The following is a 58,120-nucleotide window of genomic DNA, read 5'->3' as shown; positions in this document are numbered from 1 at the left end:
CCATTTCTGTCAGAACCCTGCGTTCACCCTGTCTGCGTCCGAGCTTTTTCTTTCGTTCTTTTTCAAATCTCAGACAAGTGACTGAGTTTCAAAATTTCAATTTTGAGGGACTCCCACGGGGGAGACCTGTGCTCCTCCTGCCCGGGAGGGTCTCCTCCCACTTCTGGCCTTTGCTGGCCTGGCCCAGGGACGCGGCCCCATGACTGGACCGGGGTTGGCAGCTTGTGGCCACACAGGGCAGATAGCTGGCCCTAGACCCGCGGCTCTCAGCCAGGTTCCCCGCTCCTGAGCCTGGGAACAGTTGGCGCCACCGTCCTTGGGACCCCTGGGATCCTGAGTCCACCCTGTCGCTCCCGGGACTGCCCCCCACTTCTCCACCTGAGCACCCTCAAGGGTGGTGTGTCCCCCACTCTAGCAGATTTCTGAAAGTTCAGATTTTGTGCTCTGCTGCCTATAATATTGTGCATAGACCCGTCAGCTGGCTCCCTGTCCCTGTGGGATCCGGGGCTGTGTCTCCCCCAGATCAACTGATTGATTTTTTTTAAGATTTTATTTTTCTGTAATCTCTACACCCAACATGGGGCTTGAACTCGCTACCCCAAGAATAAGAGTCGCATGTTCTTACGAGCCACACTGAGCGGTCAGGCTCCCTTTGATTGATTCATATGTATTAATTGAACCAGACACGCTGCATGTATCAGGGCAGAAAGTGAGCCCATGCTTTGAGGTGTGGTGGAGTCATTGGGACCTTGATCAATGTTAAAGAAAGCATAGCTTCCCTGGGAGCCCAGGGAGTGGGGCCCACACACGTGAAAAGTTGACAATTTCCTTTACCAGGAGTCATTTCACTGACGATTTACTTAAAATGCTATTCAATGGCAAGTGTGAATCTAGGATTGGGATATAGTGAGAATGCTCTAGGATTTGGAGGTAACTAAAGCTCCCCGTCAAGGACTCAATGTTCCAGTTGGATGCAGGGATGGGCAAGCAAGCAAAGAGATATGAAACATGGTACTGGGGTGGGTGTCTGGCTGCCCTGGTCAGGGGATCTTGATCTCAGGACTGTGACTTTGAACTCCATGTTGCGTATAGAGATGACATAAAACTAAAATATTTAACAAATAATAAATGGATGAACAAATAAAGAATGACATTGAAGGTAAGTGCTTGCCTCAGGAAAAACCTCCACCAGACTATGTCTAACCTGCAACCTATTCTTGATCGTCCCCGTTTGCACTACTTGGCCCAGATGACGTCCTCCACAAGTGACGGACCCGCCTGAGTGGGAGTGGGCTTCCTTAATTTTAAGACCTGTGTTTCCGGGATCCCTGGGTGGCGCAGTGGTTTAGCGCCTGCCTTTGGCCCAGGGCGCGGTCCTGGAGACCCGGGATCGAATCCCACGTCGGGCTCCCGGTGCATGGAGCCTGCTTCTCCCTCTGCCTGTGTCTCTGCCTCTCTCTCTCTCTCTCTCTCTCTCTCTGTGACTATCATAAATAAATAAAAATTAAAAAAAAAAAAAAAAGACCTGTGTTTCCCCTCATTGTGCAGGGAGAGAAGAGCTGTGAAGGCACGAGTTCGGTGGATCAGCATAAACCTAGGCAATGATCATTCCCGAACCCGGTAGCCAGAGCTCGGCCTCCTTTTAGGATCCGATGTCATAACGAAGCCTGTATGGTCATTGGCTTGGATGCAGGATGGAGGCTGAACTAGAATTATGAAGAACAAAATAGGGGGAAAACCAGAGGCTGAAAGAGAGGACAGATTTCACCATCCGTAGCCTTCGCAGGGATCTGGTGTCCTTTCCTAGGAGGGGCCCCCGCTCCGTAGGGTGCTTCCTGCCCCTCTGCGCTCCTTGTTGGAACCCGGCAGGCACATCTCCGTGCCTCCAGCACCTCTGCAGTCGTGGTTTGTAGCATCTTCCATGTACTCTATCGTGTGACCACAGCGACATGTATGTAACCATCCTGCTGCTGTTTGACAACATTCGGGGGATTCCGACTTTTGTTGGTTTTGGGGTGTGTGTGTCTGTCACTGTGCAGCTATCTGATCCTCTGGCTGCATCACTCTAACACCGAAATGGTTGACACAATATTATTTCTGGTGCTGGCGCTGGGCGGCTAGCTGGGTTCTCCTGGCCGACTCGGGGCTCGCTCGGGCAGTGACTTTCCGCCGGAGGGTCAGCTGAGCTGGAAGGTCCGGCTCGGCCACATTCCCGTGTCCAGCAGTGGGTCCGGCTGCTTCTCTTCTCCCCAATGCCTCTCCAGTGGGGAGCCAGACCTCGGGGCCGCCCTGGGGGGAGCTCCTGAGGAGCCGGCTGCCCATGGGGGGAGCCCTGGGGCTGCCCATGTTGGGAGTTGGGGTGGGGAGGGGGCTGGGGTTCCTTGGTCCCCTGCGCTGCCCGGCCTTCAGGCGGAGCCCCACGCTCACCCAGCCCCCACTCACGAGATCGTGGAGGGTGCCCTCCACATGCTGGTGCAAGAGATCCAGCAGCACAAGGTATGTAGGCTGAGCCCGCCTGGTAAGGGTGGCCCAGGTGCATGAGCTGCAAGTGTCTACTCTCCTGACGTCCCCTCCAGGGCCACACCGACCGCCCTGCTGGCCCTCTGTGCCCCAGGCACACAGGCACGGGGCGTGGAAGGGAGGAAGCGCCCCTGGAACCCGGCCAGTCCAGGATCCCAGGACAGAGGGAGCACAGACCTCCCAGGGTTCTTTGCACAGACCCTGGTGACATGAGGCTCCCCGACTGTCACTCTGTCCCAGCCCCTCCTGGCCCGCAGGGCACAGGCTGAGTTGCAGTAGAGATTGTGGGGTCCTGACCCTGGCGTATGGCCGCCCCTGGAAGGCACATGGGAACTTCAGCTGTGTGTGCCTGGTGGCCCCCCTGCAGGAGCTGATCAGGGGCCTGGGCGGTGCCCCCTCTTCCTCTCTGGGGGTCTCTCCGCACCTCGTGCACAGAGCTCTAGCGGGAGACGCAGAATGGGCCGTCCGTGCTTTTCACACAACAACACTTTATTGAACTTTCAACAGCAAACGGGCTCAGAGCTGAGGGTGCGCGCCTTCCCCTGGGGAGGGAGACCTTCCTGTCCTTTAGGGGAAAATGGGAATCACACGGGGGTGCATGCTCTGGAGTCCCCCACCTGGGAGCCTGTGCAGACTCCGTGTGGGGGTGCAGGTCTTGAGGTTGGGGCCTGAGAGGCGGTTCTGAGGACAGCAGAGCTGACCTGGACCTGCAGCTTATGGGCTCCTGTGCTGCGTCCCAGCACGGCAGCTGGGCCCCGGCCTCTGGCCCCCTGGTGCCAGGTGACTGACTGCTGGAGCCCCAGCATGTGGAGGAGCCTGCCTCCTGGTGTGGGTGCGGGTGGGGCCCACGGGCCTGCCCCTGCTGCCCTCCCCCCAGGGTGTCCCGTTATTCCCCCGCCTGCCCTAGGTCAGCGACCTGGATCTGTGGGGCACGCCTAGGGCCCAGGAGGCCACATCTGGCTGTGAGAGGGCTCGCGAGATGAGGCAGGGCACGGTGACGGCGGGCCAGAGCCTCCGGGACCCCGCACTCACTGTCACGCTCTGCCCCCGAGGCCTGCGAGCATCGAGCTGCCCCGTGGGCAGAGGGCAGAGGGTCCCCAGCCTGTGCAGGGCCTCGGGGCAGCGGGCTCAGCGCCGCCCTGGCTCTGCCCTGGCTGTGCCCATCAATGCCCTGTGAGGGGCTTGAGCTGCAGTGGCCGCGGGGCAGGAAGGGTGTCCTGGGCCCAACAGCGTCATCCTTAGTGGGCTGGGAGGACACTGTGATGGGAGTCCCGGGGGGGCTCCAGGGCCTGGTCTGTTGTGTGGCCCTGGCAGGCACTGAAGGGAAGGGGACCCCGTGTTCTGGCTTCAAGCCCATGTCTGGGGGCCGCCTGCCTGTACTGTCTTGTTGCACTGGGAGGATGAGGAGGGAGTTCCATCGCTGGGGGGGCAGCCGGGCCAACGAGGGGTCCTGGGCTGGGGGCAGCTGGGCCAGAAGCGGAGCCCCCAGTGTTCCCGGACACAGGTGTGCAGCCGTGGGCTCTGAGGATCTTTCCTCCTGCAGCGGCTCCTCGGCCTTGAGGATGGCCTGGCCCGGAGGGGGTCCCGGCGGCTCAGGCTGGGTGGCTGGGCCCGGGGAGGCCGGCTCCTCCACCCTGGGGGGTGGCTCAGCAGCCGGAGAAGGGAGGAGAGGCCCAGGCACTGGGAACACTTGCTCTAGGCCCAGGGCCCTCCTGGGGAACTCGTCAGGTCCCGCTGGAAAGAGGCAGACTGGGTTAGTGTCTCCAGCAGGCTGTGTCCCCAGTGGGGGCCCAGGGGTCCTCACAGCTCCCAGGTGGCCCCCGGGCTGACACTGTCCACAGCCCCCCACACTGCTGGTGCCTAAGTCCTGCAGTGGGTGCCCACAGGCCCAAGCCTGGCCTGGGTTCCCTGAGGCTGGAACAGAAGAGGAGAGCCCCAAGATGAGGATGACAGCCCCGGGGCTCTGTCCCCTGTGGGTGGCCCCAGCAGGCTGAATAGGGAGGGGATGGGGCCCTGAGCCCACTTGGGGGGGGGAGTCACACTTCATCCTTCAGAGCTGGGTCATGGAGGCCCGAAGGTGTCTTAGCACCTCCTAATCCTCCAACCCCCAGGGCTGGGCCAGAGAGTCCTGCAGGAACTCCCGGAGCCCTTCCAGGGGCAGCTTCAGGAGGCGCTCTGGGCGGTGGGTGTAAGTCAGACCCAGAGGGCCCGCTGTGCCCAGGAGCACCATGGGCAGTGCGCCGGCTGGGGTGGCCCCTGCCTGCTGCTCCTCTCAGGGAGTCCCACTACACCCACCTGCCCTGCCGTCCCCCCACCCAGGTCTGGGTGCTGCTCAGAGCACAGGGTCACCACCCCTGTCCCCCTCCCTTGGGCACACCTGGGCTCCCAGGGGCTCACATCTGTGCACCTTGAGGATGGTGTAAGCCATAAGTGTGAGCACCTGCTCCCCGTCCAGGATGTAGGCGTCCCAGAGCTTCAGGGTGAGCGAGAAAGGGGTCTAGGGGACAACGGGGTGGGAGGAGCTGCCTGAGCAAGGACCCCTGGGGGTCTCAGCTGGGGCTAGGCTAGGACTCCCATGTGCCCACAGCCCTTGCCGCCCCCTGGCTTCCTCCGACGAGGCCCCACTGCACCCCCTGTGTGTGCCATTCTCCCAGGGAGATCAGGGCTCCCAGCCACTCTGGGTTCCGATCCTGCCCAGCACCCCATGCACACCTGGGGGCACAGACTCTGCCTCCTCTTGATGACAACATGTCTCAAGAGAACCCCAGGCTGGCCGCAGCATGGGCCGAGGGCTTGTCCACGCTCCAGCTGAACCAGCCTTCCCTGGGGGAGCTGAGGCAGAGAAGGCCCGCCCCCCGGAACCTCCTCCAGGGACCCTCTGGGCTTCTTCAGGATGGGTCTGGGCTGCGAGCCTCAGCCTCAGGACCCAGGGTCGGGCCTGGCTTGTCTGGAGGGTAGGGCTGAGCTGGCCTCTCCCCGGGGTCAGGGAGCAGGTCAGGGAGCGGGGGCCCTGGGGTGGTCTTACCCAGTCAATGAAGCACTGAAGGAACCACTTGGGGGTGTAAATGCCAGTGCACATCTGTTCCTCATCCTGGCGGAAGGGCAGGAGGTGGTGCTCAGGCCCCACACTGTGGCCCCTGGCGCCAGGTGGACATGCTCCCCATTGCCTGCCCAGCCCCGAGGATGCACCCAGGCCCCAGATGAGGAACGTTACCCCAATCTCTGGGCAGCTCAGAAGGGCTGCGCCCCCCAACCCTCGCCTCGGGCCACAGGGACAGAGCCTCTAGGAGCTTCCACTCGCCATGTGCTTCTTCAGCTTGGGGAGAGCTCTGTCTAGAACGTGCTCGTGATGGGCCTGGAACCTCGGCAGTTTGTGGAACCCTGGAATGAAGAAGCCTGAGAAGGCCTCAGGCCCCCACGATCAGGGCCTCCTCCTGCACCAGGTGGGGTGGGGGTGGTGTCCTGGCAGGTGCCTCCTCCCCCATGCCCTGACCCCCGTGTGCCCACAGCCCTCCGAACCCTGACTAGGCCGGCTCTTCCCAGAGGGCAGGACTGCCTTCCAGGTTGGGGTGCAGGGCCCGGGGACCCTCATCCTCACAAAGACCCCCTGGGGTGTGGGCTGGGGGCTGAGGACCAGGCCCAGCTGACCCAGCACCCTCTTTCCTGCAGTGGCCGCCGCAGGGACAGGAGGGTCCCCAGCCCTGAGGGTCAGCGGGTGCAGGCCATGGGGAGGGTGATGGGTGTGCACACCCCTCTGTGGGGCTTGGAAGTCAGGCTGGGGGCACCTGGGAAGGTGGAGACGCTGCCTCCTGGGCCTTGCAGTGGGACCTGGTGGGCAAGCAGGCAGCGGATAGGGGCTGAGGGAGCAGCAGGAGTGCAAGACTAGTCTGCAGATGGTGGGGCGGGTGGCCATGGCTCCAGGACCCCGAGCCACCGGGGGAGACGGTACTCTTGTCCGTGGAAAGGCGGACTGGGGGGATCGCCACCTGCCCCCAGTGCAGCAGCCTGCAGGGAGGCTCTCCTGAGCTCCCCTACCGTGCATGGCGTGCCTGTCGTCGGTCATCAGCTGGGCCAGCGCCCAGAAGGCGTCCTCCTCGGGCAGGAACATGAGGACGATGGCCGCGATCTCGCTCGTGCCCTGGCAGTAGCCCTCCTCCTGCAAGAGCCAGAGCCCCACGGAGGGTGTCCACCTTGAGGCCCCCTCTGAGCCCTCCCTGCGCAGGCATCAGGCTCCCCTGGCTCCCTCACAGCCCGAGCTCCCGGAGGGGGCTCCCAGAGGGCAGGAGGGCAGGTGCAGGACCACCCGGACCAGCTCGGACACCAGCACCATGGGCCCAGCTACCGAACCCTGTGTCCACCATGCCAGGGCCCCCGTCCTCAGACCAGGAGGAGGGGCCTCCGTGAGCTGTGCCAGGCTGCAGGGGACCCGCCAGGTCTGGAGACCCCCCCTTGAGGGCAGGTCAGGGGCCTGACTGTGGCCCCTGGGAGGTTCCACGAGGGAGGCTGGGCCAGGACACCCCACGGGGCCATGGAGTGTGTTGGCTGGTGTTCCTCGGGGACCCTTCTGGAATGCGCCATGGAAGGGGGCGGCCTCCTGGGCGCCTCGGCCTCATGCCCTTCAGGGGAGTGGGAGCCTTCCCCGCCCGGGGTTCTCATCAGTAGTTCCGTCTATCAGGGTCCAGACCCGAGCTCTAGGACGGCCGCGGTGCACGCGGGGGCCCGGGGCAGCCCCAGCCCTCGGGCACCCAGGCCCTGCCTCCCCTGGGAGGTCTGCACCCCGCCCCCTGCCCGTCCCGGAGGAGAGAGACCCTCCCCGGCACCTGGGGGCCGTGGAGCTGGGGCCCTAACTGGGAGTCCCGCTGGTCACCAGCTCTCAGGACAAGGCCGCCCGTGGGGCAGGGGGCGGGGGCAGGGACACTCACGGTGTCGTACACCGAGTAGGCCGCCAGCACGTGGAACAGGGCTCGCTGCCTAGGAGGGGGGACAGCGGGGGGCTCTGCTCAGTCAGCCCCTGGCCAGCAAGACCGCCGAGGTGTGGACACCCGCCCCGCAGGCCCTGCGGTTCTCAGGTCCTGTCCGTGGGGACCGATCTCTGGGGTCAGGTCTGCGCACGGGGACAGGCGGTGACCTCACACGTGCAGCGTGCTGGGGTTATGTGCATCCTGGGTTTTCCGTGTGCCTCCATGTGGCTCCTGCCATGGGGTGTGCAGCTCCCAGCTCCCCGAGCGCTGCCAGAGCCCTCTCCAGCCCTGGAGCGGCCACTACCCTGCACGCCCCCCTGGGAGCCAGCGCTCCCCGCACCCTGCTCCTGGCAGGCCCTGGCACCTCTCCTCCCCTGTCCTGGCCTGTCCCCCTGTCCCCGGAACACCACCAGCCCCATGTGGCTGCCTGCCCTGAGGACATGCAGCCGGGGCGTCTGTGGCCCTGAGCGCATCCCCAGGTCTTTGCAGGTGTCCCTGGGCTGGACTCTGTGGGGGGACCGCGTGCCTGCCCATCCCAGAGCATCTCGGGGCTCCAGCATCTTGGCAGTCAGCATGTCGGAGTTACAGGCCATAAGCTAAACTCTCAGGAGTCTGTATGCTTGGGAGACAGCTGTCCGCTAGGCACTCATTTATGGCAGTTAGAACATAGCTCCTCTCGATTTGAAGATGGTGTTTGGATGTCGCTGTATTGAACTCGGATAAAATGTCTACATGCCTGCCACTTCCACATGCTTTTCACCCAACCTGTGTGAGAACCGAAGCTAAGGATTTAGGAGCTAAGTCCCCACGCAGTCAGGATACGGGCGGGTCCTGCCCTGAGCTCAGCTCTCACAAGCAAGCATGCCTAGAAGCCAGCTTTCAACTCAGTGCGTTCCCATGGAGTGAGAACGCAGCAGCATCCTGAGGAACTTCCATAAATTCTGCTCTCCTGGACTCAGAGTCACAATCCTTCCAAGACCGCAGCTTGCCACTTGCCTCCCCCCAGCTTCTAACCAACACCTCTATTGAGGGTGTTTTCGAAACTCCATCTGCAGGCAGTGTGGAACTGGGAGACTGCCTGTCAGCTCAACTCGCAGAAGGAAGCTCCCCATGGAGACAGCTTTCAACTGGCTTCTCAGGTATGGAAGTTAGTATGTAGCTCCAACCTAAGGGAGGAATTCCTCGGAAGTCGCTGGATTGAACTTGGATACACTTGCTGCTCACACAACTTCTGTCCCGCATTGACCGAAATCCTGTGGAAAGAAGCGTAAAGGCAGTCAGCATGTGGGAGGTACAGGCCATAAGCTCTACTCTCAGGAGTGTGTATGCCTTGGATGTAGCTGTCCGCTAGGTGCTCATTTATGGCAGTTAGAACCTAGCTCCAGTCTAATGGAAGACGGTGTTTGGAAATCGCTGTATAGAACTTGGATACACATGACTACAAAACTGATGAGAAATTAAATAATGAACTGTAATATGCAAGGTATTGGGGCAACACGGTAACGGAGGAACAGTAGATAACTAACAGTCTACCAGGCCTCAGCATCCCTGCACTCTTCCCTCTCCTCACATCTCATCCTCCTTTCCTCGTAGCCACGCTGGCTGTCCTTTTAACCTCTTCTTGCCAAACCAGCGTCTGTTTTGAGTATCTGCATTGGGGTCCTTTCTTCCCAACACAGTGTCTCCAGATCTAACTCCCTTTTGTTATTCTGTTCTCAGGAATGTCACCCTCACTGAGACCTTTCATACTTTTCTCTCCAATAATTCCCCAACTTTCCTTCTCGGCATACAGTTTTGTGTATCATATAGCATTTGCTCTTTTCTTTCATGTGTCTTTGGTTTTGTGCTTTTGTCCACCTCCAGTTCCTTTAGGCAGGAGCTCATGGTGTTTTTAGCTTCATCCATGGGCCCACCAAGGTACCTGGCATAGGGCGAGTACTTAGTGCCTAGTTATGGAATGAATCAATGAGAAGTTCTTTGAACCCACTTCCCCTTTTAACCAGCTAGACTGTAGGGAGAAATGCCACAAAGAGTTTCAAGTTGTCTCTGGGTAGGGGGATGACCACAATGAGTTTTCCTCTGCAATTCCTCCAGCAGAAGTCCCTAGGTACCATTGCAGAGGAGGTTTCCTGCCTCATGTTCTCCAACTCTAGCTACAGCCCCAGGCAGGTCACCACCAAAGAAAAGGACAGCTTTATTTGGGTGTCCTCAAGGCATTGGCTTTCCAGATCACAGGGGCAAAGGAGCAGGACCTATGGGCTCCAAGGGCAAAGAAAAGGACCTCAGAAGCCTCCCTTTTGTTCCTTTCCTGTCCTCTCCATTGGTGTCTACTTTACAAATAAGGAACCTCACCTCAGTCAGAAGAGTGACCCTGCTCCCACCCATGCCTATCTAAATGAGGATCCTGAAGGCCCTGTGGAGACTGGTCTTGTCCCTTAGAACCCAGATGCAGTGTACAGTGCTCTGGCATTTTCCTAGAGAAAATAAACAAATGATAAACAGGTAGACAACCTGATTAACCATCAGAAAAATGCAAGCCAAGAATCCAATGTGATATCACATCACATCCATTGGAAGAGCTAGCATAAAAAAGACAAGAGACAAGAAATGCTGCTGAGAATGTGGAGAAAAGGGAACCCTTGGGCTCTATTGTTGGGATCGCACATTGGTACATTCACTATGCAAAACTTATGGTGGTTCCTTAAAATTCAAAGATAGAACTACCATTATGATTCAGCAGTTCCACTCCTGGGACTGTATCCATAGAAAATAGAAGAATATGTCCAGGAAATATTTGCACCTCCATTATCAGGAAGCACTATTTTCTTTTTTTTTTAATAATAAATTTATTTTTTATTGGTATTCAATTTACCAACATACAGAATAACACCCAGTGCTCATCCCGTCAAGTGCCCCCCTCAGTGCCCGTCACCCATTCACCCTCACCCCCCGCCCTCCTCCCCTTCCTTCACCCCTAGTTTGTTTCCCAGAATTAGGAGTCTTTCATGTTCTGTCTCCCTTTCTGATATTTCCCCAAACATTTCTTCTCCCTTCCCTTATCTTCCCTTTCACTATTATTTTTATTCCCCAAATGAATGAGACCATGTAATGTTTGTCCTTCTCCAATTGACTTACTTCACTCAGCATAATACCCTCCAGTTCCATCCACGTTGAAGCAAATGGTGGGTATTTGTCGTTTCTAATGGCTGAGTAATATTCCACTGTATATATAGACCACAGCTTCTCTATCCATTCATCTTTCGATGGACACCGAGGCTCCTTCCACAGTTTGGCTATTGTGGCCATTGCTGCTATAAACATCGGGGTGCAGGTGTCCCAGCGTTTCATTGCATCTGAATCTTTGGGGTAAATCCCCAACAGAGGAAGCACTATTTTCAACAACCAAGACAAGAAAACATCTGTGCCCATCAGTTGTGAATGTATAAAAATGTTAGCTATAGAATGAAATAGGAATTGGCCATAGGAAAGGAAATCCTGTTACGTGTAATAACCATATTAGACTTTGAAGGCATTATGCCAAGTAAAATAAGTGAGACAGAGAGAGGCAAATTATGATTTCATACACATGCATGTAATTATATATATATATATTCCCTTATTTGTGGAATCTAAAAAACAACAACAACAACAAAAAACGAAAAGCCTAATTCAGAAAAAAAGATCAGATTGAGGTAACCAGAATGGTGGTTGAGGGAATGGTGAAAAGATACAAACTTTCAGTTTTAAGATAAAGAAGTAATAGCAGTTTACAGTACATTATAATGACTAGAGTTATTACTGCTTTATGGTGTATCTGAGAGGTGTCAAGAGAGTAAATCTTGAGAGTACTAATCACAAGGAAAGTCGTTTGCTTTTTTATTTACTTTAATTTTGTATCTATAAGAGATGGTGGTGTTTAACCAAACTTATTCTGGTAATCGTGTCACAATACAGGAATGTAAAATCATTATGCTGTTTACCTTGAACATACATAGGGCTGTATGTCAATGATATCAATAAAACTGGGGCAAACATTATTTTAATATTCATAAGATCAGAAAAGTTGACTTGGCAAAAATAATGACACCTAAACAAAACTTATAATAGCAGACACTGTCTGTAGTCAGTAGATAATGATATGGATAAAAAATCCAACCATTTGCCTAAATAGAATCGATTCTGGTTTTAAAAATCATTGAATTAAAATTGAAGTCAATGCAAAAGAATTTTTAATTTGCCTGAGATTTAAAAAATTGATGGAGGAATAAATTAACCCTGAAAACAACCTTTTCTAAAGCTCTTCCATATTTTGGAAAATTTGATTTTAATCCTTAAGGTATCTGGGCATGTGATGAGAATATTTTGTTTGAGCAAAGTTGTCTCAAGGAAAGTGGCTGAGATAAAATAGCAGCAGCAAAATGAGAGGGTATAATTGAAGACTACATTGCCCTGTGCTCATTTCTCTGTATTTGCAGTTTTTAAATAAAATATACTTTATTGATGTACAATACACATGTCAAAAACCTACCTTCTACAAATCAACCATTTCTATATTTCATTAACTACATTAAGTTCATGGAGTACATTTTAAGTGTATTAATAGCATTAATAGCTTTGTACAACCTTCCTGTAACCCATCTTCAGAACACATTTCATCTTGTAAAACTAAAACTCTCTACTGTGAGTCAGAACCTTCCCATTGGGTGACCCAGGTGGCTCAGCAGTTTAGCGCCACCTTCAGCCCAGGGCAAGATCCTGGGGACCCGGGGTCAAGTCCCATGTTGGGCTCCCTGCATGGAGCCTGCTTCTCCCTCTGCCTGTGTCTCTGCCTCTCTCTCTCTCATGAATAAATAAAATCTTAAAAAAAAGAAACTTCCCATTACTGCCACCTTTCAGCCCTTGGCAAACAGCATCCTAAGCATCCTACTTTCTGTCTTTATGACTCTACTTAACATTTTGAATAGGAATGGGATGAATCTGGAAAAGACATGTCTAAATTTGTTTCTCTTGCCCAGAAATGAGGTCAGCACCCTACTAAAACCTATTGCCAGCCTACACACTGCCATGCCCTGCTGGGCACCTTCAAATGCCCTAGGTCTCCTGACATCTACAGGCTTCTGGGACCAAACTTTGAGGGGCCCAGTGTCCACACCTTTCCCACAATCCCAAGGATTCCACTAGGCCCCCTAGTTTAGAGCTGATGAATTTGCTCTGAGACACTGGCTCATCCTTTCTCCAAAGGTGAATCTAGTTTTTAAAATGAGAGACAAACAATTGAAATGGATACACAAGAAGTCAAAGGTCTTCAGGAGAGGTGAAAGTAGTGTAATGAGGAGAATGGAGTAACTAGCACAATCTCATAACAACTTGGCTTCTGGGTGGATCAGTAGGGAAGCATCTGCCTTCAGCTCAGGTCATGATCCCAGGGTCCTGGATTGAGCCCTGCATCAGGCTCCCTACTTGGCAGGGAGACTGCTTCTCCCTCTCCCTCTGCCCCTGGCCCTGCTCATGCTCTCTCTCTCATTCAGTCTCTTTTGCAAATAAAATATTAAAAAAGGAAATTTCTCTAATCTTATGGAGTTACTTTATTTTTAAAGCTTTTTAAAACTTTTAATCCATCACCAGCCTTATCTACCTTCCCTTTCAAGAAATTGCCCAGGTGTATGTTATACTTCTAGGCTGCAGAAGCATGATTTATTGTATCCCCTTGGGAGGACTACTTTTACACTCAGGCTAAGGCATTTTGTATCAGTGAGTCCAGGGCAGGGGAAAGGAAATAGGTACATCACGCAGATGTGGCCTCTTCTGTCCAGGTGGGTCGTGAATGTGCCACAGCCTGTTGGCTCTCAGGATGTGCTCCAGTTGCACCATGGAGATAATCTGGGAATGCCTCCCCAGTTCCTTGGGACAGAGTGTCAGTGCCCACAGAGAGTGGTACTAGCCAGTCCTGGCCATCAGGTGGCCTTCCCTGTGCTCCAGCTCTCCCTTGTACATACACACACATACACGCACACACACACAACGATGGCTCACACAAAACTTATGAATACCTACCCCATTTCATATGATAGTCAGGCAATGGAGGCCCAAGAGCATCCCCTGGTCAGCTAATGACTTACCCTCAACTGGGCAAAGAATTCAATTTCGAAAGCGAGAAACTAGAGACAGGCACCCACTATCTACTTCCTTGTCTTGTTTCTTAACAGAAACCTAACTTTACTTAAGTGGCAAAATGCCCAGCAAATTCTACATTTCTCAAGCTTCCTAGCAGCCAGGGTATCTAACAAAACATAAGTGCAAGTGGCGGGGTGGGACTTACAGACTGCTACTGTACAAAGGGACAGTGGTAGGTGCTCCTCTTTCCTTTCCTTACCCCCTCTTGTTTGTTGCGTAGAACAAAGATGTGATGGGTGGAGCTACAGCAGCCATTCTGGGACCAAGAAGATTGTAAAGACTTGAGCCATGGAACCAGTGCCAACCACCAGGTATTTCTGGACTTTAATTACATATAAAAAGGGAATGCACTTCCGTCAATGTACACACACACTTATATCTGTGTGTTTCACATTCTGTTAGTAAGAGATGGATGTAGCTCATAACTGAGAAGTAAAAAATTCCCCTTGATGAAGGTCTCAGAAGGGAAGGAGATTGTGGGATTATCAAACAAGAAGAAAGTTGATGAAAGAGACAAATTTCCATCTCAGTAATAGAAACAAAGACAGAGGAGAATGAATGGGTTTGTGAGCCCACCCTGTGGGGCAAATGGACAGGCAGCGTCTCTCCTCTGGGAATATTAGAGACCATAATGAGTGAAGCATCATATCCTCGGTGAGAATGGAGGTGTTGGAAACACCTCCCAGAGGAAGGTCAACAGGAGAGCAATGCCATCGAAGACACAGGGACACCGGTGATGATGCGGCTCACCTCTACAGCATCCCACACACATGTGACCCATATAACCCCTGGCTCAGGAGTTTCACTGGCTGTATAGGGATCACATTTCCAGCACATCCCCTTTTCTCTGGTTACTTTGTGGGGGCTGTCCTGAGAACATACTTCACATGTCAAAGCAGAACCAGAGGGCCCAAGGTCAGATCCCAGCTCCTCCATATACCTGTAAGGAAAGGCTCCACCTTTCTATACTTGCACAAAGGGTAGTAATACTCACAGGCAGCTCATAGTGTTGTCAGGAGGAGCACCTAGGGAACGTGCATGAAGCTCTTAGTACCGGCACAGGGTCAGCACCACACCAGTGATAACACTTGAGGAGCTCTCTCAAAAGGAGGTGAGAAAGCTTAGGGCACGTGATATATACTTTGAGAAACAAGCGTTACTAGAATGCAGCTTTCAGCTGGAACCTTTATAACCCGTACCAAATATATTTGCGTATTTGTATGTCAACTGACATATTTTTAACTCTGAGAAAGAAGTTATCACACACAGGAAGCAGGTTTTACTTATACTCTTGTGTGTTGACAGTAGAAACTATCTCAATGGTATGTGTGAAAACATAAGGCGAGTGCTGTATACTTATCCTGAGAAAGAAGTGTTACTAGAATGCAGTTTTAAACTAGCATCTTGTTTGACGAATTTAGGGTTAAGGTCTGGGTCAGGTTCAGGGTTGGGGTTAAGGTTAGTGCGAGGATCAGGGACAGGATCAGGGAAAGGGTGAGGGTCAGGGTAAGTGTCAGGGTTAGAGTGAGGTTCAAGATTAGGTTTAGGGTCAGGGTCAGGGAAGTGTCAGGGTTAGGGTGAGGATCAAGATTAGGATTAGGGTTAAGGTTAGGGTCAGGCTCAAGTTTCATGTTAGGGTTTAGGGGTTCGTGTTTGGGGTTGTGGTTTAGGGAAAGTACTAAAGCATTGCTTAGGAAATGTACATTTGTGGTGTTTGTTTCTTTTTGCAAGGAAGTTAAGGATTTTTGAGTCTGCTGGTAAACATGGTTTATGCTTTGTTGTTTCATAAATTTATGTCTAAAGAATTCTGATAGAAGGGTTCACACTTGCTCACTACATTGTTTTCAAGGGAGACTAAAGTTTCTAAAAATTAAAATTCTGCCACATGTCTATAAGCTGATAAGAATGAGGGAGGAATTCTGCATGTAGAAAACCAGGAGATATGTTACAAAGATCTAAGGAATGGAAATGCATTCAAGCTGAAGGTAAAAGAAGGAAATTTTGAAATAAATAAGACTGGTTGTTTGGAAAGATATGACATGGTACAAAATGTAGATGCAAAGCTAGAATTGGGATTAGAGCCCAGGAATTTGGAGGGATATATCTGCCAGTAGTGAGTGTGTGTTGGGTTTAAGATTATGGTTTGGATTAGGGGTTAGGTTTAGGGCCCACGAGCTTGGATGGTCCTATCTGCCTACCAGGTGGAGACCTCCCGAGACAGCTGAGTTGAGGATGAGACTCAGTGAGGCTCAGGCAGGCACTGAACATTGGCCTAGGCTCAGGGAGCCCTTAGTCTATCTATGGCTCCTCCTATCTGCCCCTCATACAAATGGCACTTTTTCCAACCAGGTGTCGCCGACCTTTATGGTGTCACTCATTAGTCCCCCATCCTTCAACGGTCATAGCCAGGCCTTAGGACTTGATCTGGCATCACCCAAATTAGTGTGATGGTTAGGGCCCAGGAGCTTGGACAGTTAATGGGTTAGGGTCAGACTGGACTGCAGCTGCTGCACAGGGTGTGCATGTGCCTGTGCATGTGTGTGTGTGGGGGGGTGCTGAGGGTGGTGGCATACTCGCGATGGCTTCTGCAACTAAATTCCCACTTGCCAACAGTCAAAATCCTGAAGAAGAAGGGGAAGTAGGCTGATGCTGAAATCTGAAATCCATTCCTCCTCCCTAAGCACACACAGAGGAACCCACCAGAACTGATGCCCAAACCACTGCCTGCTCTTCCACCTCTTCCAGAGGCCTGTTTTGCAGGAAAAGACAGGATATTGAGAAGAAGGAACAGGTGTAGGCAGAAGGGTGGAAGGTGATGGATAAGAAAAAGGAAAAGAGGGACGCCTGGGTGGCTCAATGGCTGAGTGTCCACCTTTGGCTCAGGTTGTGATCCCAGGGTTCATTCTGTGAGATTATATTCTCTCTTCCTTCCCATTCTGCCCCCCTCTTTTATCTCATTTATGTTTTGGTGGTCAATGTTGGGCATTTCTATAAGTATTGCTGGTTTATATATATTTGGGGTTGAGCAACTTCTAACATACAGAACACAATACACTCAGGACCAAGAGAATTGCCATCTAGGACCCCTCAGGTAGACTACATTCTCTCTCCACTACTGCTTCTTCACCACCACCATTGGCCGCACCACCTTTCTCTTTTTTTCTTTTTTTCTTTTTCCTCTTTTCTTTACTTTTTTTTTCTTTTTCTATTTTCTTCTTTGTGGTTTTTGGTTTTTTATATTGACTACTTTGTTTTAAAATTTGTTTTTCACTTTAGTGCACCTTTTATTTTGTTGTGTTCTTGTTTTTCATTTTCTGTTCTCTGACCTCTTCAGAATCATCTATAATGTATTTTACTTAGGTTGTGGTGGATATTCTTGACTCAGCTTGCACATACAGCCACTCTGGACTGGAAAAATGATTACAAGGAAGCATTCACCACAAAAGAAAGAACCGAAAACAGAATTCTATGTCACAGCGTTAGAGAATATGAATTTCAATACGATGTCAGAAAATCTATTCAGAAGCACAATTATAAAGCTACTGGTGGCTCTGGAAAAAAGCTTAAAGGACTCTAGAGAATTCAATACTGCAGAATTCATATCTAATTAGGCCGGAAATAAAAATAGATGACATGAGATGTAATCCAAACTGGAGGACCTAAACCGCTAGGTTTAATGAGGTGGAGGAGAGAGTGAATGACATAGAAGACAAGTTGATGGTTGGAAGAAAGCTGAGGAAAGAAGAGGAAAACAATTAAGAGACCATGAGGAAAGGATTAGGGAAATACACGAAAACCTTAGAAAGAAGAATTTCTGTATAATAGGGATTCCAGAAAGGCTGAGAGGGAGAGGGGACCACAATGTATATTTGAACAAATCATAGCTGAGAACTTGCCTAATCTGAAGAAGTAAATAGGCATTCAGAGCCAAAAGATAGAGAGGACCTGCCCCAAAATCAATCAAAACTGTTCAACACCTCGACATTTAATAGTGAAACTTGCAAATTTCAAAGAGAAAGAGAAAAATCCTAAAAGCAGCACGAGGCAAGAGTTTCATAACTTATATGGGGAGAAATATCAGATTAACAGCAGACCTCTCCACAGAGACCTGTGAGGCCAGAACGGGCAGGCAAGATCTTTTCAGGGTACTACATGAGCAAAACATGCAGCCAAGAATACTTTATCTGAGAAGTATGTCATTCAGAATAGAAGGAACAATAAAGACCTTCCAGGATAAGGAGAAACTGAAAAAATATGTAGTTTGCAATAAATAACCCTGTATAAGAAAGAGGAAGCCCAAAGAAACAATCCACAAAACAGGGCCTGAATAAATAATACGAGGACACTAAATTCATATCTTTCAATACTTACTCTGAATGTAAATGGGCTAAATGATCCCATCAAAAGGTGCAGGGTATCAGACTGGATAGAAAAGCAGACCCATCTATATGCTGTCTACAAGAGACTCATTTTAGACCTAACAACACCTCCAGCTTCAAAAGGAAAGGGTAGAGAAACATTTACCATTCAAATGGTCCTCAAAACAAAGCTGGGGTAACAATCCTCATATCAGATAAATTAGATTTATACCAAAGACTGTAGTAAGAGATGAAGAGGGACACCATATCATACTTAAAGGGTCTATCCAACAAGAAGACCTAAAAATCATGAATATTGATGTTCATAATGTGAGAGCTACCAAGTATATAAATCAATTAATAACCAAAGTACAGAGACACTTGGATACACTAATAGTAGGAGACTTCAACATGGCACTCTCAGCAAAGGAAAGATCTTATAGGCAGAACATCACTAAAGAAACTAGGGCCTTAAATGATGCACTGGACCAAGTACATTTCATATATATATATGAACAGAACTTTCCATCCAAACACAACTGAATACATATTCTTCACAAGGTCACATGGGACTTTCTCCAGAATAGACCACATTCTGGGTCACAAATCAGGTCTCAACTGATACCAAAAGATTAGGATTGTCCCCTGCATAATTTCAGACCACAATGCTTTGAAACTAGAACTCAATCCCAAGATATTTGGAAGAATCTGAAACACATGGAGGTTAAAGAGCATCCTCCTAAAAGATGAATAAGTCATCCAGGAAATTAGAAAAGAATTAAAAAGATTCATGGAAACTAATGAAAATGAAGATGCAACTGTTCAAAATCTTTGGAATACAGCAAAAGCGGGCCTAAGAGGGAAATACGTTACAACACAAACCTCCCTCAAAAAATTGGAAAAAACTTAAATACACAAGCTATCCTTGCACCTAAGGGAATTGGAGAAAGAACAGCGAGTAAAGCCTACAAACCTACACCGAGCAGTAGAGAGATAATAAAGATTCGAGTAGAACTGAATGAAATAGAGACCAGAACTGTAGAATGGATCAACCAAACCAGAAGTTAGTTCTTTGAAAGAATTAATAAGATAAATAGACCCCCAGCCAGCCTTATTTAAAAAAAAAAAAGTGAAAAGACTCATTAAAAATCAGGAATGAAAGAGGAGAGATCACAACCAATACCAAGGAAATACAATCAATTTTAAAAACATATTATGAACAGCAATATGCGAACAAATTAGATAATCTACAAGAAATGGATGCATTTCTGGAAAACCACAAATTACCAAAACTGGAACGGGAAGAAATACAAAACCTGAACAGGATGATAACCAGAGAGAAAATTGAAGCAGTCACCAAATATCTCCCAAGACACAGAAGTCCAGGGCCAGATGGCTTCCCGGGGGAATTCTATCAAACGTTTAAAGAAGAAATAATACCTATACTACTAAAGCTGCTCCAAAGGATAGAAAAGGATGGAACACTTCCAAACTTGTTTTATGAGGCCAGCATTACTTTGATTCCAAAACCAGACAAAGACCCCACCGAAAAGCAGAATTATAGACCAATATCCCTGATGAACTCAGGTGCAAAAATTCTCAGCAAGACACTAGGAACAGGATCAAAAATGCTGTAAGAAGATTATTCACCACAACCAAGGGGGAATTATCCCTGGGATGCAAGGGTAGTTCAACACTTATAAAACAATCAGTGTGTTACAACACATCAATAAGAGAAAAAACAAGAACCCTATGATCCTCTCAATAGATGTAGAAAAAGCATTTGACAAAATACAGCATCCATTTTTGGTCAAAACTCTTCAGAGTGCAGGGATAGAGGGAACATTCCTCAATATCTTAAAAGCCATCTATGAAAAGCCCACAGCAAATATCATTCTCAATGGGGAAAAACTGAGAGCCTTTCTCCTAAGATCAGGAACTGCCGGGATGTCCACTCTCACCACTGCTATGCAGCATAGTACTAGAAGTTCTAGCCTCAGCAATTAAACAACAAAAAGAAACAAAAGACATTCAAATTGGCAAAGAAGAAGTCAAACTCTCCCTCTTCGCAGATGCCATGATACTGTATGTAGAAAACCCAGGGAGGGGATCCCTGGGTGGCGCAGTGGTTTGGCGCCTGCCTTTGGCCCAGGGCGCGATCCTGGAGACCCGGGATCGAATCCCACGTCGGGCTCCTGGTGCATGGAGCCTGCTTCTCCCTCGGCCTGTGTCTCTGCCTCTCTCTCTCTCTCTCTCTCTCTCTCTGTGTGTGACTATCATAAATAAATAAAAATTAAAAAAAGAAAAAGAAAAAAGAAAACCCGGGGGCTCTATCTACTGTTAGGAGCCCCAACAAGATGAATTGGGAGGGGACAGGGCCCTAGGTCCACCTGGGCGGGGGCAGGTCACACTTCATCCTTCGGAGCTGGATCATGGAGGCCCAAAGGTGTTTGAGCACCACCTCATCCTCTAGGGCCCAGGGCTGGGCCCGTGTGTCCTGCAGAAACTCCCAAAGACCTTCCAGGGGCAGCTTCAAGGGGCTCTCTGCACAGTGGGTGTGAGTGAGACCCAGAGGCGCCCTGCTCTGTGGCCTCTGGCTGCCTCCCAAGGGCAGCAGCTGAGGGTCCAGCTGTGCAGGAGCACCATGGGCAGTGCTATGGCCCAGGGAGTGCTGTGCCTGCTGCTCCACTCAGGGAGCCATGAAAAATTTGCCGGCTCAACCATCCCCCTGTCCCCAGGCCTGGGTGCTGCTCAAAACAGTGGGTCAACGTCCCTGCCCCCCCGCCCCAGGCTCAGGTACACCTGGGCTCCCAGGGACTCACTTTTTCCTCTGCACTTTGAGGATCATGTAAGCCTTGACTGTGAGCACGCCCTCCCCGTACGGGATGTAGTCCCAGTGCTTCAGGGTGAGGGATAAGGGGTTTTATGGGAGTGGGAGGTGGGAAGGGCATCCTGAGCAGAGCTCCTGGGTGTGTCCCATCTGCCCAGAGCCCCTGCCGCCCCCCTGGCTGCGTCCGATGAAGCACCCCAGCCCCTCCTGTGCATGTACTCCTCCCAGGGAGATGAGGGCTCCAGGCCTCTCTGGATTGTGATCCTGGCCAGCACTACTCACAGAACTGGGGGGATCAAACTCTGCCCCCATTTCTGCCAACACTCCACAAGAGGACCCCAGGCTGGCTGCAAGATGGGCCGAGGGCTCATCCACACCCCAGGCTAACCAGGCGTTCCTTGGGGGAGCTGAGGCAGAGACAGTCTGTTTCCTCGAACATCCTCCAGGGAACCTCTGGGCTTCTCCAGGTCGGTCTGGGATTCGAGCCTCAGCCTTAGGGCCCCAGGGTCGGGCCTGGTTTGTCTGGAGGGTGGGGCTGAGCTCAGCATTCCCCAAGTCAGAGGGCAGGATGAGGGAGCAGGGGTCCTGGGGTGGCCTTACCTGACTGATGAAACACTGAAGGAATCACTGGGGATGTAAATACCAGTGCACATCGGTCCTCGTCCTGGCAGAAGGGCAGGAGGTGCCCAGGCCCCACGCTGCGGCCCCGTAGAGCCAGGTGGACACACGCCCCATGGCCCCGCCCAGCCTCGAGGGTGCCCCAGGCCCTCTGGAGGAGGAACTTGATACCAAACAGGCAGGTCTGAAGGGCTGTGCTGGCACCCCTTGCCTCAGGGCCAAGGAGACGGAGCCTCTGGGGAGCATCTACTCGCCATGTGCTTCTTCAGTTTGGGGTGCCTTCTGTCTACAATGTGCTCGTGATGGGCCTAGAACCACAGTAGTTCGGGGAACCCTGGAATGAAGAAGCCTGAGAAGTCTCCAGACCCCCAAAGATCAGGGTCTCCCCTGCAACAGGCAGGCAGGGAGTCCATCCTGGCAGGGACTCCTCCCCCATGCCCTGACCCCCACCCCAATTCAGGAGGCAGAATCTAGTCCTCCCCAAATCAGGTGTGGAGTTCCCACCTCTGAGTGCTCAGGGGCTGACCCCCAGGTCCAGCTCCCTTCCTACCACTTCCAGGGTTTTCCTCCTGGGTCTCTCAGCTCCAGCTCAGAGCAGACACGGCCCTCAGAGGGCTCAAGGGGAAGAGGTCCTGACCCAGGGGGATGGGCCAGCCTCCAGAGAGGCGTTCCCACAAATTCAAACCCTGTCCTGAGATGGATGGAAGGGGTGTCCAGGGAACTCAATGCAGAAAGATCTGATTGTCTGTGACCTTCCACAGTGACGGTTCAGCATCATCCCAAGGGTCCTGTGGAGACCATACTTGATATACCTGAAACAGAGGGGAACGATCAGTGCCAGGGACATGGGAAAAGAGGGAGCAGAATGGCTCATCTCCCCTGAATCCTGAGGGATATCAGGACCCTCTGAGATGGGCCGGGCATGAGGGTAAGGGCCTTTCTGCCCAATGGGAGCAGCCTGACAGCCCTACCTGCTTCTACCAGAGATAATCCTGACCTGGGTCTGACCTGACCTGTTGACTCTGGTCCCCACCTGGGCTCAATGGCTGCCAATCACTAGGAGCCAAGATCAACCCTCACTCCTACTGATGTCCGGGTTGGTCCCCAGGGCCTCACTTGTTCCTAGTAACTATGGTCCTTGTCTGGGTTGACATGGCCCATTCTTGGCTCTGATGCCCCCAGCCCTTTCCAGCCTCAAATGGCTCTGATGCCCCCAGCCGTTTCCTCATGCTCTGCTCCTCTGATTTTCTTCTCTGCCTGGGCCGTCCCTGCTCAGCTTAGATTCACATCCCTGATTGGGTCTCACCTCTTCTTTCTGGCTAACAGATCATCTGGACATCTGGTCTACCTGAGGACTATGATCCCCACCTGGTCCTACCTGCTTATACTGGCAACAACACCAAATTGGTTCTCATTGGCTGCGCTCTGCTATGATCCTCACCTGTGATATAATTGCTCTTGCTGCTCATAATATCATTTGGGGCATACCTGCTGCTACATACATGAGTATACTCACTACCTGGGCCTCATATGGACCTGTGTCTATGATCCCCACTTGGGCTCATTGGGTACTCATGACTAGGATCCAGGATGGATCCTCACTTTCTACTGATGCCCAGAACCGTCTCCAGCATCAAAGTTGTTCCTGGTGACTCTGGTCCTTGTCTGGGCTGACCTGGCTCATCCTTGGCTCTGATCCCCTCTTGGGCTTCACCTGCTCTTGCAGGTGTGGTCCCCACCTCTAGTGGGTGCTCTAGAGTGTATGGTGCTTGTCTGAGCCTTAGCTGATGGTATTTGGCTATGATATGAGCCCTTTCCAAGGCCAGCAGGGTCTCCAGGTCCTCTTGTCTAGTGCTGCAAACCAAACACATACAAGGATGACACCACATGAAAATCTCAGAGGACACATACGTCTGTGTGCTCCCTGTGGGCAGGTCCCCATCTGTCTGACCAGAGTGGAGACAACCCAGTAGCTCCAAGGGGGATGTGCTGGGCTGGAGGTTAACACATCAGCACTCACTGTCTGTAGCTGGCCCACCTACAGTCCCTCTTCCCAGCCACTGTCCCAGGACATGACGTCATGCTGAGAGGACAGAGCTCTCACACCCCCTTATCAGGAGCACAAGCGGGCCAAGGAGGCTACAGTGAACTGACCTGATGCTTGAGGTGATGTCTCCCAGCCCAGGGCTGGCGCCGAGATGGCGGTGGATGGGCCTGCCAGCGAGTATTCCTGCGGGCTTGTGGCAGACTGAAGTTTTCTCTTAGATGCCACAAGCACAGCGACCAAAGGGAAAAAGCAACGAACTGGACTTCATCAAAATTAAAAACTTATGCCAGCAAAAGTGTGACCAAACCACCCACCCTGAATGCAATGATTTGTGAATAGCCTGAGGGGGGGCTCTGGAGGGAGTTCGAGGGGCTCCATGTTCCAGTTCATGAAGATATAGCCTGCTCATGGGCCAGGAGGACCCAGGGATCCCTGGCCGTCCACCCAGGACCACAGGTTGGGGGGATTGGTCATCACGTGTTGGGGTCCATGCACCTAGGATGGGTTGGAAAGGTCATGGCTTGGGTCTCCCCTGTACAGAACAGGGCTTACAGGGGAGCAGTGGTCCCGGATGAGCTGCCTGAGCCCCGACCACAGCCTCCGTCCCTGGACTGGGGCAGCAAGGAGGCAGCCCTGACCCCGTGGAGCTGTGGAAGGGCTGCAGGAGATGCCTCAAGGGCATCACATGGGGGTTGGCGTTTTCTCACCCCAGCCCAGGAGGCCAGCGCCCTCACCCAGACCCACAGGCCACTCAGTGGCCCGAGGGGAACAGGGAGCAGCTCCCACTCACCTGTGACCTGTCACTGTGTGAGCACCTACACTTTATACACTGAGGAACTGGGGAGAGTGGGATAATTCGGACTCTTTGAGCCAGATCCGGAGCACAAGTGCCTCCAAATCCCTGCAGAAGCAGAGTAGCGCCAGGCAGCGGTGGAACCCTGGGGTGCCACAGTTCCGCGCACAATGGGGAACGTGTCATCATTGTAGGTCAGCGGGGTCCAGTCAGCACTTAGCCCTGCATCCTGAAGGCCAACGTTGTGAGGGGAGGTCCTGTCACCACTCTGGGTAGGAAGGGGATGCAGACACCCTCCCACATCCTTAGTTCCCACCCTCAGACCCTCCAGGCCTCCCACACTCTAAGTAGACTGGAGGTCCCAGCTGTCCTCCCACCCCCAAGGGTTCACAGCATGGTTTTTGACGTAAGAACATTTGAGGTGCTCCTGGTTGGTTCAGCTGGTTAAACATCGACTCTTGATTTTGGCTCAAGTCAGAATCTCGAGGTTGTGGTTTGGAGCCTCATGTGGGGCTCGGCCCCGGCTGGGTGGGGAGTCTGCTTCAGAGTCTCCCTTGCCCTCTGGCCCTCCCTCTGCACGGTCTCTCAAATCTTTTAAAAATCAACATTGAATACAGTTGCGAAATCTTTATCGTCTCTGCAGAGGTGCCTTCATATGTGTAATGGCCGTGTAAATGATTTTTTTTATTTAATTTTTTTGCTATAGATTCCCAGGAGTGGTACTGCAGAATTGTGTGGTAATTAAATGTAAAATATTTTTTTGAGAAAACTGCTAAACTCTGCTCAGGAGTGATTGTAAGATTTTACAAAAACTGTGTGGAAACAGTTTTTTCAAAGCAGTAGTCTAGATACTAGAAGTGTGACTCTTGGACCCTCAGGTGAGATTTATTTAGCCTCAGAACAAACTGCTAAACTATCTTCCAAGGCAACCATATTTATATCCTCAGCATGGAGGAGCATTCCTGTCATATTCCACCCTCCAGCAACTAGTGACCTCCTTTTTGGGACTTTATCATTTCTAGGGGTGCCTGGGTGGCTCAGTTGTGTAAGTGTCTGCCTTTGGCTCAGCTCATGATCTCTGGGTCCTGGGATCAAGCCCCGCATCAGGTCCCTGCTTTGGCGAGAGCCTGCTTCTCTATGCCTCTGCCCCACTTGCTTCCTCACTCTCCGTCAAATAAATAAAAATTAAAAAAAAATACAGCATTTCTAAAAGGTGTGTAGCACCATCTCACTTTTGTTCACATTTGGAACTTCCTAACGTTAGAGGATGTGGAGCATACTTTTGTAGGCTTGCTTATTACTTGTGTATCATCTTTGTCCAGGTGTCTGCTCAGATATTCACCCATTGTGAATTAAGTTATCCGTGTTCTTATTGTTAAGAGGGTTTTTCGGTGTAGATTAAATAAAAATTAAATAGTTTGAATATCATATGTGTGTTTTGCAATTATTTCCTTTCAATTTGTGAGTTGTCTTTAGGTTCTCTGGGCAAAGTCACAGAGTAGCAGTTTTAAATTTGTAAAGTTCACATTATGTTTTTTTCTTTTCTGAGTCATGTTTGGTATTGTGTGTTAAAACGCACCACCATACTCAAGGTCTCGTAGATTTTCTTTTATGTTGTCTTGTTGATGTTTTAATAGCTGTGTGTTTTAAGTTTACATACAATGTTGAGTGACTTATTTACCACATTATTTCTGTCTATTCATCTGTCGATGGACACCTGGGTTGTGTTCATAATTTGGATAGTTGTTCATAATGCTCCTATAAACCTTAGGCTGCATGTTCCCCTTCGAATCTGTACTTTTGATCCTCTGGGTAAATAACTAGCTGTGCAATTTCTGAATCGTAGGGTAGTTCTATTTTTAACTTCCTGAGGATTCACCATACTATTTTATACAGTATGCAACAGGCTTCATCTGTTTGATTCCCACCATCAGTGTAAGAGGGTTCCCCTTTCTCCCCTTTGAGGGAGAGCCTTTGAGGAGGAGCAATTTCCTGGCATTGCTATGAGGGAGAGCCTGGCCAGAAGAACAGGCATTCCAGAAGCCAGAATTCAGGTGAGTTTTTACAGTGTGTCATGGGCATTGTTCCCTGTGGAAGGGACTGTAGCCCTTAGATGGTACCGGAGAGACGTGAGCTTCTTGGGGATTATGCCCGGGGTGTGGGGCAGAGGCACCAGGGCCAGAGTGTTGCCCATGGCAGTGAGAACCCGTCCAAAGGAAGAATTTCCAAACTCAATGGGTGGTTAACATACATGCTTGTAGAAACGGTGACCGGACCAGAGTGGGAAGACGTCCAAGTTGCCCGCTTTACAGAGAAGCCAAAGTGTCAGCGCTTCAACCGCTCAGCCCAATTATCCATTGGGTAGGCCCCCAAGATGCTCTTAGTGTGCCTGGGCTTGCTGCCCTGAGTGTGGAGAAGGGTGTGATGCTGCCCTGGTCGCCAGGATCCTGGGGCTGGAATGGATCTTGCCCAGGAGACACACCTTGTGTGGATAACCTAATCAGCCTGGATTACAGGCCCTCATCCAGGTGAGGGAGAGGCGTCAGGGAGCCCAGCTGTGTTCGGCTCTTCTGCCTTAGTTCTGCACACAGCGCTTTCTGAAATGGGAGGTGAGAGTTTGCTTTTAGGGAGGTATAGGCAGACTCTCCGAAAGACTCTCGGTTGGTGCAAGAGCCTGCGGAGGTTGCTTCAGGTGGCACGCTTCGGATGTCCTCTGACAAGTCTCGTCCAGGGTCAGAGAGGATCCTCCAGATACTGGCCTGAGCTCCTCTTTCCTCCAGCCAGGTGGGGAGGGAGGGCAGATGCTACGTAGCTGTTCTGGATGTGGACGACTGGCTGCCCATGCCTTGCCCTCAGCCCAGCAGAGATGTGCCTGCAGTCTGACACTGTAGCCGTGAGGCCAAGCCTCCGAGGCAGAGGATGTGGTTTTCCACACATTCACAACCAAGAGTACAAAGGGACAGAGGTGTTGAAGGCAGCCGGGAGCAGACCTCAGGACATGGGGTATCCTGGATAAAGTGGGGAAGACCATCGGCTGAGTCTCGGTCCCAGACTCAGGGCACGGCTGATCCCCAGGCTGCAATTGGCAAGGAAGGTGAGGGCAAGGCAGAGAAGGAAGAGCAGGAGAAGCATCTGCCAGGCAAAGCGACTCAGGCCCAGTCCTCTCCCGGCCAGGTGGCCAAGGTCGCCCAGGGCGTGCACCTGGTTTTCAAGGGCCCGTGGAAAGGCAGGGACAGCCATTCCCCAAGATTCAGCCCCAAACATTCACTGCCTTTTCCCTGGAGAGAGCACAGGATGGGGTCCATGAGCGGTGGGTGAGGTGGGACACGGCAGGGCACGGGCAAGCAGACTTGGCCTCCCGTCCTCCTTCTGATGGCCATGACCCCTCTTTTCTGTCCCAGGTTTGATTTCAGAACGGACGACCTCGGCACCCAGGGCAGAGCCCAAGTGGCCCCATGAATGCCTTGGCGGCAAACCCCAAAACCAGTTCTCCCGCAACGGTCCTTTTGGACCAATGCCGCCTGTCCAGGGTCCCAAGAGGTCTCAGAATCAGCTCCCTTCGATCCCCTGGGAAGCATGCAGACACAGGCTTCAGGGACACGTCCTCTCCCCTCCGTGGATGTTGCCCCTCCAGTTTCCTGTGGGGGCTTTGGGAACCTGAGTCTGGGGGCCAGGCTGGTCCCACCCACCTTAGATGAGCAAGGGGGAAGTGCTGCCACTGGCAGAGACCTGGAGAGCCATTTCTGCTCAGGGCTGCTCATTTCTGTCTGGGCCTCTCACCAGGTCACACTGACCTTGGCCTCCACTCCCGAGGGAGAGGCTAGCATCTGAATGAGTACCCCGGCAAGGCACCCCTGCCCTCACAAGATGACCGGCAGCCTCCACTCGCTGATCCCCCTCAACACTGGAGCCATGCAGGTCCCTCAGGTACTGACCAGGCCATGCCGAAGAGGGTCCAGGGGTCCCGGGAAGTCACGGACACAGGAGGTTTCCAGGATGGGACAGTGCAGCAGCCCGCCCATGGGGAGAGCCCTGCTTGTTGGTAATAGCCCTCCCTCGTGCAGGGCCCTGTGCCCCGCTGCCCCCACACCACCAGCTATGTGCGGATATCTCGTTTCCTACGAGAGCTTTACTCAGCCGATGAGGTGGATGAATACTCGCATCCCTTGTGGATGAGGCCTCTGCAGGAGGACGAGCCTCCAGGACCCCTGGAACCACCCCTCAGCAAGGACAATTTTCACACTGTGCTGGACATGGTGCATGACTTCTTGTGGCCTCAGGCCTAGGAGCAATGAGGCCCCATCCTCACGATGCCCAACCCATTCATTCGGGCTTCCGAGGAAACATGTGGCCCTTGAGTGACCCAGAGGAGGGGAACCTGCAGCATGGCCCGGGCCCGATGGAGCCGGAGGCCAGAAGGAGCAGTCATCAGTAGCCAAGACAAAGGAAGGGCTCCTTTTGGCCCCTTGGGTGGGCTTCCATGGCCTTTCTGATGTTCCTCCAGGCCCCAAGGCCTTCCCAGGCCATGTCCCTGGGCCAAGGACATTGTCCCAGACACCCGAACCATCAGGGGCATGGTCAGAATGCACAGAAACTCCTCCTTGTCATTGCCCTTCCCTCTGGAGCCTGGGAAACCCCGGACCTGGCATCCCGACCAAAGTGGGAGACCAGGTCTGAAGGACTCTTCCGTGTGGCTTTTCTCACCCCCAGGACACAGTGTCCTGTCTCAACTAGGGAGCCCGTAAACAAAGGTGGGGCACTCAGGGTCTGGATCATGGCATCCAGGAACACGGATGCCTCTAGGCTGTCAGGGCGGTTACTGGCCCAAGGGGCAAAGCCTGCGGTCTCCCACTAGAGGCCTCCTGTCCCAGGCTACGGCTGGAATGCCCTGGGGCCTCAGCCTGGCATCTCACCCAGAGCACTGCCAACGGTCAGCAAATGGCAGCCAGAAGGGCGGGCCACAGCCACTCGGGGTGGTCAGTTTGAGACAATCACACTGGGGTGCATTCCACAACCTCAGCCGCGTGTGCGCGTGTGTGCGTGTGCTTTCCTTCTGTGGGACCCATCAGCAGGCCCCTGGACCCTCAAGGGTCCCTGGCTATTCAGGAAGTAGCAGACGTTAGCTGTCAGCCTGTCGCAGATCTTCCCTTAGCCGGGTCACCTCTCTTCCCTGCCAAGGGTCACTTGAGGAAACGTCATCTTGGCTGTGCAAGCTACATGGGATGACCCATGGCTACAGTAAACATATCTCTGCCTCCCCTGTGTGATCTCTTGGCTTAATTTGTCCCCCGGGGCTTTGGTCCTGCCATTTCTGTGTGTCATGGGATATTCACAATGCTTCCATTGCCCGTGCCTGGGATGGGGTGTGGAGACACCACGACGCCCACCTGTAGCTCCTACCTTGGCAGACATGTGCACAGGCCTCACTCACCCTCCCCGCACTCAGCCAACTTCACCACTGGGAGGAGGTGCTGCTGGTGGGAACACTCCTCCAAGGGCTGGATGGGGATGCACAGGGACACACACTGCACGCACACGATCTGACCTCGATGCTCTCAGCTGAGGCCCAATTCATTCCTAACCCTGATCCTCCTAGGCGGGCAGTGAATCTCTGCACTCCTCCCTCATGGTCGCTTCCTCCCTCTCTCCTTGTCTCTCCCTATTTCTCGAAATCTCTCTCTGTCTCTCCTCTGTCTCTCTCTGTCTATCTCTGTCTCCTGACTCCTCTACTTCACTTTCGCTCACAGGTAGACACACACAGAGGTCACACTGTCACGAGAACGGCCTTAACAAATTACTGTCTGGTTCCTTAACCTCGGGAGAGGAACGTGGGACAAAATACTTGGAAGAATAAGGGGATTGGGGATTGTAGGTCCCTTTGGGTTTACTCTGCCCCTGACATGTCCCACACACCCTGGAGATGAGAGCTGACATCCTCATCTGAGGCCCCCCGGAGCCAACACGTATATTTCAGCGTTTGCAAGGAAGCGGAGTTCTGAGAGTTGGCCCTTATATCCCAACCCGTCTACCTCCGTAGTCACCTCTGTGCACACATGCATGTAAATAAATATCTGTATCTGCATTTCCTTTTTTGGGAAAGATTGTATTTATTCTTGGGGGGAGGTGTGGAGAGAGAGAGAGAGAGAGGGAGGGAGAGAGCGAGAGAGCTCATGCAGTGGCAGGAGAGAAGCAGGCCCCACTGAACAGGGAGCCCACTTGAGCCTCCAGCCTGGACCCTAGGATCACCACCTGAGCCCAGGCAGACACCCAAGCGAGGGGGCCGCCCAGGCACTCGGGATGTCACTTTCTATGTGCATCTGGCCCCCACGGGGGGATTGTGTGGACCTGTCTGTTGGTACAGCCAATGCTAGATTCCCTCCACCAGTAGCTTCTGTAGACACAGTAGGTGGGTCCGGCTCCCTCCTGCTAAGAATGGGTTGCGGCGTCAGAATCCATGGTATCTGGCGAGGGTGGCCTCGGGACAGATGGCACTTGAACTTGGTCTAGGGAAACCCTGGGGAAGCATGGCCCTCTTGCTGAGGTGGGAGGACTGCTGTCTCAGAGTGTTGAGGGGAGATCCCTGGACCCTCGGCCATGGCACGTCTACACCCATGTCGGTGAGGTATGGCTGCGGATACAGCCACCCTGGGTCTCAAGGCCACAGGTCAGCCCTGGAGCCTGTCCCACCCATGGGTGGCCTGGGCCATCCCCATCCATGAGCTTTCCAGGGGCCTTGGCATCTGTGCAAACCGTAGCCACCATGCTGGGAATGAGCCTGGATTAGAAAATGTCCAGGTTAGAGCTGGCAGGACGGCTGTGGGTCGTGGCCTTGGAGGCAGGGACCCAGGACCTTGAATCGGTAAGAACCACCTCACCCCACCGTCCACCCAAATGGGAATCCCTCCAAATGATCCTATGGTTCCAGTCCAGCCTGAGAACTAAGGACCAAGGTACACGGTGCCGGCAGACATTTGTCTGGAGGCTGGAGGCTGGAGGGCTGCGCCCGGCCCTGTCTAGTCCTCCACAGGCACTGCCTGGCGACCGACCACCCGCACCGTGGGAAGAGCAAAGGCCCTGCAAGGAGCACCTAAGATGCCCACGGGCCTTTGCCGCCATCAGCTCCAATCAGGACTTGGACTCTGGAGCTCCCTCGGGGGGCGCACCTGCTCTGAAAGGCTCTGCATTTGGGACGCCTCCTGCAGGAAAGTCTGGGTCCCTCGGTGAGGGCGCCCCGCCCTCCCAGCTCCTTGCGCTGCAGCCCCGCACAGAGGGACGGCGGAGAGCTGCCCGCTACCCTGCACGGGGGCACCCCTAGGCATTCCAGGAGACGCCTTCCCTCCATCTCTGCAGAGAGGTGCCCTTGAGCCACAACCCTGGGGCTCCTGGAACCGACACACACGCGCGCTCCCGCCCGCCGTGACCAGATGCGCATGAACCGCCATCCGCCCGCCGGCCAGGCGGCTCCCTTCAGCACACGTTCCTCCTGGCTGCCCCCTGTCCCTTTCTGCGACACCTACTGCAGAAGTGGAGGATCCCTCCAGGGCAGGGAGAGCACAGACATCCATCAGGGCGCCCCTAAATTTTGGAATTTTGAAACTCAGTCCTGGGTCTGATATTAAATTTAAAAAAACCCTCACACACAGGGAGGGTGAACGCGGGGTTCTGACACGAACTGCGGAGAAAAGGCTTGATGACTCTTCTGTGAAGGCTCACTGTAGACTGGGGGCGAGATGTTCAGCTCCAGAGCAGGGAACCCAGGGCCCCCACACTCATCCTGCCCGGGAGCACTGAGAGTCCTCAGGGAGCAGCGCAGCATCGCCTGGTGGAGGCAAGAGGCGCTTACAAGGAGCCCCGCCTCTGAGCGCTGCAGGTGCATCTTCACTAAGGCAAGTGGGCACCTGACAACCGGAGGAATGTGTCCTCCCCCAGAAGCCCGCATGGACCACTGGCTCCCACCAAAAGTACTGATCACAGCAGCCGGCAAAGCGTCAGCTCTACAGGGAAAGTAGGATCTAGCTTCCTATATACTTTGTTCTTTCTTTATTATTTTTCACTTATTTTCTGCAATTCTTTTTTTATAAAGTGCTTAATCTTAATTGTTATGTATATACTTTATATTTAAATTATTTTGAGTATTTTCATTGTACTTTAAATTTCTTTCTTATTTTGGGATCTAGATTCTTTAAAAAGCAGGCCAAGCACACCAAGGATCTATTTTTTTGGGGGGTTTTGTTTTTACTGTTATTTTTGCTTTACTTTTTATTGTGCCTTTTTGTTTTTATTGAAGTTCGATTTACAGATATATGCTATAGATTTTAGGGGGGGGGGAATCTCTGTCTCCTGTATCTGAATGCCTGTTTCCCTTCCCAAGTTAAGGAAGTTCCTCAGCTATGATTTGTTCAAATACACATTCTGGACCTCTGTCCCTTTAGGCGCCCTCGGGAACCCCAATTAAATGTAGATTTTTCCTTCTGAGATTGTCATTTATTTCCCATAACTTATCCTCATGATCTTTTAATTGCTTTTCTCTTTTTTTCCTCAGTTTCCTTCCTTGCCATTAACTTGCCTTCTATGTCACTCACTTGTCCTTCTACCTCATTAACCCTCATCGTTAGGACCTCCAATTTGGATTGCATCTCATTTAATTGATTTTTAATTTCTGCCTAATTAGATCTAAATTCTGCAGTCATGAAGTCTCTTGAATCCTTTATGCTTTTTCCTAGAGCCATCAGTAGCTTTATGATTGTGCTTCTGAATTGGCTTTCTGACTTTGAATTGTAATCCAAATTTTGTAACTCTGTGGGAGAGAGGACTATTTCTGATTCTTCCTTTGAGGTCAGTTTTTCATTCTAGTCATTTTGCTCAGTGCAGAGTGGCCAAAAACAAGTTGTACTGGAAAAAGGAGAAAAAGAGAGGGAAAAAAGGTGGGGGAGAGGGGACAGGGGAAACAAACAGAAAACAAAAAACAAGGTGGTGTATCCTCTGATTCTATGTACTGAAAAACCCTCGACTTCCCCTGGAACTTTCCAGTGCTGCTTGGTCAATAACTTGCTTTCCCCCTGTCCTTCTAGCTGGTCTTCTGGGGGAGGGGCCTGCTGTGCCTCTTCTCAGGTGTGTGCACCTGATGGAGCTGCCCAGCCCCCTGCCAGGTGCACAGCTCAGTGGGAGCTGTTTATCCTGTGAGGCCCCTGCTCAGTCCCAGGTACAAGGTGACACCAGGAGGAACAACAACAGTGGCAGCGGCCAGTTGTCCAGCTCTCAAGTCAGATCCTACAGTGAATACAGCAGCTCTTAGTCCACAGGGCGCTGATCTGCACAGCTTGGGCCGCCCCTTGGCAGGAGCGTCCTTGCTGTCCTGTGTCCTCCCAGCCTCTGTCTGTCCCCGGGGGGCGGGGGAGCGCCAGGCCCTGGGCTGTGTCCCCAAGCACCCTGGACTCCGGGGCCTGCACCGCTGGAATCGCGCTCCCTGGGCAGCGCAGCCCCCTCCGCACGGAGCCCCCGCCCGAGTCCCCACTGGAGCTGCTCTCGTGGCCCTGAGGGGCACTCGCTGCAGACCTTTAGGGAGCTTGGCCACGGTATATGGCGTGCTCTCCCAGGGGCGCAGTTCCTCTATTAGTGCCCCCGGGGCCTGAGGGCAATCCCGCCCTCCTGGGATCCTGCTCCAACTCCCTGTGAGCGACTTTCTGTCCACGAAGATTGGTGCAGCTCCTGCTTCTCCAGGACGGGGCTTTACTGTCCTGGGGGCACTTGTGGCTCCGCCTTAGCCCCTCCCCCTTGAAGGCTTTATTATTATTATTTTTTTCGTCTTCATACCTTGATATAAGTGCAAACTCCTCTCACTATAGCATTCCAGCTGTTCTCTCTTTAAATCTCAGACTGGATTTATAGGTTTTCAGGATGATTTGAAAGTTAACTAGGTAAGTGGGTGGGGACAGGTGACTTGGGGCCCTAGTCTTCAGCCATCTTGCTCCTGCTTTATCTTATTTTATTTTACAATGGTGGAAGTTAGGACCTTCTACCACATGGCCAAAATACACCCAGAACCAAGTGGAACACTGTGTTGGTGGATCGGAAGAAAAAAATTGGTGAAAAATGAAAAAGAAAAAATCTAGTGAAAATGGCTAGGCTACCCAGGGCAATTTACACATTCAAAGCAATCCCTATCAAAATACCATGAACTTTTACACAGAGTTGGAACAATTAATCTTAAATTTTGTATTGAATCAGAAAAGCTCCCAAATAGCCAGAAGAATATTGAGAAAGAAAACCAATGCCCGGCACATTACAATGCCGGATTTCAAACTTTCTTACAAAGCTGTGATCATCAAGACAGTGTGGAACTCGCACAGAGACATAGATTAAGAGAATAGAACAGAGAACCGAGAAATGGGCCCTTAACTCTATGGTCTACTAATTTTTGACAAAGCAGGAAAGACTCTCCACTGGAAAAAGGACAGTCTCTTCAGTAAATGGTATTGGGAAAATTGGGCAGCCACATGCAGAAGAATGAAAGTAGACTATTCTCTTACACCAGACCCAACAGTAAACTCAAAACGGTTGAAAGATCTGAATGTGACGCAAGAATCTTTCCAAATCCTAGAGGAGAACACAGGCAACACCCTTTTTGAACTCGGCCACAGCAACTTCTTGAAAGACATATCACCAAAGGCAAGGGAAAGAAAAGTAAAAAAGGAACTATTGGGACTTAATCAAGATAAAATCTTCTGCACAGCAAAGAAACAATCAACAAAACTAAAAAACAGCCTACAGAATAGGAGAAGATATTTGCACACAGGTGGACACACTCCCCATGGCCCGGCCCAGCCTCGAGGGTGCCCCGGGTCCTCTGGAGGAGGAACTTGATACCAAACAGGCAGGTCTGAAGGGTTGTGCTGGCACCCCTCGAGCATCTACTCGCCATGTGCTTCTTCAGTTTGGGGTGACTTCTGTCTACAATGTGCTCGTGATGGGCCTAGAACCACACCAGTTTGGGGAACTCTGGAATGAAAAAGCCTGAGAAGTGCCCAGACCCCCAAAGATCAGGGTCTCCTCCTGCAACAGGTGGGCAGGGGGGCCATCCTGGCAGGGGCTTCCTCCCCCACGCCGTGACCCCCACCCCAACTCAGGAGGCAGAACCTGGTCCTCCCCAAAGCAGGCGTGGAGGCCCCTCCTCTGAGTGCCTAGGGGCTGGCCCCCAGGCCCAGCTCCCTTCATACCCACTTCCAGGGTTTTCCTCCTGGGTCTCTCAGCTCCAGCCCAGCGCAGACATGGCCCTCAGAGGGCTCAAGGGGAAGAGGTCCTGATCCGGGGGGATGCATCAACCTCCTCCTGCAAATGCAAACCCCCTCATGAGATGGATGAAGGGGTGTCCAGGGAACTCAATGCAGAAATCTCAGATTGTCTGTGACCTTCCACAATGATGGGTCAGCATCATCCCAAGGGTCCTGTGGAGACCATACTTGATATGCCTGAAACAGAGGGGACCGATCAGTGCCAGGGACATGGGGAAAGGAGGGAGCAGAATGGCTCCTCCCCCCTGATTTCTGAGGGTTATCAGGACCCTCTGAGATTGGCCGGGCATGAGGGGAAGGGCCTGTCTGCCCAATGGGAGCAGCCTGACAGCCTTACCTGCTTCTACCAGAGATAATCCTGACCTGGGTCTGACCTGACCTGGTGACCATGGTCCCCACCTGAGCCTCACCACCTGGTGACCATGGTCCCCACCTGGGCTCATTGGCTACCGATTAGGAGCCAAGATGGACCCTCACTTCTATTGATGCCCGGGTCTGTCCCCCAGGGCCTCACTTGTTCCTAGTGACTATGGTCCTTGTCTGAGCTGACCTGGCCCATTCTTGGCTCTGATCCCCTCCTGAGCCTCACCTGACTCTGATGCCCCCAGCCTTTTTGGGCCTCACCTGGCTCTGATGCCCCCAGCCCTTTCTTCATGCTCTGCTCCTCTGATTTTCATCTCTCTTGGGCCCTCCCTGCTCAGCTTAGATTCACATCCCTGATTGGGTCTCACCTCTACTTTCTGGCTAATACATCTGGACATCTTGGGCACCCGAGGATTATGATCCCCACCTGGGCTTACCTGCTTATACTGGCAACAACACCCACTTGGTTCTCATTGGCTGGACTCACCTATGACCCTTACCCGGGATATAATTGCTCTTGCTTATGATATCATTTGGGGCATACCCGCTGCTACATACCTGAATATACTCACCACCTTGGCCTCACTGGGACCTAGGGACTATGATCCACACCTGGGCTCATCAGGTACTGATGACTAGGATCCAGGATGGACCCTCACTTGCTACTGATGCCCAGAACCGTCTCCAGCATCAAAGTTGTTCCTGGTGACTGTGTTCCTTGTCTGGGCTGACCTGGATCATCCTTGGCTCTAATCCCCTATTGGGCTTCACCTGCTCTTGCAGGGGTGGTCCCCACCTCTAGTGGGTGCTCTAGCGTCTATGGTGCTTGTCTGGGACACAGCTGATGGTATTTGGCTATGATATCAGCCCTTTCCAAGGCCAGCAGTGTCTCCAGTTCCTCTTGCCTGGTGCTGCAAACCAAAGATATCCAAGGATGACACCACATGATAACCTTCAGAGGACACATGCTTCTGTGTGCTCCCTGTGGACAGGTACCCATCTGTCTGACCGGAGGGTGGAGACAACCCCATAGCCCCAAGGAGGGTGTGCTGGGCTGGAGGATCACTCATGGGCACTCACTGTCTGTAGCTCACCTACCTATAGCCCACCTTCCCAGCCACTGTCCCAGGACATGCCATCATGCTGAGAGGACAGAACTCTCCCATCCCCTTATCAGGAGGACAAAGGGGCCCAGGTGGCTGTGGGGAACTTCTTGGGGTGATGTCTACCAGTCCAGGGCTGGTGCTGAGATGGCGGTATATGAGCCTACCAGCAAGTGTTCCTGTGGGCTTGGGGCAGACGGAAGGTTTCTCTTAGATTCCACAAGCAGAATGACCAAAGGGAAAAATGAATAGGACTTCATCAAAATTAAAAACTTATGCCAGCAAAAGTGTGACCAAACTACTCATCCTGAATGCAAAGATTTGTGAATAGCCTGAGGGGGACTCTGGGGGAGCATGAGGGACTCCATGTTCCAGTTCGTGAAGAGCAAGCCTGCTCATGGGCCAGGAGGACCCAGAGAGCCCTGACTGTCCACCCGGGACCACAGGTTGGGGAGATTGGTCATCACGTGTTGGGGTCCATGCACCTAAGATGGGCAGGAAAGGTCATGGCTGGGTCGCCCCTGCACAGATCAGGGCTTACAGGGGAGTGGTGGTCCCAGATGAGCTGCCCGAGCTCTGATCACAGCCTCCTTCCCCTGGCCTGGGGCAGCAGGGAGCCAGCCCTCACCCTGTGGAGCTGCGGAAGGGCTGCAGGAGCTGCTTCATGGGCATCACATGGGGTCGTGTGTTCTCACCCAAGCCCGGGATGCCAGCGCCCCCACCCACACCCACAGGCCCCACAGTGGCCTGAGGGGAGCAAGGAGCAGCTCCCACTCACCTGTGACCTGTCGCTCTGTGAGCACCCACACTTTACACACTGGGGTACTGGTGAGAGTGGGATAGTTGGGGCCCTGTGAGCCAGATGCGGAGCATGAGTGCCTCCAAGTGCCTGCAGACACAGAGTAGCGCCAGGCAGTGGTGGAACCCTGGGATGCCAGAGTTCTGCCCACAATGGGGTCCCGTGTCATCACTGTAGGTCCGTGGGGTCCAGTCAGCACTTAGCCCCGCACCCTAAAGGCCAAGGGTGCAGGGGGAAGTCCTGTCTCCATGGAGGGTGGGAAGGGGATGCAGGCACCCTCCCATGTCCTTAGTTCCCCTCCTCAGGCCCTCCGGGCCTTCCACTCTTCTAGGTAGACTGGGTGTCCCAGCAGTCCTCCTACCCCCAAGGGTTCATATCATGGATTTTGCACTTAAGAACATTTGATGGGCCCCTGGGTGGTTCAGTAGGTTAAACGTCAACTCTTAATTTTGGTTGTGGTCAGGATCTCGAGGTTGTGGTGTGGAGCCTCACGTGGGCTCGGCCCTGGCTGGGTGGGGAGTCTGCTTCAGAGTCTCCCTTGCCCTCTGCCCCTCCCACTGCACACTCTCTCAAAACTTTTAAAAATCAAAATTGAAGACATTTGAAAAATCTTTATCATCTCTGCACAGATGCCTTCATATGTGTAATGACTGTGTAATTGCTTTTTTTTTAATTTTCATTTTTTTTTTGGAATAAATTTCCAGGAGTACTACTGCTGAATTATGTGATAATTGTATGCAAAATATTTTTTTGAGAAAACTGCTAAACTCTTTCCCAGGAGTGATTGTAAAATTTTACAAAAACTGTGGGGAAAAGGTTTTTCAAAGCAGTTGTCTAGATACTAGTAGTGTGACTGTTGGACCCTCAGGTGAGATTTATTTAGACTTTGAAAAAACTGCTAAACTCTCTTCCAAAGCATCCGTATTTATATCTGCAGTATGAATTAGTATTCCTGTCCTGTACCACCCTCCAGCAACTAGTATCCTAATCTTTGGCACTCTAGCCTTTCTAGGGGCACCTGGGTGGCTCAGTTCCTGGGGTGCCTGGGTGGCTCAGTTGGTTAAGCATCTGCCTTTGGTTCAGGTCATGATCCCTGGGTCCTGGGATCAATCCCCGTATCAGGCTCCCTGCTCCTGGGGGGAGCCTGCTTCTGTCTCCCTCTGCCTACCTCTACCCCTCCATGCTTGCTCACTCTCTGTCAAATAAGTAAAATTTAAAAATATATATAGCATTTCTAAAAGGTGTGTAGCACCATCTCACTGTTGTTCACATTGGCAACTTCCTAATGCTAGAGGATGTAGAGCCTACTTTTGTAGGCTTGCTTATTATCTGTGTATCACCTATGTCCAGGTGTCTGCTCATATAGCCACCCATTGTTAATTAAGTTATCTGTGTTCTTATTGTTATGTGGGTTTTTTTGTGTACATTGAATAAAATTAAATAGTTTGAATATCAGATGTCTGTTTTGAATAAATATTTTCTTCAGTCTGTGAATGGTCTTTAGGTTCTATGGGCAATGTCTTTGACAGAGTAGCAGTTTGAAATCTGTGAAGTTCACATTATGGTTTGTTTTTTTTTCTGGATCATGTTTGATGTTGTGTGTTAAAACGCACCACCACACTCAGGGTCTCATAAATTTTCTTTTATGTTGTCTTTTTGATGTTTGATAGCGGTGTGTATTAAGTTTACATAAAATGTTGAGTGACTTTTGGTGGAAGTTGTAAAAGTTTTGCCCACATTTCATTTCATATCCTATGGTTTCCAATTCGTTGTTCCTTCAGTATTTCTGGAGGAGCCAGGGTATTGTAGCGCAGGTCAGTGAGCCATTGCAAAGCTTCTAGGACTCAGCTGGAGCCTGGAACGAGGCAGGTGGGGCCCTGGCAGTGAGGACCCCGCCTCCTGCAGGCCTCCTGCAGTGCCTGAACACCCTGCAGGGGGCGCCCGAGGGCAGGCGCTGCCCCAGCTGGCTGGCAGGTGCAGGGGGCCTTGTCCACCGGTAGGAACAGGAGCCCCCGCTCTGGGGAGGCTTGGGGAGCACGTGGGCCGCGGCCACTCTGACAGCAGCCCTGGCCTCCTCCGGCCCCGGGGTGAGGCTTCGGGCAGAGGTGGGGCCGCGTTCACGCTGACAGGAGCCTCTGGCCTCCCCAGAACCCGCTGTCGAGGATTCGGGAAGACATGGGGCAGCGTCCACGCAGGGGGGAGCCTGGCCTCCTCAGGACCCATGGTGGTGAGTATGGGGGCTGACATAGGGCCCGACATGCCTCCAGAAATTGGCCTTTCAGGACCCGCTGTGGAGGCTTCTGGAGGCATTGGTCGGGTCCCGGCCAATATCAGCAGGGACTTCAAACCACAGGTAAGGGAGTTAGAGTAATGTTACAGTTAATGTTAGAGTTAGGGGGTTGGGGTTCTGGTTAGGGTAAGGAGTTAGGGTACGGGTAGGGTTAAGGTGAGGTTTAGGGTTAGGGTTATGGATTGAGGTTAGTGTTTAGGGTTAGGGTTAGTATTTAGGGTTAGCGTTTGGGTTAGGGTTGGGGTTGGGTTAGGAGTTAGGTTTTAGTGTTAGGGCTCAGGGTAAGTGTTACATTTGGGTTAGGGGTTAGGGTTAGAGGTTTGGGTTGGGGGGGTTTGGCTTTAGTAATGGGGGTTAAGGGCTAATGGTTAGCGTTAGGGTTGGGGGGTTTGGGTTAGGGTTATGGCTAACCCATAGGGTTAGCGGCTATGGCAATGGTTTGGGTTAGGTTCTGGATTTGGGGTAGGGTTACAATAGATGTAGGGTTTGGGTTAAAGGGTTAGGGTTACATTTCAGTGTTTAGGATTAGGGGTTAGGGGTTAGGGTTAGGGTTCGAATCAAGGTTAGGTGTATGGATTAGGGGCTAGTGGTTCGTGTTTGGTTTCCAGTTAGTGATAGGTCTAGTGTTAGGCTAGGTGAAAGTTAGGATTAAGATTAGGGTTAGGGTTATTGTCTGTACACAGGTAGAGATTGGATTTGGGCATGTGCCTGGCACTGGGACTCCTAGTATTTCCAATGGGTTAGTTTTAAGTGTTTTGTTTAGGTTTGGGATTAGGGTTTTTGCTTGGCATCCTTCCATTCAGAGGCCTCCCCAGAGAATCAAACTCCAGGCTTCTGCTGGGGTGAGAATAGACATGGAAGGCATCTCCTGAGCTGAGATAAGGAGAGGATATATGGCTCTAAAAGGCTTTATTTGGATTTTCAATTTCCTTAGTCATTTTATCTCTTGTGTGCACCGGTGTCATCAATACTAACAATTGTTATTTTAAAGTTTTACTTGAATTCCTGTTAACACAGTATAATATTAGTTTCAAGCATAGAAAATAGTGATTCAACCCTTGGATTCAATGCCTGGTACTCAGCCCAGGTGCCCTCCATCATCCCCATCCTACATTTTCCCATCCCCCCTTCACCTTCCTCTGATATTTATTAGTTTCTTCTCTATGGTTCAGAATGTTTCTTGGTTTGCTTCTCTCATTCCCCACCCCTTTGCCAGTTTGTTTTGTTTCTTTAAATCCACATATGAATGCAGTCGTATGGTAATTGTTTTTCTCTGGCTTATTTCAGTTAGCATAATTATAGTCTCTTTTTCCACATCGTTGTAAATGGCTTCATTTCATCCTTTCTGATGACTGAGTGATACCGCGGTGTGTATATTTACATCTTTTTTGCCCATTCATCTGTCGATGGGCACCTGGGCTGTGTTCATAATTTGGCTAGATGTTGTTGATAATGCTGTTATAAACACTGGGCTGCATGTCCCCCTTCGAATCTGTATTTTTGATCCTCTAGTTGTGCAATTTCTGAATCATAGGGTAGTCCTATTTTTAACTTCTAGAATAATCTCCATACTGTTTTCCACAGTATGCAACACGCTGTTCTGTTTGATTCCCACCATCAGTGTAAGAGGATTACCCTTTCTCCCCATGCTCACCAATACCTGTTGTCTCCTGTGTTGTTAATTTTAGCCATTATGACGAGTGTCAGGTGATATCTTATTGTTGTTTTGATTTGCATTTCGCTGCTGATGGGTGATGTTGAGTGTCTTTTCATGTGTGTGGTGGCCACCTGGATATCTTGTTAGAGAAAGTGTCCATTCATGTCTTCTGCCCATTTTCAGTTGGATCATTTGTGTTTAGGATGCTGAGATTTATATTTGCTTTATGTATTTTGGACACTAAGTCGTTACTGGATATGTCCTTTACAAATATCTTCTTTCATTTTTCATGTTGCCTTTAGTGTGAAGAATCTGTTCACCCTGATGAAGTCCCAATAGTTTATTTTTGCTTTTGTTTCCCCTTGCCTCAGAGGCATATCTAGAAAGATCCAATGGTCAATGTTAAACACATGACTGCCTATCATTTCTTCTTTTTATGGTTTCTTGTCTCACATTTAGGTCTTTAATCCATTTGATTTATTTTTGGCAAATGGTGCAAGAAAGTGATCCAATTTCATTCTTCTGCATGTGGCTGTCTAGTTTTCCCAACACCGTTTGTTGATGAGACTTTTGCCATTGCAAATTCTTTCCTGCTTTGTTGAAGATTAATTGAGCATCGAGTTACAGGTTTGTATCATGTTTCGATTTTCCATTCTGTTCTATTGAACTGCGTGTCTTCTTCTTCTGCCTGCAGCATACTATTTTGATCACTAGTGCTCTGTAATATAACTTGAAGTCTGAAATTGTGATGGCCCACCTTTGGTTTTCATTTCCAACACCGCTTTGGCTATTTTGAACCTTTTGTGGTTCCATACAAATTTTAAGATAATTTGCTCTAGCTTTGTGAAAAAAATGCTATTGCTCTGTTGATAGGGATTGCATTAAAAGCTTTTATTTATTTATTCATGAAAGACGCAGAGAGGGAGGCAGAGGTACAGGCAGAAGCAGGCTTCCTGCAAGGAGCCTGATGTGGGATTGATCCAGGATCTCGGGATCATGACCTGAGCCAAAGGCAGATGCTCAACCACTAAGCCAGTCAGGTGCCTTGCTGATTCAAATTCTTTGCCAGTTATTGGTCTGTTCACATTTTGTATTTCTTCCTTTTTAAAGAAAAAAAGATTCTATAAATTATTTACTCATGAGACACACACAGAGAGAGAGAGAGAGAGAGAGAGGAAGAGAGAGGCAGGCATAGACACAGGCAGAAGGAGAAGCAGGCTCCATGCAGGGAACCTGAACTGGGATTCAATCCCGGGTCTCCAGGATCACACCCTGGGTCAAAGGCAGCACTAAACAGCTGAGCCACTGGCTGCCCTTCTATTTCTTCCTATTGCAATTTTGGTAGTTTGTACATTTCTAGGGATTTATACAATTTTTTTCAGGTCTCCCAGCTTGTTGGCATATAGTTTTTCATAGTTATTCTCTTTTAATTGTTTCCTTTTGTGGTGTAGATGTCTCCTCTCTCATTTGTGATTTTATTATTTAGGTCCTTACTCTTGTTGATAAGTATGGCTAGGGTTTGATCCATTTTATTAATTAGTTTGAAGTCCCAGCTCTTAGTTTTGTTATTCCATTCTACTATTTCATTGTTGTTTCTGTTTTGCTTATTTGTGCTCTCGTTTATTATTTCCCTTCTTCTGAAGGCTTTACGCTTTGTTTGCTTTCCCTTTTCTAGCTCCTTTAGGTGTAGGACTAGGTTGTGTATTTGAGACTTTTCTTGTGTCGTGAGGCAAGCCTGTATTGCTATGTACTTCCCTCTCAGGACAGCCATTGATGCATCCAAGAGGTTTGGACAAATATGTTTTCATTTTCATATATTTCCAAATATTTTAAAAATTTCTTCTTTAATTTCCTGGTTGCCTCATTCATTCTCTAGTAGGATGTTCTTTAATGTCCACATATTTGAGGTCTTTCCAAAATTTTTCTTGCGGTTGACTTCACGTTTCATAGTGTTTTGGTCTGAAAAGTTATTGGTATGATCTCAATCTTCTTGTACCTGTTGAGGCTGATTTGTGGCCCACAATGTGATCTGTTCTGGGGAATGTCACATGTGCACTTGAAAAGAATGTGTATTCTGCTGGTGTAGGATTAAATATTCTGTATATATCTGTTGAGTCCACCTGGTCCAGTGAGTCAAAACCATTGTTCCCCTGTTGATTTTCTGCTTAGATGATTTGTCCATTGTCATAAGTGGGTGTTAAAATCCCTGTCATTGCATTATTATCAGTGAGTTTCTGTATGTTTGTTGTTCATTGGTTTATATGTTTAGGTACTGCCATGTTGGAGGCATAAGCAGTTACAGTTATTCGATCTTCTTAATGGATAATCTACTTAGTTATGAATTAAGGCCCTTCTGCTCTCTTGGTCCAGTATTTGTTTTCTCTTTCTGTTTTTTTAAGATTTTATTCATTCATGAGATGCAGACAGAGAGAAGCAGAGGCAGAAACGTAGGCAGATAGAGAAGCACGGGGATCCCTGGGTGGCGCAGCGGTTTGGCGCCTGCCTTTGGCCCAGGGCGCGATCCTGGAGACCCGGGATCGAATCCCACATCAGGCTCCCGGTGCATGGAGCCTGCTTCTCCCTCTGCCTATGTCTCTGCCCCTCTCTCTCTCTCTCTCTCTGTGACTATCATAAATAAATTAAAAAAAAAAGATTTAAAAAAAAAAAAAAAGATAGAGAAGCACGCTTCCCAAGGGGAGCCCAATGTGGGACTCAATCCTGGAACACCGGGATCACACACTGAGCCGATACTAGATGGTCAACCACTGAGCCACCAGGTGTCTCCAATGTTTGGTATCAAATCTAGATTTTCTGATATAAATATGTGTCCTCCAGCTTTCTTTTGAAGTCCATTAGCAGGATACATGATTTCGCATCCCATGACTTTCAATCTGTTGGTGTCTATCAGTCTAAAGTGAGTATCTGGAAAGCAGAATATAGATGGATCTTGTCTTTTAATCCACTCTGATACCCTATATCTTTGATTGTGGCCTTTAGTCCATCTACATTCAGAGCGATAATTGAAAGATATGAATTGAGTGCCTTGGTGTTACCAGTTGAGTCGGTGTTTCAGGTGATGTTCTCTGGTTCTTTCTAGTCTTTGTTGCTTTTGGTGTCGTTTTTTCCCACACTAGAAGAGTCCCCCTTAAAAATTTCTTGCTGAATTGGCTTAGTGGTCATGAACTCCTTTATTTATTGTCTCTCTGGGAAACTCTTAATCCCTCTTTCTATCCTGAATGATAGCCTTATTCTATAAAGAATTCTCAGCTGCATACTCTTCCCATTCAATATATTGAATATTTCCTTCCACTGCTTTCTGGACTTCCATGTTTGTGTGGACAAACTTCCATGTGTGGACATCTCCTGCAAACTGGATTCGCCTTCCCATGTAGGTTAAGAACTCTCGTTGCCCTGCCGTTTTCAGGAGTCTTTCCTTGTGTGTGTATTTTGTGAATTTGACTCCGATGTGTCTTGGCGATGGTTGGCTTTTGTTGAATTTAGTGGGAGTTCTCTGTGCTCTTGGTTTCAGTGTCTGTGTCCTTCCTCACATTACAGAAGTTTATATAACTTGTTCAAACAAAACTTGTGCCCCTTTTTATCTCTTTACATCTTCTGAGTCTCCTATGATGTGAATGTTATTGTTTAATAAGAGGCTTAGTTCCCTACGTTTGCCTCTGAGGTCCATTATCTTTGTTGTTTTTAGGGCTTCCGCTTGGGACTGCATCTCAGTTATAGCATTTTTAATGTCAGCCTGACAAGATGTTAGTTCTTTTATCTCTACAGTAAGAGATTGTGTACTGTCTTCTAAGCTCTTTTTTCAACCCAGCTACTATCTTTATAATCACTGTTTTAAATTCTAGTTCATACATCTACCTTTATCTGCATTGAGTAAACCCCTGGCTCTGAGTGCTACCTCGTGTTCTTTTTGGAGGTGAATTTCTCCACCTCATTATTTTTTCCAGAAAGGAAGGAAGAGAGAAAAAGAAAAAACAGGGAAAACAACAATAACAACAAAAAAGCCCCCAAAACAAGATCCTGGGTGTGTTAATTATTAATTAATTATTAGAAGAATCTAGACAGAAAATAAGAAAAAATTAAAGTACAATGAAAGTAATCAAAAATAAGAAATATATAAGTATATACATAACAATTAAAATTAAGAAATCAATAAAAATACTTGAAGATAATAAATGAAATATAATTAATAAAGAAAAAAGTACAAAGGAAGACAGATCCTACATTCCCCTTTGAGCTGAAGCTTTGCAGGCCTCTGTGATCATTACTCTTGGTGGCAGCCAGTGGTCGGTGCAGGTCTTCTGGGGGAGGGGCCTGTTATGCTGATTGTCAGATGAGCACTTGCCTTAGTAGAGATGCACCTGCAGGGCTCAGAGGCGGGGCTTGGTGTAAGTGCCTCTGGCATCCACCAGGCGGCGCTGTGCTCCTCCCTGAAGAGTCACAGGGCTGATGGGCGGGATGAGGGTGGGGGCCCTGGGTTCGCTGGCCCTGGAGCTGAACATCCCGCCCTTCCGTCTGCAGTGAGCCTTCACAGAAGAGCCATCACGCCGTCTTGTCTTTGCAGTTTGTGTCAGAAGCCTGCGTTCACCCTCCCTGTGTCTGAGCTGTTTTATTTTATTTAAATCTCAAATGAGTGACTGAGTTTCAAAAATCCAAAATTTAGGGCCTCCCCTGGAGGAGATCTTTGCTCTCCCTTCCCCAGAGGGTCGCCTCCCTCTTCTGTCCCAGTAAAGCAGTCCCTGGGGACTGCACAGGGGTGTGCAGTTTATGGCCAAACAGACCAGAAAGCGGTCCTCTAGACCCAGGGCTCTCAGCCGGTTTGACCATTCCTGTGCCTGAGAACAGGTGGCGCCACTGTCCTAGTGGCCCCAGGGACCCTAAGCACACCCAATGGCTCGTGGGGCTGACCCTCACTTTGTCACCCGATCACCGTTAAGGCTGGTATGTCTCCCACGCTAGCCAAATCCTGAAAGTTCTGAATTTGTGCTGTGCTGATTACGATCCTGTGCCGAGACCTGTAAGGTAGCTCCCTGCCCCTATGGGATCTGGATCTGTGTCTCCACAGATCAACTGATTGAGTGATATTTTAATGAGTTTCTTTTTCTGTAATCTCTACATGTAACATGGGCCTGAACTCATTACCCCAAGATCAAGAGTCACCTGTTCTTACCAATCACACTGAGACAGCCAGGCTCCCTCTGATGGATTGATACCTATTAATTCAACCAGACATACAGCATGTGTCAGGGCAGAAATTGAGCCCACACTCTCAGGTTTGGTGGAGTCATTGGATCTTGATAAATGGTAAAGAAAGCATAGTTTCCCTGATACCCAGGGAGAGGGGCCAACATGTTAGAAGATAACAATTTCCTCACCAGTAGTCATTTTACTGATGATTGGAGACCCCAACGTGGGACTCCATCCCGGATCCCAGGATCACGCCTTGAGCCAAAGGCAGATGCTTAACCACTGAGCCACCCAGGAGTCCCTCTGAAAGAGTTTCCTAACATTTGCACATGCTGAAACAATTTGAGTTCTACAGAAATCTCACAGAGGAAGACATAGACATGGCCAACAAGCACAGGAGAAAATGCTCCGCATCACTTGCCATCAGGGAAATACAAATCAAAACCACAATGAGATCCCACCTCACACCAGTGAGAATGGGGAAAATTAACAAGGCAGGAAACCACAAATGTTGGAGAGGATGCGGAGAAAGGGGAACCCTCCTGCACTGTTGGTGGGAATGTGAACTGGTGCAGCCACTCTGGAAAACTGTGGAGGTTCCTCAAAGAGTTAAAATAGACCTGCCCTACGACCCAGCAATTGCACTGCTGGGGATTTACCCTAAAGATACAGAGGCAGTGAAATGTCGGGACACCTGCACCCCGATGTTTCTGGCAGCAATGTCCACAAGAGCCAAACTGTGGAAGGAGCCTCAGTGTTTATAGAAAGATGAATGGATAAAGAAGATGTGGTCTATGTATACAATGGAATATTACTCAGCCGTTAGAAACAACAAATACCCACCATTTGCTTCGACATGGATGGAACTGGAGGGGACTCCAGGATCACGCCCTGGGCCGAAGGCAGGTGCTAAACCGCTGGGCCACCCAGGGATCCCCAAGATGAAGGATTGGAAGCAGTGCATGCGGGCAGAAAAATGGGAGACTCCACAAAGGAAAGGTCCGACTGACGCTTGAAAGTCCTCTTTATTCATCCACGCAGCACACAGGCTGGGTTTCAGGAAGAGGCTGAGGTGGGCGCTGAACACTCCGTGTGGCGATCATCTTCTCCCAAGCGCCACCCTTTAGCGTTGTGGAGCGCGATATCGCTGTGCACCCTGACGTGGTTCAGCCTGCGGTCATCACGTTCGGGGGGATGCAGAGAGGAGATCGTGGGCATCAGAAGGACGCTCCAGGGAGGGAGGGCGACCTGGGTTCAAAGTCCGAGGGGCCAGGGCCAGCACACCCCAGGGGCTCAGCACAGGTTCACAGGATGAAAGAATTGACGTTGTTGACGTGGTTCCACGGAGAAGCAACAGCAAGCGCTCTGACACGTCCATCGTAGAGAAGCTGTAAGATTAACTTACACAGTTAACTGAATGGATACAGTTTCCTCAAATTTACCAGGAGGGCAGAAGTTGCAGGTATTTTTTTTTAATATTTTTTTTCTTTATTTATTTATGATAGTCACACACAGAGAGAGAGGCAGAGACACAGGTAGAGGGAGAAGCAGGCTCCATGCACCGGGAGCCCAACATGGGATTCGATCCCGGGTCTCCAGGATCGCGCCCTGGGCCAAAGGCAGGCGCCAAACCACTGCGCCACCCAGGGATCCCCAGTTGCAGGTATTTGAGTGTGGCTTCCCCAGTGTCCCCACATCGGGAGTGGCATGGTCTCAGGTCCGGTGTGGGGGGCAGGAAGCTCTGATATTGGAGTGGGGGGCAGGGGGCGCTAAGTTACATTGGGGCTGATGGAGCTCTCTCAGGCTCAGCTCCCCTTGTGGAAGTTGGGAGTCCCCTCTGGACCCTTTGGTCTCCCAGTCTGCTCTCCCCACAGGCAAAGAGAAGCTCCAGTAAATGAGGAGCTTTATACTAAGGCCTTCCTTCCTCCCCTCTCTCACTCCTTCTTCCCTGCCTACTTCCCTCTCTCCCTCCTTCCTCTCTTCCTTGCTTCCTTCCTTTCCCCTCCCTCCTTCCTTCTTTCTGTCCCTTCTTCTTTCCTCCCTTCCTTTCTCTCGCCTTCCGTCCACACCTCCCTCCCTCCCTCCCTTGCTTTCTTAGAACTGAGCTCTTTACTCCAATTCCCCTGAGGCAGCCCTGTCGCAGAGACGCCTGCCGGGATTAGAGTTGGAGAAGGGGAGAAAGGGCCACGCCCCACAGTAGAAAGGTAGAAAGCCAAGAGCTATGGGATGTGGGCTCTTGTGGTAAGTCTGGTATCTGGTAGGAAAATTATTCTTACCAGTTCTTAAAGGAGTCATGAGTATTCTTGGCTCTTTTGCCTGTCATTGCAAAGTATCATCAGCTTCTCACGTTTCCTAAAAATATGTGTTAGAATTTTGATTCTATATAAGAGCCAAACTCTTATGATATAGATCCAGATCTATATATTGGTTTATGGATCTATATATTGGTTTATGAAGAGGATGCTATCATCTGGAAAGGATACGGATGTATACTTTCCTTCTAGGCTTTGGTGCCTGCCATTTTCTGGGTTTCAGAGGTTCAAGGGTCAGAGCTTCCATGACAACATAATGGGGGGCCCCTTCTTTTTTGCAGGAGGCATTTCTCAAAGGCAGAAAGTCCCTAGTCCATTTCCACAAATCCTAGGGTGCAGAACAATAGAGTCTTGGAGGAACCAGACCAAAGAACCTTGAATCCTTCTATGTCTATAATAGGGGTCTTGTGCTTGTGTGGGAGTTCTTAGAGGTCACCCATTCTCACATTCACTTTCATCCTGGGCAGATCAATAGGACTTACCCATGTAGAGATCAGATGACATGATTTCCACTCATTCTTCTCTACCTTGTGTCCCTGGTCTTGCTGTTTGCTCTGTGGTCACAGACCAAATTCCATGGAGAAACCAGTTATAAATGTAGAATTCATTCAGGCCGCCTAATTAGGAAAGAGAGGAAAGAAACTGGTTTTCTGGCAGAGATGATCTTGCTAAAGGCATCTCTGGCATCTGAAGGCGATTTGCAAGGATGAAGGTAACATACAGAGAATAGTACGATAACCATGTTGTGGGTGAAAACACCATCATGGACAAGGCTTACCCTCCAAGCTAAATGTTGATTGGCATTGTCTTGAGTTCCCAACATTCACCAAGTCAAGCTCCTGGGGATCGATTGTTCTGGCAATTCTGGATGATATCAGAACCATCCGACTCACAGGGAAATCATCTCTCCACAGAATAGGAATTGTGAATCACGGAGGTCTGGTTGGAGTCGGCTGGAATGTGGGGAGGATAAGACTTTAAAGTCTACAAAGGGCTGGGAGGGGGAGTAGGAGCAAAGAAGAAACTGGAGTAACGGGGAACAGGATCGAGAAAAAAAGAGCGGGGGCTGGACGTTTTGGAAGAGCAAGATTTGGGTGGGGAAACCTGTAGGGCGGCAAGGAGGGACAGCACTATGAACAGGAGGAAAAGAGATCCTCTTATGAGTTGAGAGAGGTGGCTGACGCTGGGGAGTGTTCTGTGGACGAAAAGAGTTACACACGAGAGGAAACGGCTTTGGACAATGAGAGGAGGAAGGAATATAGTAGATAGGAGGACCCCAGAGTCTGGAGGAGGAAGGAATAGAGTGGGTAGGTGGAGCCCGGGGTCGGGAGGAGGAAGGATTAGAGTAGGTAGGTGGAGCCTGGGGTCCAGAAGAAGAAATCCGAGGCAGCTTTTTTGTCATTTCTCCAACGGCATTTGGCTAGTTACTCATCTTGCCCAAATGAGTAACTGGACATAAGCTCAGATTTACCCCATTATTTATGTCCCACACCAGCCCACTCATCATCCCCTGGCTCAATGCCCATTATGAAACGTGTGTGCCCCTCCCTCTGGGCACGTCAGCAGGCTCACCAGCCAGGGACATGGCCCCAGGTGCGAGGTTGGAGACTGATCCCAGGAAATAGCAGACTGAAGAAATGTCATAGGCGTCCCTGGGCCTTGGGAGAACATGTAGTTTTGCCCCTCACTAGACAAAGATCGATCAAAGGGCTGTGCTTCAGTCAGGGGCTGGGCACCCAGAGAATACATCGGAAGCAGGTGTGGGTAAAGTGGGAAGTGCATGCCTTCGGCTAGTTAACTTACTCCCTTCTCCAAAGCCCTCGTACATCACTTAGGTCACTCCATGAATATCAGTGATATTATTAAGAAGTCCAGGTGAATACCTGGAAAACTTCCTGTTTCCTTAGACGGTTTCTTGATTTCCTCTTTCTTGAATCTCCTGGCTTTAACTGTAACCTGGATTTTCCATTAAAATACTGCTTCCTTTGCATATGTCTTAAATAGGGACCCTTCCTCCCAAACTCTACAGTTCCTTGAGGTGAGGATGAAGAGTATTTTCCTTGTTTCTTCTGACACCTTCAAGCTATTATTCCTCTTCCTCATTAGGAAATCTCTTGTTCCCTAGAAACTTTGCTACTCACCATTTCCCTGGCACTCCCGGTCTAGATACCCGTTTTTTCTATGAAAAACTTGTGCTTATCTCAAAGTCTTGGTCTTGAGTCCATCATCTTTTTTTATTAAAAAATATTTATTTATTAGAGAGAGTTAGCCAGAGAGAGAGAGAGACAGAGAATGACAGGGAGAGCAGGAGGGAGGGAGGGAGGGAGGGAGGGAGAGAGAGAGAGAGAGAGAGAGAGAAGGAGGTGAGACAGTGTGTGAGAGATAGATCAAGCTGGGGAGGGGCAGAGGGAGAAGTAGAAGGAGATTTCTCACTCAGTGCGGAGTCTGACATGGGGCTTGATCCCAGAACCCCAGGAACATGATCTGGAGCAGAGGCAGATGCTCAATGCACTGAGCAACCTTCGCACCCCTTGAGTCCATCATCTTGAGTGACGTCAGCGTCCATGTAGATGATCTCGTTGAATCTACAGTGTCCATGTAGATTCAATGCTTTGGCTTCTCCTTTGATTCCTTTATCAATAATATCCACCCATCCATTCTACCTCAGCTGCTTATGGCCATACCTGGTGTTTCCCAGTACCCAAGAATTATCCCACTTCTGAAATCATACTCATACATTGAATCTTCAGACTAGTACTACCTGAGTTTACAATGTAATCACTGAATTGTTCCTACTTCATGGGGACCACAACCACTGACCCTTCCTTTCTTCTTATTGATTCTGATTCCTTTTATCTTGATTTCTCTCCTCACCCACTACAGAATCTAGGATTCCTAATTTCAATGATTTCCTTACCAAAGTCTATGCTCTCTTGCCAGATCTCTTTATTCTGCTTTCTTGGGCAGAAAATCTCCAGTATGACAGATTCCAACAATTTGACATTCTGAGGTTGATGAATGCTGCTGAAAAAAAAAATGTCATACAACAAGGAAGTTACAAAATAATACCCATAATTCTCAATACCTGTAAGACTGTTCATGGTGAGATTTTTTTATTAGAGTTAGAGAAATATGCGAGACAACCTTAATGCACGTCAATAGGGACTTAGGCAAATTGTGGTGCAGCCATGAGAAAATGCTCCGCATCACTTGCCATCAGGGAACTACGAATCGATCCTACAATGAGATACCACCTCACACCAGTGAGAATGGGGAAAATTAACAAGGCAGGAAACCACAAATGTTGGAGAGGATGTGGAGAAAGGGGAACCCTCCTGCACTTTTGGTGGGAATGTGAACTGGAGCAGCCACTCTGGAAAATTGTGTGGAGGTTCCTCAAAGAGTTCAAAATAGACCTGTCCTATGACCCAGCAATTTCACTGTTGGGGATTTACCCCAAAGTTACAGATGTAATGAAACGACGAGACACCTGCACCCCGATGTTTCTAGCAGCAATGTCCACAAGAGCCAAACTGTGGAAGGAGCCTCGGTGTCCATCGAAAGATGAATGGATAAAGAAGATGTGGTCTATGTATACAATGGAATATTACTCAGCCATTAGAAACGACAAATACCCACCATTTGGTTCATCGTGGATGGAACTGTGGTATTATGCTAAGTGAAATAATTCAATCAGAGAAGGACAAACATTATATGGTCTCATTTCTTTGGGGAATATAAGAAATAGTGAAAGGGAATAAAGGGGAAAGGAGAAAAATGAGTGGGAACTATCAGAAAGGGAGAAAGAACATGAAAGACTCGTAACTCTGGGAAACGAACTGGGGGGGGTGAAATGGGAGGTGGGGGTGACTGGGTGAAGGGCACTGAGGGGGGCTCTTGATGGGGTGAGCACTGGGTGTTGTTCTATATGTTGGCAAAATGAACACCAATAAAAAATGAATTTATATAAAAAAACGATGGTGCCGTCAATCCTAGAATACGAAAAGGAAATGGAAATGTCCAGATGTAAAAAATAAGGATAGATGAGCACTTGAGTTTGTTACTGGCAGGCTAGGATGCGGTGGTGTGCAGATGATTAAATTTGTTAACTGCTAGGGGCTTGGTTTTTGCTGCTTATCTGGAAGTAAAACAACTGTCGTCACTAAGAATTGGAAAGGTTTCTGACTAGTATCTGAGTTTTAAAAATTTCCCCTGAGATAATAAATCCTGTTTCTAGGATGCCTGGGTGGCTCAACCGCTCTGTGTTTGGATCAGGGGTTGATCCTGGGGACCTGGGATTGAGTCCCACATTGGGCTCCCTGCAGGGAGTCTGCTTCTCCCTCTGCCTATGTTACTGCCTCTCATTCTCATGGGGAAATAAATAAAACCTTAAAACAAAAATAAAAGAAATCCTGTGCCTACTGCTTGCCCTGGTATTGAGTCCAAAATGTGAACTGTGTGGAGGAGGGGCAAGATGGCGGAAGAGTAGGGTCCCCAAGTCACCTGTCCCCACCAAATTACCTAGATAACCTTCAAATCATCCTGAAAATATATGAATTCGGCCTGAGATTTAAAGAGAGAACAGCTGGAATGCTACTGTGAGAAGAGTTTAGGCTTCTATCTAGGTAGGAAGACAGGGAAAAAAGAAATAAAGAAACAAAAGTCCGGATCCCTGGGTGGCGCAGCGGTTTAGCGCCTGCCTTTGGCCCAGGGCCTGATCCTGGAGACCCAGGATCAAATCCCACGTCGGGCTCCCGGTGCATGGAGCCTGCTTCTCCCTCTGCCTGTGTCTCTGCCTCTCTCTCTCTCTCTCTCTCTCTCTCTCTCTGTGACTATCATAAAAAAAAAAAAAGAAACAAAAGGCATCCAAGGGGGAAGGGGCCCACGAGGGGCGGGCTAAGGCCAGGGTGAGTGTCCACAGGCAGGAAAGCCCCAAGCAAGAGAAGCAGGAGCTTCACCAATCTCCCTGGATGTATAGGCGCTGGCAGCTAGTTAGAGCGGGACCCCAGGAGGGCGAGGATGCCCTCAGGCTCCCAGGGGCACTAATAGAGCACCTGGGCCCAGAGAGCACGCTCCACACCCCCAGTCTGAGCTCCCTAAAGGGCTGCAGTGCGCGCATGGCTGTACCTGGGATAAACTCGGAGGCGACTCTGGCAGAGGAAGAGGCTCTGCGGAGGGGGCTGCGGCTGGGAGCACGAATCCAACAGCACAGGCCCGGGAGCACAGGGCTCCGGGGACACAGCCCAGGATCCAGCCTCCCCCCACCGGGACAGGCAGAGGCCGGGAGGGCCCAGGACAGCAAGGACGCTCCTACCCGAGCTGAGCAGATCAGCGGCCCCGCCCCGGAGCCTCCAGGCCCTGCAGACGGAGAGCTCTGGAGTTCCTGCTGGGGGCTGACTCCAGGGCTCCAGAGCTGGCCCCGCCACTGTGGTTGTTCCTCCTGGGGCCTCACGGGGTAAACAACCCCACTGAGCCTCACGAGGCCTCTCAGGAAAAAACAGGATAAACATTACTCACTGAGCCCTACACCACGCAGGGGGCAGAGCAGCTCCCCCAAGTGCTAAAACCTGAAAATCAGAACAGGCCCCTCCCCCAGAAGACCAGCTAGACGGATAGGGGAAAAACAAATTATTGACCAAGCAGCACTGGAAAGTTCCAGGGGAAGTGAAGGGACTTACAGTACACAGAATCAGAGGATACTCCCCCCCCCTTTTTTTGCTGATTTCTGTTTGCTTCCCCCACTTTTTTCCTTTTTCTTTCTTCTTGTCTTTTTCTTCTCTTTTTTCTTTTTTCCCCTTTTTTCTTCCTTTTTTCTTTTTCTTTTCTTCTTTCTTTTCTCTCTTTTTCCCCTTTTCCCAATACAACTTGTTTTTGACCACTCTGCACTGAGCAAAATGACTAGAAGGAAAACCTCACCTCAAAAGAAAGAATCAGAAAAATCCTCTCTCCCACAGAGTTACAAAATTTGGATTACAATTCAATGTCAGAAAGCCAATTCAGAAGCACTATTATAAAGCTACTGGTGCTCTAGAAAAAAGCATAAAGGACTCAAGAGACTTCATGACTGCAGAATTTAGATCTTGTCAGACAGAAATTAAAAATCAATTGAATGAGATGCAATCCAAACTACAAATCCTAACGACGAGGGTTAACGAGGAGGAAGAATGAGGGAGCGACATAGAAGACAAGTTGATGGCAAAGAGGGAAACTGAGGAAAAAAGAGACAAACAACGAAAAGTCCTTGAGGATAGATTAAGGGAAGTAAGTGACAGCCTGAGGAAGAAAAACCTATGTTTAGTTGGGGTTCCTGAGGGCGCCGAAAAGGACAGAGATCAAGAATATGTATTTGAACAAATCATAGCTGAAAACTTAACTAATCTGGGAAGGGAAACAGGCATTCACACCCAGGAAATAGAGAGACCCCCCCCCAAAATCAATAAAACCATTCAACACTTCGACATTTAATAGTTAAGCTTGCAAACTCCAAAGGTAAAGAGAAGATCCTTAAAGCAGCAAGAGACAAGAAATCCCTGACTTTTATGGGGAGGAGTATTAGGGTAACAACAGACCTCTCCACAGAGACCTGGCAGGCCAGAAAGGGCTGGCAGGATATATTCAAGGTCCTAAATGAGAAAAACATGCAACCAAGAACACTTTATCCAGCAAGGCTCTCATTCAGAATGGAAGGAGAGATAAAGAGCTTCCAAGACAGGCAGGAACTGAAAGAATATGTGACCTCCAAACCAGCTCTGCAGAAATTTTATGGTGGACTCTTAAAATTCCCCTTTAAGAAGAAGTCCAATGGAACAATCCACAAAAACAAGGACTGAATACATATCATGATGACACTAAACTCATAAATTTCTTTTTTAAAATTTTTTTAATTTTTATTTTTTAAATAATAAATTTATTTTTTATTGGTGTTCAATTTACCAACATACAAAATAACACCCAGTGCTCATCCTGTCAGTGTCCCCCTCAGTGCTCGTCACCCATTCACCCCCAACCCCTGCCCTCCTCCTGTTCCACCACCCCTAGTTCATTTCCCAGAGTTAGGAGTCTTTATGTTCTATCTCCCTTTCTGATATTTCCTACCCATTTCTTCTCCCTTACCTTCTATTCCCTTTCACTATTATTTATATTCCCCAAATGAATGAGATCATATAACGTCTGTCCTTCTCCGATTGACTTATTTCCGTCAGTATAATACCCTCCAGTTCCATCCACATTGAAGCAAATGGTGGGTATTTGTCATTTCTAATGGCTGAGTAATATTCCATTATATACATAAACCACATCTTCTTTATCCATTCATCTTTTGATGGACACCGAGGCTCCTTCCACAGTTTGGCTATTGTGGCCATTGCTGCTAGAAACATCGGGGTGCAGGTGTCCCGGGCTTTCATTGCATCTGTATCTTTGGGGTAAATCCCCAGCAGTGCAATTGCTGGGTCGTAAGGAAAGTCTATTTTTAACTCTTTGAGGAACCTCCACACAGTTTTCCAGAGTGGCTGCACCAGTTCACATTCCCACCAACAGTGTAAGAGGCTTTCCTTTTCTCCTCATCCTCTCCAACATTTGTGGTTTCCTGCCTTGTTAATTTGTTCCTGTGTTTTTTCCACTGGATAGTCTTTCCTCCTTTGTCGAATATTAGCTGACAATAAAGTTGAGGGTCTACTTCTGGATTCTCTCTTCTGTTCCATTGAGCTATGTGTCTGTTTTTGTGCCAGTACCACACTGTCTTGATGACCACAGCTTTGTAGTACAACCTGAAATCTGGCATTGTGATGCCTCCAACTATGGTTTTGTTTTTTAAAATTGCCCTGGGTATTCGGGGTCTTTTCTGATTCCACACAAATCTTAAGATGGTTTGTTCCAACTCTCTGAAGAAAGTCCATGGTATTTTGATAGGGATTGCATTAAACGTGTAAATTGCCCTGGGTAACATTGACATTTTCACAATATTAATTCTGCCAATCCATGAGCATGGAATATTTTTCCATCTCTTTGTGTCTTCCTCAATTTCTTTCAGAAGTGTTCTATAGTTTTTAGGGTATAGGTCCTTTACCTCTTTGGTTAGGTTTATTCCTAGGTATCTTATGCTTTGGGGTACAATTGTAAGTGGGATTGACTCCTTAATTTCTCTTTCTTCAGTCTCATTGTTAGTGTATAGAAATGCCATTGATTTCTGGGCATTGATTTTGTATCCTGCCACACTACGAAATAGCAGTTCTAGCAATCTTGGGGTGGAGGCTTTTGGGTTTTCTATGTAGAGAATCATGTCATCGGCGAAGAGGGAGAGTTTGACTTCTTCTTTGCCAATTCGATTGCCTTTAATGTCCTTTTGTTGTCTGATTGCTGAGGCTAGGACTTCCAGTACTATGTTGAATAGCAGTGGTGAGAGTGGACATCCCTGTCTTGTTCCTGATCTTAGGGGAAAGGCTCCCAGTGCTTCCCCATTGAGAATGATATTTGCTGTGGGCTTTTCATAGATGGCTTTTAAGATGTCGAGGAATGTTCCCTCTATCCCTATGCTCTGAAGAGTTTTGATCAGGAATGGATGCTGTATTTTGTCAAATGCTTTCTCTGCATCTAATGAGAGGATCATATGGTTCTTGGTTTTTCTCTTGCTGATATGATGAATCACATTGAGTGTTTTACGAGTGTTGAACCAGCCTTGTGTCCCGGGGATAAATCCTACTTGGTCATGGTGAATAATCTTCTCAATGTACTGTTGGATCCTATTGGCTAGTATCTTGTTGAGAATTTTTGCATCCATGTTCATCAGGGATATTGGTCTGT

The 58,120-nt window shown here is 49.8% G+C and overlaps 1 protein-coding gene and 2 long non-coding RNA genes across 21 annotated transcripts; all 3 read right to left on the bottom strand.

The window, feature by feature from the left end:
* Window positions 1-2,984: 2,984 nt before the first annotated feature.
* Window positions 2,985-24,443, bottom strand: LOC144281939 (uncharacterized). 10 transcript variants are annotated; one of them, XM_077844881.1, is made up of 12 exons: window positions 24,299-24,443; window positions 23,616-23,721; window positions 23,137-23,315; window positions 21,444-22,273; window positions 10,617-10,870; window positions 9,834-9,955; window positions 7,443-8,734; window positions 6,556-6,676; window positions 5,822-5,916; window positions 5,546-5,611; window positions 4,918-5,017; window positions 2,985-4,254 (listed from the first exon to the last, which is right to left on the bottom strand). In XM_077844881.1, the coding sequence occupies exons 8-12, from the start codon at window positions 6,626-6,628 to the stop codon at window positions 3,407-3,409; spliced, it is 1,182 nt and encodes a 393-aa protein (XP_077701007.1). In that variant the 5' UTR covers window positions 6,629-6,676; window positions 7,443-8,734; window positions 9,834-9,955; window positions 10,617-10,870; window positions 21,444-22,273; window positions 23,137-23,315; window positions 23,616-23,721; window positions 24,299-24,443; the 3' UTR covers window positions 2,985-3,406. The 10 variants fall into 10 exon arrangements, with proteins under 10 accessions (XP_077701007.1, XP_077701003.1, XP_077701010.1 ...); XM_077844877.1 differs by having other exon boundaries at window positions 7,443-9,955; XM_077844884.1 differs by having other exon boundaries at window positions 5,822-5,901; window positions 7,443-9,955.
* Window positions 24,444-34,501: 10,058 nt separating this feature from the next.
* On the bottom strand, window positions 34,502-37,983 carry LOC144281938 (uncharacterized). 8 transcript variants are annotated; one of them, XR_013350316.1, is made up of 5 exons: window positions 37,837-37,983; window positions 37,226-37,267; window positions 36,217-36,866; window positions 35,710-35,769; window positions 34,502-35,629 (listed from the first exon to the last, which is right to left on the bottom strand). It is a non-coding gene; the product is annotated as an uncharacterized LOC144281938 (long non-coding RNA). The 8 variants fall into 8 exon arrangements; XR_013350317.1 differs by having other exon boundaries at window positions 36,324-36,866; XR_013350311.1 differs by having other exon boundaries at window positions 35,710-36,866.
* Window positions 37,984-48,012: 10,029 nt separating this feature from the next.
* Window positions 48,013-52,329, bottom strand: LOC144281937 (uncharacterized). 3 transcript variants are annotated; one of them, XR_013350309.1, is made up of 5 exons: window positions 52,236-52,329; window positions 50,097-50,271; window positions 49,801-49,935; window positions 49,283-49,358; window positions 48,013-48,394 (listed from the first exon to the last, which is right to left on the bottom strand). It is a non-coding gene; the product is annotated as an uncharacterized LOC144281937 (long non-coding RNA). The 3 variants fall into 3 exon arrangements; XR_013350308.1 differs by lacking the exon at window positions 52,236-52,329 and adding an exon at window positions 50,790-50,852; XR_013350307.1 differs by lacking the exon at window positions 52,236-52,329 and having other exon boundaries at window positions 50,097-50,783.
* Window positions 52,330-58,120: the final 5,791 nt, after the last annotated feature.

The sequence above is a fragment of the Canis aureus genome, chromosome 13 (assembly GCF_053574225.1).
Source record: "Canis aureus isolate CA01 chromosome 13, VMU_Caureus_v.1.0, whole genome shotgun sequence".
In the NCBI taxonomy this organism is placed as follows: Eukaryota; Metazoa; Chordata; class Mammalia; order Carnivora; family Canidae; genus Canis; species Canis aureus.
Note: the sequence above shows the minus strand (reverse complement) of the source record. Positions and strands in the feature narration are given on the sequence as shown.

Bases quoted from the DNA above. Each gene is read 5' to 3' on its own strand.
- LOC144281939 (XM_077844877.1), bottom strand. From the start codon at position 6,628: ATGTTCCTGCCCGAGGAGGACGCCTTCTGGGCGCTGGCCCAGCTGATG. The intron at 5,917-6,555 runs GTAGGGGAGCTC...AGGCCTTCTCAG, and splicing joins CGACAGGCACGCCATGCACG to GCTTCTTCATTCCAGGGTTC. The intron at 4,255-4,917 runs GTGAGCCCCTGG...GCCTCTTTCCAG, and splicing joins CATCCTCAAGGTGCACAGAT to CGGGACCTGACGAGTTCCCC.